Below are 72,089 nucleotides of genomic sequence, written 5' to 3'. Positions count from 1 at the left end.
ATATATTTTTAAGGAATATTTCTACCCGAAGGTATAAACTTCATACATTAAATTTTGTATATGCTATCTGAAACTATTCTTCAGTGATGTATTAAAAGATTCCAGTTCTGATCTCCTAAATCATAATCATGTAACTTATTGTCCTGGTTTCATCTGGAATAGAGCTATTTTTCTTAGTAGGTAGCACAGTGTTGTGTTTTGGATTTACCATGAAATTTTGGTATGAGAAGAATGTTGATAATATACTGATGTTTTTAGCTGTTGCTAAGAAATCAAGGACTTTTCAACTTCCCGTGCTTTGCTAATGCGCAGGTACACAAGAAGAAGGGAGGAAGCATAGTCAGAACAATGGATCCAAATTAACCAATAAGATATTCCATATCAAGCAACATCATGCTCAGTATATAGATGAGAGTTGGCCAGGAAGTCTTGCTCTCTTCCGGGATTGTGTTTTTGGGGTTCCTCTCCTCTGGGATCACTAGACAGGGACAGGCTGGGCATTGGACAGCAGGTTGTGAGCAGTTGTATTGTGCATCACTTGTTTGCATATTCTTCTATTATTATTATCATCATCATCATTATTATTATATTTTATTTAAATTATTAAATTGTTTTTTATCTCAACCCATGAGTCTTTATCTTTACCTTTCTGATTCTTTCCCTCATTCCCTGGGGGATGAGGGGAGAGTGAGCGAGTGGCTGCATGATATTTAGCTGCCGGCTGGGTTAAACCATGACACGTATGTAAAGTAGTTAGGTAACTTTGCAATGCTCACGATCCACCACATTATAGCTTTGTCTAAATCATTCATAAAGATGTTAGAAGTAATGATTTCATCATTAATTTCTGATCTTTCTAACACACATGAAATGCCACCTTTCATTTTTGCCTGGAATTCATAGCTTAGCCAAAAAACTAAACTGCTTCTACAATTATTCTTGTGAAATTTTCTCAGAAGATTTTGGAAAACCCAACCAGACAATCCAGAATTCTGAAACGTGAATATCTGTGTTTGATTCAAAATGCTACCTATTTCACATCAATGATATATTTTCAGAAGTTGGTTCTGAGGAATCAGTGTTTTTAGGTACTCATAGCTGTCAAAGCTGATGTCTCCACATATTCTTTGTGTTTTGAGTTATTTTTATTCTTTGTGCTCCATTCTCTCTTCCCATACAGCTATGTAAAGAGATGGTATTAGGAATGGGGAAAAGCTACCCTGGTTCATTGCATGAGTTAATATGGAGATGTTTGAGCTTTGAAAGCCTTTTGGATTGGATTGAAGGATAGAACTGGGGTAAAGAGAATAAAATGAGTTGAAATCTCATTCATAGTTCTTTTCAGGCTTAATTCTTTCCTCAATACTCTGCCTCAACTACTCTTTCAACAACACCAGGCTTTATCTTAGGGAAATTAGTTGATTCCCTCTGAAGAACAGCTCAAGGATAAATGAAAACGTACATAGTGTGTTTGATCAGAAACCCAGGACCAAGGCATGTATTAAGATCCTAAGTTATTGGACAATATAGCTGAATTTCAGGAACAACAATCTTATAAATAAAATACAGTTTAATTCATTTCAAGTTTTAGTTTTTCCTTCATGTTGATTCTCCAGTGATAAGTTTATCATTTTATGTACTAAGAAACAGAAATTAAAGCTGCAAGAAAATCAGCAAAAACATGAGATAGTAACTTATGAAAACAATTTATGACTTTTGATGAGAAAGCAGGACATGCAGTTCATTTTCATCTTATACTAAAGCACAATTACTGAAAATTTATTCTAGGCATCTTCAATCATTTTTTTTTCGTTTGGTTCAGACCACCAGAAACTAAAATAAGAGAACTATTATGGCATAAATACACCTCTTGGTTTGTTTTCTTACTTTTTAAATTGTCAGTTTATAAGGCAGTTAGAAAAACAACATCACAGCAAGACTGGAACAGTATTAGCATTAGTAGCTTGAAGTCAAAGAAAAGATACAAAATGCATTTCTCATTATTTGGGCATATAAATAATAAGCATCTACACCATCTGAGATGACTGATGTGGATCTCTCCAAACTATACCTATTTAGTAATTATATTTTTCACAAAATGTGTCATGTTATCTTCTCCTATATTCATTACATATCTCTATATGTATACACTAGTAATATAGTACAATACAATTAATGATTTTTCATAGATCTCTGAAATGTATTATTAAAACAGTATATTTTAAATACATGAATAGAAGTGTATATACATTGTATGTATTTACATACTTACATAGAATCATATCAATATGCATGTGTGCATTGGTATGTAATATGAATTTAAACATAGTGATGAAAGCTAAATATGTTTAGTTTTTTGAAACTTTTCTTTCTCGTATGCCAGGACTTAATTTCAAAATATGTAATTCCCATGGGTGTAGATTATATTAAGATATATGTCAGTGTAAAGGATGCTTTCATGAGCTGGCCTTAGATGTCAGTGACTTTAGAAACACTTCAAAGTGAAATAGAGATCTCTGAGTTATAGTTTTAGCAATGCACATAAAAGTATGGAGGTGACAAACAAGAGCTAAAGATTTAATCTTATGCGAGTCCAGTTTCACTAAAGGTATTTTAGTTGTGTTACAGAGCAAATAAAGGAAGATGGTGATTGATAGCTCTACTGCTATAACTTTTGAAACCTCTGTGATGTAAAATAGTCAATTCCATACAGTGAAATGTGAAACTATCTCACTAATAACAACAACAAATTTTTGTTGAAGTGTGTCAAGACCAAATCTTTGGGAGAGAACAGCAGATAGACTGCACTAGTATGACACTGTAATCTAGCTTGGACTGGTAAAACCATGAGTCACTGTGGTTTGGGTTTTGGCATGTTAGCAGAATATATGCTCTCCATGAACACGGTCATCAGTTAGTGTATCATACTGAAATCTAAACTGATGTCTTTACTGCTTCTAATTCTTAAAGTAACTCTTTGTTACAGTAAGCAGTATTGGCATTTTGACTTATACAATGATCCACCACTGGGAAAGATAACCAATGTCATCATAAGTAGTGACATTTGTATGTTGTTCTGCAGTAATGTTGAATAGTTTGGAGAGCTCTGAGCTTGATGTAGATAGGTCCTTTAGTATAAGTCAGTGACAGAATTAGTTATAAGTCTTTTGTCCTTCTTGTTGCTAGCATTGTTTTCTGTTCATTAGACTAACCTATAGAATGGTGTTAATTAATAACCTAAACCTCTAGTTTACACAAAAAACAGGTTTCCTAATAACTGATTATTAAACAGGTTATCAGTACCCTCTCATTTAGGTTATAACTGAATATGTGTAGGCTTGTATATCGGTTAGAATTAGAGATCTTGGTGATGAGAGTGTTTAAAATTGAGTTAGTTTCAAACTTTGAAACAACAGTTTACTACATACACGTACCCAATGATTAGTTCTAACTCTTTATTAGTCATTATAACTACAAAATGAAACCATGAGTCCTTAACAAGCTTATTCTAAATTAGCTGAGAGTATACAATGCCATGGAGCTGATGCTGCTTGCTTAGCATTGATGGCTACTGTCCCTGACACTCTCAGTTACTGAGGATGAGGTGGCCAGTCCTAAGAGCTGTGTGATGAAGGCAGAAGGGTTTGAATCAGACAGCCTTTTTCTTCTCAGTTTCCTCTAGCTGTTGTTTTATGCTTCTTGATCCCTTCTTCAAACAAAAAGGTGGTGGTCTCATTCGTTCTTGGCATGATTCATTTTATTTTTGGAATCAGGACTTGTCTTGGGTTCCCCAGGCATCTGTCTTGCTTATTCTTAAGGATTATTCTGGTTCCATTAGCCACCTCTCCCACCTGCTCAGTCTTACAGATATTACTACTTTTTCCTGTACCCTGTTTATACAACCCCTTGACAGGTTTCCTTTTGCTACTTCGGGATTATGGCTATTTTTTTATATATATTTATGCTTAGCTGTTACAAAATATTGGTGTTATAAAATAGTTACTGGTTACAATGTTACAAAGTACTTATACAGTGATTACGTTATCTGAGTGCTTATGTTTAGGTTTCAGTCAAACACATGCTAATATTTTCCTTAGTGTGCTTCTATTTTGTCAGTGTAATAGGCCTTTGCTTTGGCTACAGTCATCTGCTGAATGATCTTGGACGAAACACTTCATATTTGTGTCTCGTGTATTTTTATATGCACATTAAAATTTATGTTATATTACATTTCTGGAGCAAAGACTGACACTCAGCTGTTGCATGCATACTGTCAGTTAAAGTAATGCAGTCCAAGCATATCTTATACTTCTGACTAACCTGATCTCTTTCTAGAACAAGATGACCCTCTTACTGGATGAGGGAAAGGCTGTGAATGTTGTCTACCTGGATTTTAGTAAAGCCTTTGACACAGTCACCCACAGCATTCTCCTGGAGAAACTGACTGCTCATGGCTTGGGTGGGCATATGCTTTACTGGATAAAAAAACTGGCTGGATGGCCGGGCACAAAGAGTTGTGGTGAATGGAGTTAAATCCAGTTGGCGGCCTGTCACAAGTGGTGTTCTCCAGGGTGTAATTACGGTCTATTATGCGACAACGCAGTGTGCCTTGTTGCAGAATACATGTGCGGAGTCATCAATGGGATCTTGGTTTGGGGAAGTGAAATCAGGTGGCAGACTCTCTGGTTAGTCCTGCTTGCCATATTCCTCCTTTAGACAAATTTCAACAAGCTAGACAAAGTCATGAGCATTTCCATCAAAATGCAAAAGGAATAGAGAGACAATTTGGAATAACAGAAAATGAGGCAAAATCTATTGTTCAAGCATGTCCGAGGTGTGGGGCTCAGGGACCAGGCATTGGTATTGGTGTAAACCCGAAGGGTTTGGCAGCACTTGAGCTATGGCAGATGGATGTAACACATATTCAAGAGTTTGGGAGACAAAAATATGTACATGTCACAGTAGATACTTTCTCGAAGTTAATCTGGGCATCTGCAATGTCCGGAGAAAAGGCGCAACAGGTTTGTAAACATTTGTTGGCGTGTTTTGCTGTTATGGGGGTGCCAGAACAGATCAAAACAGATAATGGGCCAGCATACACCAGCCAAAAGTTTCGTGTATTTTTAACACGCTGGGGAGTGAAACATGTTACTGGTATACCACACTCCCCGACAGGTCAGGGGATCATCGAAAGTACCCATAGAACCTTAAAGGAATATTTGAGAAGACAGAAGGAGGTAGATACTGATCCAACATCGCGGTTGCATAAAGTGTTGTTTACTTTGAATTTTCTGTGTTTAACAGGGGACCGAGAAGAACCACCGGTTGTAGTACATCACCAGCAGTTGAAATTTAATAATAACACCATTATACCTCAGTTACAGGTGATTTATCGGGAACCTGCTACAGGGGAGTGGAAAGGACCGGTGCCAGTGATCCTTAGTGGCCGGGGATATATGTGCGTGGCCACCGACCAGGGACCACTTTGGGTGCCGAGCCGATCAGTAAAACCACACCTCCCCAAGAAATCGGATGGGTGATGGAACTGGTAAAAATGGTTCTTACGGGAGTTTTTGTGATTGCAGTTATCTTGTTAGTGTTACCATGTTTGTTGTCTTGTTTGCAGGAAGCTTTAATGAAACTTGCAAATCAGGCCTGGCTTGCTCACAAACAAGAAGGGGGAATTGTAGAGGCTTGGTTAAATGAGAAGGGGCACAAACTTGTGCCACTGAGCAGTCTGAGCAACCCAGGCTTTGAGCTACGCAAGAGTTAAGTCCAGAGCTCTGAGTATGTAAATCCATAGACCAATCACAAGTGCGATCGGGGCGCGTGATTAGCCTGTACTCAGGTTACCGCCTATATGTTCGCGGCATCCTTTGTGAATAAACGAGAAGCTTCCATACTCACATTGAGATTGTGTCGTTTACTCCGGACCGTCCCCCAGCACCTGCGAGCGCGCCCCCCCGTTTTTCCCCTTACTTCACCAGGGCTCAGTATTAGGGCCAGTTCTGTTCAATATCCTGATTGATATCTGGATGAGGGGATCGAGTGCATCCTGAGTAAGTTTGCAGATGACACCAAGTTGGGTGGGAGTGTTGATCTGCTTGAGGGTGGGAAGGCTCTGCAGAGGGATCTGGACAGACTGGATCGATGGGCCTAGGCCAACTGTATGAGGTTCAACAAGGCTAAGTGTTGGGTCCTGCACTTGGGGCACAACAACCCCATGCACTGCTACAGGCTTGGGGAAGAGTGGCTGGAAAGCTGCCTGGTGGAAAAGGACCTGGGGGTGTTGGCCGTTGGCTGGCTGAATATGAGCCAGCAGTGTGCCCAGGTGGCCAAGAAGGCCAACAGCATCCTAGCCTGCATCAGAAATAGTGTGGTCAGCAGCGCAAGGGAAGTGATTGTCCCTCTGTACTTGGCGCTGGTGAGGCCACACCTTGAATACAGTGTTCAGTTTTGGGCCCCTTACTACAAGAAAGACATTGAGGTGCTGGAAAGAGTGCAAAGAAGGGCAACGAAGCTGGTGAAGGGTCTAGAGCATGTGTCTTATGAGGAACGGCTGAGGGAACTGGGGTTGTTTAGCCTGGAGAAAAGGAGGCTGAGGGGAGATCTTATTGTTATATACAAGTACCTGAAAGGAGGTTGTAGCGAGGAGGGTGTTGGTCTCCCAGGTAACAAGTGATAGGATGAGAGGAAACTGCCTCAAGTTGTGCCAGAGGAGGTTTAGATTGGATATTAGGAAAAATTTCTTCACAGAAAGGGTTATCAAGCAGTGGAACAGACTGCCCAGGGAAGTGGTGGTGTTGCCATCCCTGGAGGTATTGAAAAGATGAGTAGATGTGGTGCTTAGGGACATGGTTTAGTGGTGGGCTTGGCAGTGCTAGGTTAATGGTTGGACTCGATGATCTTAAAGGTCCTTTCCAAACAAAACGATTCTATGATTCTATTGTTATTTATGTAGTAAATACATCATTTAACCTCATAAAAAGCTATTGATTCTGCTTTATGTACTTCATTATCTCATTTGTTTTTAATGCTTTTAAAAAATTTTAACCCCTCTTGTATTTTCTTTCCTCCAGTGACTGATAATCCATTCCCAGTACCAAAAGAGAGGCTCAATTTTATTTCAGTCAAGATTGAAGGTTAGAACATAGAAGCTCCAAGCTTTGCTCATTATTTGAGTTATTTCATACCTAACTTTTTAACACTCTTTGATCTTGCTAGTGTAATATTCTTTCAGTATATTAGAGATGTGATGAAACAGAATCTCCTAATTTGAAATAAGTAGCTCCTAATGCACAGGTAATTGGATCTAAATAATTTTAGACCCACTTACACCTTGCAGCTACATCCATCAAAAAGACTCGGGAGACTTGCATAAAGTACTGAATAAAACTAAACTCTTCTACTGCACTAGTTAACAGTGTTATCAGAAAAAAGATTGCTAGAATGTGTCAGTTATGTCTCATCATTGATCAAGGATATGCAGGTTTATTAATTAGCACATAAAACATAATTCATTTAAGGAAGAAGCAAAGAAGTGAAAGCTGAGCATCATTAAGTAAAAAGTATCTGTCATAGAAAGAAAGAAAATTAAACTTTCTTCTTTTTCATTTAAGCTGATATTTCTCAATCTATTGAAATAAATAAAATAAAATAAAACAAAACAAACCGGCAAAACTTCTTACATCTGTATTTTACTTCCCATGTAGTTCAAGTCTGCCTTTTGCATTTGGAGTTCTGACACATTAATCTGAGTCAGCAGATGTTCATGTGATTTAATGCTTTTATTATCCTTTTTGGTTCATCTTTCTCCGGTATGTAGTAACACCCTGCTCATTCCTCACCTGTCATATTATGTTATCTTTTACCCTTTGTATCATCTTCTGCCTGTCTCTGAATTGCAGATTCCTAATTGCCTCCTTGCCTGTCATGGTGTCTTAATATCTTGCACCTTGCTTCTCCATCCTGTTTCTTAAATGCTCTCATCTGTCCTTCAGTTCTGCCTTCATTTGAATATTTGTGTGATTGGGTTTGTTTGTTTGTTGTTTTTTTTTTTTCCCTTAGCTTGGGAATGACAATAGGCTGAAAAATGTACAAGGACATAGACAGTGGAAGATTTTGCTAAAATTAAACATGCTATGAAATGACAGTTTCTGAAGGTTTTTCTACTGTATTTAGTATATTAGGAGTTTTGAAGGCATAAAGAAAAGAAAACTGTACAGCAAATCCTAACAAGATACAGACTCCCTTGTGTTATTCAGTTCCCCAGAGGACTATGCTATCAAAGGAATACAATCAGCTTTGAAAACAGGTTGCACAAAATCAACTGCACTTGCTTTTTCAATTGGGCATGATTTATATACTGCATGGCACACTAGGTAGCCTATACTAAAATAGAAACATAAAACATAATAGGATTCTAAAGTTAAAATCCTGAAAACCACTTCAGATACACAGAGCTCATATTTTTTCTTAGATTTGAAGGGAATCTATGGCTCTGCAGTTCATGGCACTAAGCTTTTGGTAGTAGCTTTAAGACAATAAATTGAAAAAATTAAAACTGTAATAAAATATCTTCTTCTAGTCCCTGATTCAACAAAACTCTTATGCATGTGCCTAGCTCTAGTAATTTGAATGATCTCATTGATTTCAGATTTAGGGGAGAGTGGTGGATGTTGTCTACCTTGACTTCAGCAAAGCTATTGACACTGTCTCCCATAACATCCTCATAGGAAAGCTCAGGAAGTGTGTGTTAGGTGGACAGTGAGGTGGATTAAGAACTGGCTGAATGGCAGAGTTCAGAGGGTTGTGATCAGTGGCGCATAGTCTAGTTGGAGACCTGTTGCTAATGGTGTTCCCCAGGGGTCAATACTGGGTCCAATCTTAACTTATGCGTCAATGACCTGGACGATGGGACTGAGTGCACCCTCAAAAAGTTAGCTGATGACACAAAACTGGGAGGAATGGCCGATACACCAAAAGGCTGTGCTGCTGTTCAGTGAAACCTGGACAGGCTAGAGAGCTGGGCGAAGACGAACCTCATGAAGTTCAGCAAAGGCAGGTATAGGGTCCTGTAACTAGGGAGGAATAACCCCATGCACCAATGCAGGCTGGGGATTGACCTACTGGAAAGCAGCTCTGCAGAGAAAGACCTCGGAGTTCTGGTGGGCAAGTTCACCATGATCCAGCAATGTGCCCTTCTGGCCAAGAAGGCCAAAGGTATCCTGGGGTGCATTAGGAAGAGTGTGGCCAGCAGGTCGAGGGAAGTTATCCTTCCCCTCTACACTGCCCTAGTGAGGCCACACCTGGAGTACTGTGTCCTGTTCTGGGCTCCCCAGTTCAAGAAAGATAAGGAACTACTGGAGAGAGTCCAGCAGAGGGCTACAAAGATGATCAGAGGACAGGAGCGTCTCTCTTATGAGGAAAGGCTGAGAGAGCTGGGTCTGTTTAGCCTGGAGAAGAGAAGACTGAGAGGGGGTCTTATCAATGCCTACAAATACCTTAAGCGCAGGTGTCAAGAGGATGGGGCCAGACTCTACTCCGTGGTGTCCAGTGACAGGACAAGGGGCAATGGGCACAAACTGAAACATGGGAGGTTCCATCTCAATATGAGGAAAAAGTTCTTTGAGGGTGATAGAGCACTGGAACATGCTGTCCAGGGAGGTTGTGAAGTCTCCTTTTCTGGAGATATTCAAAACCCACCTGGACGCAACCTTGTTCAATATGCTCTAGGGGAACCTGCTTTGGCAGGGGTTGGACTAGATGATCTCCAGAGGTCCCTTCCAACCCTAAGCATTCTGTGATTCTGTAAATATAAGCGTAATCAGGTCTATAACTGAAAAAGGAGTTCATGAAATGTCTCCATTTAGTTGCCTTATATTTAGTGAAAGCAGTTTGCCAGTTATTCTGATGCCCTTGTTAAACCTGCTCGTATGCTATTCCACATATATGTCCGTGCACCTTTTCCTAGTTTTTGTATCCACACAAAAATTGCTGTTACTGCTTCTCGTTACTTTAGACTATTATTATTGGGGTATTTTTCATGCATTATAAGGCTCTAGATGCGCAGTTGCTGAAGAGGGATATGGGAAATGCAGCTATCAAACTTTTAAAAGTTACTAAAGCACCATGCATGGTGTGTTATAAGCATTACAAGACATAGACACAGCTGTGTAGTTTCCCTGTCTTCTTCCTTGCCCTGATCAGTTCAGGACATCATCAGCCTATGCAAGGTAAGTGTTTATGCTTACACTAGCAGAATGATCAGAAGTGTGATTTTGAAGCAAACCTACTGATCATCCTCATTGGCTGTGCTTTAGTTAGCCCCACAAAGTGATCACAGAGCCCAGGGGTGGGATTTTTTTTTAGATTAAACTGAACTCTAAGGTGTGTTTCTCTTCGAGGAATTCAAAATAACCTCCATTTAAAACAGTCTGCATATCAGGTCGTGAAAAATAATGTTTCAGTATGCTCATATTATGCTGTATTACTTGGTAAGGTTGATGTAGTTGAACAGAGTAATATATAGGTCTTTTCTCTTTCATAAATATGTATGAATAAAATCTGGTTGATGGAAATAACATTTAATAGCTGTATTCTTCAGGTATGAACTAAATGAGCAAATAAAACAGATCCTTATAAAATTGTCCCTGTCAAGTGTTAGGCAGAATCTTAAAATTTTCATACTCGTATGCTTAATAATTAAAAAGTTGTAATTTAATGTCATTATGTTTGTTAAGAATAAGGAATATGTTAACTCATGCTTAGAGAAGTATGGTGTGGGTTGTCATAGACTTTAAAAGTTATGTATGCTCATAACACATACAGAATGAAAACAATTTCTTTACTTAAAAAAGAAACTTAAAACTGTCTTACACTAACAGTCACATTCTGTGATGGCAAAATATGATATTTTGACCAGGCATATCTAGTTCAATCTAATGTTTTAATACTTTCTTACCTACGTTTTTAAAGCAGGCCTATGGAAGATGCCAATAAGAACTTCAGGTACCCAAGATTTGAAATTTTTGATACAGTATGTTTTAAATAGTTTTTGTTTCTTTACTTTTTACCTGGGCACAAGTTTGTAGTGTCATTCTTCAGGCATCCCAGAGCTGTAAACCTGTGTTACTTACTTGTATTCTTTGAAAGAAATGTTTCCTAGTAGAAACATGGGTTTCCTTATGTCTAACTTTGGAAGTGATGCTACCTTATCAGAAAAAGTGAGATAGTTATAAAAGTAATTTCCTTATAGTAAGTATTTGGCCAAGACTTTTTACACTGTTTACTAAAAATACATTATTTCAGCGTATGTGAAATAACACCGAATTTTACTCTGAATATATTACATGGTACTCAGAGTACTTTAATTGTATTACAACAACATCCTGTCAGTCTTTCATGTTGGTCAGTGAAGATTTTTAAGATATGTGAGTCTCTTAAATTACTTGAGAAAAAATAGGTTTTATCTGAAATGAAACTGTAAAACTTTTTGACTTTCCATTAAATAGAAAATTCATGGTATAAAATAGCAAAACATATCCTCTTAATAAAATTGGAATGGCTATGATTTACATATTTATTTCTACAAATAATTTAATTCCATATGTTTGTCAACCATAAATTGATCCCAGAGTTCTTTAATTTACTATAAATAGGGAAACAGAGGATTTTAGCCTCACATTTTTCTCCCAATATTGGTGTGAGATGGACAGTTTCCTCCTTCATTACAATCCATCAGAATAATGGCGAGGATGGAACTTTGTGCAGGATACTCTGGACACATTTCTCCACCTGGGGTTATATGTACATATTCATTACAATTGCATATAAGTAACTGTGCAAAGGAGAGGTGCAAATGTTTGTTGACATGCCTTTTGAAATATAGGACTAGATTTGCCCATAATTATAGTTTAATGAAAAAGTCCTTTGTTATTCCTATGGAATAACAACCAACAACCAACACTAGAGGCAATGTAGGCCCACTGATGAATGAAGTGGGGGCCCTGGAGACAGAGGATAAAAAGAGGGCTGAGTTACTGAATGCCTTCTTTGCCTCTGTCTATACTGCTGGAGGCTGTCCTGAGGAGCCCCGGACCCCTGAGGCCCCAGAAGAAGTCAGGATAGAGGAGGAATCTGTCTTGGTTGATGAGGGCTGGGTCAGGGACCAATTAAGCAACCTGAACGTCCATAAATCCATGGGCCCTGATGGGATGCACCCGCGGGTACTGAGGGAGCTGGCAGAAGTCATTGCTAGGCCACTCTCCATCATCTTTGCTAAGTCGTGGGCAACGGGAGAGGTGCCTGAGGACTGGACGAAAGCGAATGTCACTCCAGTCTTCAAAAAGGGCAAGAAGGAGGACCCGGGTAACCATAGACCGGTCAGCATCACCTCCATCCCCGGAAAGGTGATGGAACAACTTGTCCTTGGTGCTGTCTCTAGGCACATCAAGGATAGGGGGATCATTAGGGGCACTCAGCATGGCTTCACCAAGGGCAAGTCATGCTTAACCAACCTGATAGCCTTTTATGAGGACATAACCCGGTGGATAGATGATGGTAAAGTTGTGGATGTGGTCTATCTCGATTTCAGTAAAGCATTTGACACGGTCTCCCACAGCATCCTCACAGCTAAACTGAGGAAGTGTGGTCTGGATGATCGGGTAGTGAGGTGGATTGTGAACCGGCTGAAGGAAAGAAGCCAGAGAGTGGTGGTCAATGGGGCTGAGTCCAGTTGGAGGCCTGTGTCTAGCGGAGTCCCTCAAGGGTCGGTTCTGGGACCAGTTCTATTCAATATATTCCTTAATGACTTGGATGAGGGAATAGAGTGCACTGTCAGCAAGTTTGCTGATGACACCAAACTGGGAGGAGTGGCTGACTCACCGGAAGGCTGCGCAGCCATTCAGCGAGACCTAGACAGGCTGGAGAGTTGGGCGGGGAGAAACTTAATGAAATATAACAAGGGCAAGTGTAGAGTCCTGCATCTGGGCAAGAACAACCCCATGTATGAGTACAAGTTGGGTACAGACCTGTTGGAGACCAGCATAGGGGAAAGGGGCCTGGGGGTCCTAGTGGACAGCAGGATGACCATGAGCCAGCAGTGTGCCCTTGTGGTCAAGAAGGCCAATGGCATCCTGGGGTGTATTAGAAGGGGTGTGGTTAGCAGGTCAAGAGAGGTTCTCCTCCCCCTCTACTCTGCCCTGGTGAGGCCGCATCTGGAATATTGTGTCCAGTTCTGGGCCCCTCAGTTCAAGAAGGACAGGGAACAGCTAGAGAGAGTCCAGCGCAGAGCCACGAAGATGATTAAGGGGGTGGAACGTCTCCCTTATGAGGAGAGACTGAGGGAGCTGGGTGTCTTTAGCTTAGAGAAGAGGAGACTGAAGGGTGACCTCATTAATGTTTATAAATCTGTAAAGGGCAAGTGTCATGAGGATGGAGCCAGGCTCTTCTCAGTGACATCCCTTGACAGGACAAGGGGCAATGGGTGCAAGCTGGAGCACAGGAGGTTCCACTTAAATTTGAGGAAAAACTTCTTTACGGTGAGGGTGACCGAACACTGGAACAGGCTGCCCAGAGAGGTTGTGGAGTCTCCTTCTCTGGAGACATTCAAAACCTGCCTGGACGCGTTCCTGTGTGATATGGTCTAGGTAATCCTGCTCCGGCAGGGGGATTGGACTAGATGATCTTTCGAGGTCCCTTCCAATTCCTAACATTCTGTGATTCTGTGAATAAGAAAGCAAGCATGTGCAATTTTATCTGAGAAAATGGGAGCTGTATCATGACTGTGTTATGTGACAAAGTTACTGACAAAATCTATTACAAATTTTCATAAAAGCAACAAGATACACCCTTTCTAGAGTTGCTTCCTTGGCCAGAAGGTGCTTCTCTGTGGCAATTACTGCCTCTGGGAATGTATATAACAGTTTTACTCATTGATTAAATGGATACAAAAGACACAACTTACTGACTGGAATACAAATCAGGTCTTTCAAATCTGTCAAAGTCACATAATATGATAGTGTTTCTTTAGGGCACATATTATTTCATGTACTTCCAAACTGTTCACAAATCTAATAAAGTGATCCTCCTCAATTTTTTTAAGGACTACAATAATTCTTTTCAGACTGTGTTCAAAACTGTAGAAAGATCTTCACACATATATTTAATGAAGAAATAAGACCCTTTTTAGAACAAAGCAGATATTTCATTCCTTTTTATGAATAAGGGCAACTATAGTTAATTCCACTTTCTGCTCTCTGTATCCCTCTGACAGTATATGAAACTGGAATGCCTCATTATAAATGGCTATTGGATGAAAGCTTATGGGTTTGAAAAGTCTTGAAAAAATTAGCAAGGCTATATCCATCTAAACTTCGTGTTGTTTCTAATTCAGATGCTGGAATTGCAACTTCATTCCACGTGTTTTTCCTATTAGTTGTGAACACATGCAATTTTGGAGGTTTTATGTTTGTTTAAAATCTTGCACCAAAGACTTAGTTTGTTCTTACAGGTAGCATTTTTTCAACTGCAGCAAAATCTTTTAGTTCTCAAGACAGTTTTAAAAATATAGACAAGTAAATGCAAATGTTGACTTTAAATTTTGGGGATTCCTTTGTGGATTTCAAAATTCCTCATCATCAATTTGAAGGGACAGTAAAATAACAGTCTGAGATTTATTTCTGTATTACTGGCATGTTATTACCCTTGTGAGTTAAATTTTCGATACAATTATTGATTTTTTTTTTAATGTAACACTTCTGCCATATTTGTGCAATTGTTGCAACACTATTGAAGAATCTGATGTTATTAGAGCATGGTCCGTGTTTTGAAGTGTTTGAGATATGGTTGCTTCTGAACAGGCTAATCTTTTACAACAATTATATTAAAGTTCCTGAACTATGGGTGCCTGAAAGCCACAGCTTTTCACATTTCAAAAATATGATTTGTTTCTTGTTTTTATAGCATAAAATTAATGTAAACCTTTTTACTAATACTATCCTTTGTTTACCATCATGCTCCTGTTCTGATATGCTGTTCAGAATATAGAGATAGGTAACATAACTCAATAATAAAACTCCTATTGGCAGCCTATAGGCTGCTGAAAGGGCCCTACAGGCCTGTGATGTAACATTATGGAGCAATGATTTGTGGAGCGCAAGTCATAAGGTAGGATAGAGAGTGATAAGTCTTGTCCTGGTTTTTCAGGGATAAAATTTATAGAATCACTTTTCTGTTACATTATGTTTCAGTTTATGGCCAGCTGTGGTATGGTGATTAAGGCCATTAGCAGTGAAAGCCGGGGCGGCTGACCCAGGCTGGCCCATAGGTGTATTGTATAACATTAATGTCAGGTTCACTATAAATAGGAAAGCTTGCTAGAGACTATGATGATGGTAACTACTTCTCTTTTCTCTCTTCTGCTTTCTCCTCTCTTCTCAATGATTGTGATCCCTGGAGGGACTTACGATCACTCTATGGGCTGAGTATGACTTTGTGTCTTTTCTATTAGTATTGATATTGGTTTTCTTATTTTATTTAATCTGTTTAAATTTCAGTCCAAGAGGCTCCCTCTTTTTCCTAATTCCATTACTCAGCTGGGCGGGGATCTTGGGTGATAGAACAACTGGTTATTGTTTAGCCCTGGATGTGGGCTAAATGGAGATGTGTCTCAATATAGATTCTTACATTATGATGTCTCTTTTATATAGAATGCCACAAATATTTTCCTATAAAATTGGAGCATAGTGCATTAGTTAAATCTGAGGTGTGACTTAACATTACAGTGTCAATGTTGGCTTAGAAGAAATTGTTATTTTTTAAAAAAGCATAAACTTTATAAGTGATGGTTGATATACTGCAAACCCATGCAAGGAAGCCTCCAAAAACAAGCAAACAATATTAGAGAAAGCAACTATGTAAAAAGCCTAAAGAATATCAAGTTTGAAGAATACACTAAAGATTTAGTGGCTTTGGTCGATGAATATCATATTCTTCATTACTGAAATATTGATTCTGATAACAAGAATATCTTCTATGTATTATGCATAATTTTAATAATTTTGTAAATCAAAAGACTAAAAATCAAGTGTAGGTTACATTTAGATGACTTGTTTAACTTTCTGTCACTATATGACAAAATAGTAAGTTATGGAGATCCACTTGCTGCTTATGATATTTTGGTATATGTATATAGTATTATTATATTTACTTTCTGCTGCCAGTGATTTAAATTGATTAAGATAATTTCTAGCAATTTATAGAAAGTGAGTTCAAGTCCAGAGCTTTACTCAAAAAGCAATCCTTTAAGAGGCATCCTTACTTTATTCAGCTTCATTGAAATTTTACTGTTTGTTCTTCTTTGGATAGTTCCCTTCCCTGTGCCACAATACAAATTTTAATAAAGGTTATATGCATCTGGAGTCATTAATAATCTGAAGACTAATTGCCACATCCTTTTTAGGAAATGAATACTAGAAACAGTTATAAATTAAGCCTTAATGATAGAAGAGGAAAGTGATTATCCAGAAAAACAAGTAAACAAAGCAGAAGAGGATAATTGCATGAAAAGAGAAATGCTGGTTAGGAAATACTTAGTTCATATACCAAACAAAATGTAGACAACAGAGGAACTTGTGATTAACTGAAGAATGAAAAGATGGTAAGGAATTTAGAACTTGCTAATAATTAAGCACCCAAGGATGCTTAATGATTTTCAGCAGCTGTTCACATATACTGTGCACTTTACAGTGTTGTTATCCGTTCATGCAAGAGATGGACTCTTGTTTTATACGTACATGCTGTTGCATCTGCTGCCCTAGGGGACAGACTGAACCCAGAAGAAAAATCCATCTGTAAATGCATATTCTAGTGATCCATTAGTAATGAACCTGTTCCACTCAATAATTTTTACCAAAGCAATCAATGTCTGAATTATTTTTTTCTTTATCATGACATATCTCATGGAGACGCCACAGGGTATTCTGTTCTCTGAATATAGGGCAAGGTTCAAAGGTATGTTTTGTTTTGCCAGTGTCCATTAAGGATTCAGTTCATTAATGAACTAAAGACATTTCAATATAAGTATTAACAAGGGTTTCAACTGTAGGAAGTATATTTTCTGATTTTATAGCAGTCTATAAAAACACAATCTAACCATCATATAACTTTTTACATGTATACAATTAACACCGATATTTTTCACCAGACTTTCAAGTCCACTGAGTTTTATTTTATATTTTCTGTTCAGACCTAAATATTCTGTTATATAAAGAAGTTTCTTAGCTTCACAGATAGTGTGTCAATTTCTTTTACAAGTGTCTTTGTAACTCTTTGACTATGTTGTTTACCATTCCAAACCTTTGTTTTGAGTTAAAATGTCAATAGAAATTCCCCCACCTTTTAAGAGATGAGTAACAAAACCACTTTGTTTCACTAATTATTCTACATCTTTCATTTTTAAACAATATTATTAATAATAATTATTCATATTGCAGGAAAACACTTGCTGAGTTCTTAAGTTATGTCTTTCCGCTTTCTACTTCTCTTTCATGACCACCATTGAATTTGTCCTACTGTTTGGTCCCAGGTGTTGCATCATTTGTAACAGTAGGTTGTAAACCTTCAGGCTGCTTCCCTGTGTAGCTTTTCATGCAGAAATTTCTAAAGAACTCAGCGCTGTCCTAGATCTGTTTCTGTTAGTTAATAGTGAAAGCTTCATTGACTTTAAAAGGAGCAGTGTTAGGTCAAACATTTCTTAAATATCCTAGTGAGCATGAACTTAGCATTGACCTGGCACAATTTTTGGTGCAGGTAAATCGTCAATAATGATGAAGAATATATAGTGACTTTCAATTTACAGTTCATTCTTCTGTATATATAAAAGGATAAGACTTTCTCATATGCCTTGCCCTTACTTTTAAAAGTAGTGGGCCTTCAGTTTGTTGATTTGTACCACCTGAAGCTGTTTGTTACATGTTTTAAATAGAAGGCCCTAGTACACATGATATGTGCCATACACAACAGAAAAAAGATGGGCAATTAATTGCTCTTACTACAGTGGTACCACAATTTTAAATATACGTAAAACCAAAATTATTTTTCAGCAATATTATTGGAAGAGCACTGTGGTTCCTGTAGTTCTGTGAGCGGCACCTACCACTCAGTGCTGCTGTCTCTCCTATGTCTTTACTTTCCATCCAGCCCTTCCACCACCTCTCCTATTTCATTGCTTCAAAACACACCTTCAGGGAGCAGAGATAACTATATTTCACTTTGAATAATAACCATAAATAAGTACAAACTGAGGGGTGGTGTATCTAGATGAAGTAATTACCAGTATAAATAGATGAGACTCATACCAACAATGATGAGTCTTACAAAACGTGATGCTTTAAATCAGCTGAGGGATTTGATTAAAAATACTTACAATACTAATAACTACTTACAATAATGATACATTATCACTGACTGCATCTTTTTGGTGCATTCTAATAGAACTTTTTTCTTGTGTTTTGACAAAGTTTATTAATGCCTATAAAATTTCTTTTAATCTGTGTTCCATATTGGTTATTTCTGTCATGAGAGAAATCTTGGGTTTCGTTTTGCAATATTATTTCATAGTTAATTAAGCGCTATTTGGACATGACCACAAAAGGTTATAAAACTGAAGATTAAATGAAAAGCAAATGAAGATTATAGAGACATGTAATCAAAGGCTTGGAAATGCCAGTGTTTATGTTGCTTGACCAGTTTTAATTACATCCTCTTTCAATTAACTATGACACAGTTTTTTAATCACGTGATCAAAAATATTTCTTTCTACATGGACAAAGCCAAATTTGTAGCAGAATTTCAGGAGAAGATGTTAATATATGACGAATGCGGCCGTGAAGTGATTTCATGGATGTAAAGTAATACCCTGAGAACTGGATGCTGTACTACCACTTATGACAAAGTTCATATACGATGCTCAGCAAATCACATATAACAATAATTTCACAGGTTGCCACTCAGTGTGGATCCTCCTTTTTCTAAACACTGAACCGGAAAACTTGTGTGACTTGATTTGTAGAATTGTTGAGTACTTACAATTTCCTCTGCTAGTAGATAAGAGCTTACTTCACAGTAGTCTCATAAAGATAAATCAAGTGATGTTTGCAAAAGAGTAAGGTATTGGATGAATATTATAGGAAAGGCAAAATGAAAGGAATAGTTCTCCAAACAGCTCAGGATTTCTATGGTGTGCAATCAGTAAAGCACAAGATCACACACTGAAAGACAAGCATAATAACAGAAACTCCCAAAGCATATTCAGAGCACTAAAGTAGATGTCCTCAAGAGATATAATCAAGGAAATTAAAACTGAATCAGAACACGTATATTGAGCGACATTGCAGAAGAGTTGAATGAGATGAAAATATATAGAGGTAATTGTGATCAGAGATAGTGTTAGTAAATTTTTTTTTATGTTGCAAGTACATCAATTGATTTACGGAACCACTTGCATGAAAATGAGCTCAATTTTACCCTTAGATTACACATAGTGTTCATCAGTATCTTGACATCTTATATTCTGGTTAAGAAGGTCATATTTTAAACGTAGATATTGCAAATATTACTGCAGGAATGGTAAGAAATGGGCCGGCATTGCTGTGTTGAAACCTGTTGCTTTTTGAAATAAACGTGATTCTTTAAATAATGTGAGTAAGATCAGTCCTGGAAAATTACATATTCAAGGTAAAATACCTAATTAAAAAAATAGGGTAGAACGTTTTTACCATTCTCATTCTCTTCATAGATTATTTTTGTTCTAAAAGTATTCTTTTTTCTATACTTGTTCTTGAACTTTTCTCAGTGATCTAGTGGTATCTTAATCTCTCACTGGCCCCATTGCCATCCACTGGAATATTTTCAGTGTATAGAATATATTGAAAAAAAAGTGCTATAAAACAGGACAGTGGAATTCATAATTTTTAGAGGCTTGAAAAATTTGGAAGTCTGGTTTCAATGTTGTCTGGAGTCCCTTAAAATGTGTATGAAGTGTCCGAATATCAATTCAATTGCTATACTAGGAATTATTTAATGTTGTGACACCTAGAAAAAAAAGAAACAATCAGAAAATCCAAATTGGTTACCTTAACTTGCCTTTAAGCCTCAAGACTTTTGATATCATGCACAGAACTGTCCAGAATATGTAGGATATATTTTGGGATATACATACACATGTATCTCCAAGCAAGGTATTTTGGATACCATTTCTTCTAGCAGCATTTGAGCTGTCTTTCAAATAGCATGGGTCAGTCTTTGAAAACAGACAGAACCAGGGCTTCCCGTGTTTCTTAACAACTGTCCAATAGCTGAAATATTTTCTAGGTTAAGTGATACCATGAGGGAAATCTGTTTTCTGCTAAAGGCAAATTAAATTACATCTTTTGCCTTCCTTGAGAGTTTTACAGCTGCTAGACTACAGCCTGTTTTAAGGTGTGGAAATTTTGCTTTTCTGAAACTATGCCAAAAAAAGTCATGATTTTTGAGAAAAGTCTGACTCCACTGACTGAGTAGGTCACTCATTATCAAGTGAAAAATTTTTCCTTTTTTTTAAGGGCTCTTTATAGAATGTCTGTTCAACATACAAGAACAGTCACAACGGTATATAATGTCCTATCCCCTTGGGCTAAAGAACAAAAATGAGTTTGTATGTATCACATCCTGGAAGAGTTAAAGCACTAGATACATGAATAAATGAATATTTTTTGGGAAAAGTTTAGAGCAGAACGGTGGCACCGGTATCATAATTATGTGTAGTTTGAAAGATGAAATAGGTGCTGCTATGTTTTGTACAGAGGTCAGTTCAGGCTCTCAGGAACATCAGACATGCATGTACTTACTTGTACCCATCAGTACTTAGGAGTAAAAATTGCTAGTCAGCACGAGATATTCTTTTGATCTTGTTAAGATTGAAGCCTGCAACACACGCAGCAGAATTTTAGTTACCTAGCGTACTTTAAGATTAAAACATGGGGAACTTGCAATATTTGGGCATTTCCAGGTTTAAATGCCAGCTGAAAAGGCACTTTCAAGGTCTTCGTCTTGCATTTTTGTGGTTGTCATATCTAACTTTATTCTTTTTACATGTATTGTTCTCAAACTACATCCTACTAATCTCTAACATGCAAGTACGATGTAGTTGAATTATACATAGTGGTTTTCACAATGAAGTAATAGGTGGTCTCAATCTAAAGAGGAACGTTAATTTAGTGGCTGTTGAAATTATCAGTGTTCGCGAGAGGGCACGGAGACACCGCACGCAGACCAATATGATCGTTAAGCAGATCTCGTTTATTTACATATCTGAGGGTACATTTATACTATTCTGTTTTTGTACACACTCTGTGTACATGTCATTTCTATTATGATTGGTTAGTATGCTTTGTTCACACGCCTCTATATAAGTTCTGATTGGTTTATGCTAAAAAGCTATATCTTGCAGGTGCAGCATTCTTTCTTATTTTTCAACTTCTCCATATCTTATTTTTCTCATAGCCAAAGACCTTGTTCTTTATTATGATTGGTTAGTTCATTACCACCCCATTACCACCCCCTGGACATGCCTGGACATAGCTCGTTCAGTACCTCGTTCCTACCATTGTCCCGTGGGAAACCCACAAATCCCCCTTTTTGTTTTTGAACGAGCTATGTCCTGTCCTGTCCATTTTGTCTTTGTTTCTTACTTCAGCCTGGTTCCCTGCGTCTCGCAGAGCCCGGTCAGAGAATCCCAGCCTTGGTTACCCATAAACCCTGCTCTCTGTTGTTGTGCCAAAAAGGCTGTATTGACCATTCGTTGTACAGTTCTCTGCAAACATGCAAACAAACAGGGTAACACAAGTAGGATAATGCCTATTATAAACATTCCCATAAGCAGACTCTATCTACAAAACATGCAGTTTACTTCAGAACATACTGTTATTCTCTGTTATTCTAGCTGAAAGGAAAGTTACTGACAGGAAAGCTGATTCTGTATAAAGGTAACACAGAGCAGGCCTTTTAGAGCCTACTCTGAGGCCTACTCTTGCTAAACCGTTGTTAAACCATCCGGTATCAATTTCCCCATTTGGAAGTATTTAGATTTATTATCTCACTATTTCCATATACTCTTCTCAATGATTGTCTTAACACAACCCACGAAGATCCCTATGATAACTATAATCACAACTACATAAACTATTCCCTCTAACAATGCGGCTAACTATCCTTTTAGAGACAATCCACCTAATTCTTGCAGGATTTTGTTGAGCCAATTATTTTCTGCTGCATCCCTGATTGCCCTGCTGTCTTCTGCTACTCTCTGTCGAACTGCCTCCCAATGTATTACAATTGGGGGTCGCTCCTTATCTCCTGCTAAAGTTAAATGGTTAAGTACATAAACAGCTTTTGCAAGTCTCTCAGAAGGTTCAGTCACCTCTCCCCATTTTTGTTTTTGCAGAAGCTGTTTTAATGTACTATGAGCACGTTCCACAATTGCCTGACCTGTAGGCGAATGAGGAATCCCAGTGACATGTGTAATACCCCATAGCTGACAAAATTGACGAAAAATCTGTGAACAGTATGCTGGTCCATTATCAGTCTTAAGTTGTTGTGGAACCCCAAGACTTGCAAAGCAAGCAAGTAAACGTCGTTTGACATGACGACCTGTTTCCCCAGTTTGTGCTGTTGCCCATATTACATGTGAAAACGTATCAACAGATACATGAACATATTTGAGCCTTCCAAATTCTGCAATGTGAGTAACATCCATTTGCCAGAGTTGCAACGCACACAACCCTCGAGGATTTACCCCTATCCCAATTCCCACGCCAATTTTCTGACAATTAGGACAAGCACTAACTAATTCACGTGCTTGTGCCATGGTGAGTTGAAATTGTTTCGCTAACATTTTCGCTGATTGATGAAAGAATTGATGGGATAGGTGTACTTGTTCAAATAAATTTGGTAATATTTGCGTATAGGACACAAGTGTGTCTGCTTTATTATTTCCAATGCCCAAACCTTGATCAAATTGATGATTACGAATGTGGGTGACAAAATAAGGTACCTCTCTGAGGTTTATTGCCTGATGCAACTGTAGCAAAATGGTGTAAAGTCACATATTTCTTACTGGTCGTATAAAAGCTTTTTCAATTCGATTTACAATGCCTGCTGCATAAAGAGAGTCTGTTACAATATTGACAGGTAAATCCTTCCATTTTACAAAAACCTGATATATTGCAAAAAATTCAAGTGTCTGCAATGAGTCCTCAGTTTGTCCTGAGAATTTACAATGTTTCCATTGTCCATCCTTTTGTCAGGTAATAACTGCTGAATGTGATCGCTTTCCTGCATCAGTAAAAACAGTTAGTCCAGTCACAGGTATCTCTGATCTGATAGGTTTTTCTTCCCAAACCTGTTTGCAAATAAACTGTAGCTCTTTATCTTTTGGCAAATGTGTCAACAATTGTCCAGTAAAGTCCTGTAAGGCCATTTGAAAAAGAGTTGACTGATTTGTTAACCACTGTAGATATTCCCTTCTGATAGGTAAATAGATAACATCTGAGTCTAGTCCGGTAATGTCTGTAATTCTTTTATGCACTTTGACAAGCAATTGTGCTATTGCTTCCACTCTGGAAACCAAAGAGTCCACTCGGGCATTGCCTTCTGCAATAAACCCAGGCAAATTAGTATGATTTCTTACATGTAAAACATAAAACAATGCAGTTCGGATTTGAATTTCTTGCCACAGAGCTCGCAGCAATTCAAAAACACACTGATTACATATATGCTCTATAACAGATCTATCCAATTGCTTTATAATGCCAGCTACATATGCTGAATCAGTAATCAAATTAAAGGGAATGGGAAAATTCTGAAATATTTTTAATACAGCTCGTAATTCTACCACCTGAGATGAACCCTTTTGTTGTACTACCATAGATTCCCACTTGCCATCAGAATACCAGACAAGGCCCGCCTTGCCTCTGTTCCCAGATCCATCCGTAAAAATGGTAATTCCATCCACAGGAGTGTCTGCACACCACACTCCAGTGGCAATTGGAAGTTCCGCACTCAACAACCTGTCCCGAGAAATTCTCCATAGCTGTTTGTAAAGCAAAGCTATTAGCCATACACCACTCAAAATATTGAGCTGCAATAGGAACAGTTAGTGATGCAGGATCTCTGGCCACAAGCTCCCGACATCGCATCCGTCCTTTGATGAATAATCTGTGCCAATAGCTCCGTAACGAATCTGATCATTCTGAATTCCATTGACCAATTATTGCATACAGAATTTGCCTATCAAACAAAGTGATAATTTGTATTTCCTAATTCAAATCAATACGATGTACAAATTTGGAATGTAGCCTGCTTTCTATTTCTGTAATCAGTTGCTGTACCTCTGAAGTAGTGTGTCGTGGTGCTGTTAAAGCTGTGTCCCCTGCTAATAATTGGAATAGAGGCTGCAATTGTGACGACGTAAGCTTCAAGTACAGCCGCAGCCATAACTTGAGCCTTATGTTCCACAGTACCCACTTTTGCACATGCCTTTATCATAGCATTCAAATCTGTTTTTCCAGGTAAAGCTTCAATGATCTTTTGACAATCAGCATTAGCATTATCCCTGTTTGCCACAGGTCCAAGGCTTGGCAGCCGGTTAACCCCGCGTGGAAACACCAGCCCTGCGCTCTGCAGCTGGTTGTTATCAGCTGACCTTGAGCATTATACTTAGACCTGCACAGCTTCACAAAATGCCCTAGCTTCCCACAGCAATGACACATCAAAACAGAGTTATCTCTCCCACTCAGCTTCGACTTCTTAAGGCAGTTTTTCTTAAAGTGACCTTCCTGTTCGCATGTATAACAATGATGAACTACCTTAACTGCCGCTGCAAAAGTTTTTGTTAAATGCTCCATCTGAAATGTAGTGGTTCCTATTTTCCCACAAGCATCCATTAGTTCAGTTAAGGTGGCGTTACGATTAGCCATCCCTGCAACAACTTTTCTGCAGTCCTCACCTGTGTTGTCTTTCGCTAAGTATAGTGTAATGCTTCTTTTACAATTTTCCAATCTAACAGTTGTCAAATATTTCTTCCCTCAGGACCCGCACCCACAATCACCGTATATGCTTGTGGAATTATAACTCCTTCTAATAACGCATCTCGAATGATCCCTTTCCATTTTACTCCTCCCCCCCCCACTTCCCCCGTATACGCGGGCGGACGCTGATTCTCTCCCTCACCTCCCACATTACCAGATGGACGCAGACCTCTCCCCCAGCCCTGATCTAAAGGCGGAGTAGGGAGTTGTAAAGGAGGTTGAGGTGGCCCTAATACTTGTCCCGAACACAGAGGGGCGTTTTGGGGAGACATAGTCACGTGTCCCGAGGCGTTGGCTGAATGGTGCTGCTGCAATTCCGTCTTTAATTCTTCCAGTCGTCTACCAAGCTCTGTAACGTCAATTTCGTGTCCATTTTGTGATGGTAACGGTTCTTTAAGTCCTTGTGACTCTGGTACTGCTGACTCTGTAACTGGAGACTTTAACGGTGATTGTTTAGCGCCGGAATGTAAACTTTGTTCAACAGACTCAGGAAACAGCAAATCCGGTAAAGGTGGATATGAAACAGTTTTACCCTCCTTCTTGTCCTCCTGCTCAGCCTCATCCATAGAGAGATCAATGAGAGGGAGGGGGTTTCGGAGGGGGTTTCAGCCAAATCTCCTGTTCAGCGTCTGAATCAATTAGTCCAAATCGTTCGTGTTTTAGGACGCACTATCAGTCCTGATGGATCTGTATCTATTTTACTTGCTCCCCGCTCCTCAGCTTTCTTCAGAGCCGTCCGTACCGACGGCGATAAAGGAGCTGCCACCGGTACAGCCACCAGGGCCATGGGAGGTGTTGGTCCCGCAAACAGTGAGGGGGTAGTAGACGTCTGCGGTCCTAAAGCCATAAAAGCTGAATGTGTGACTTCTCTCTCTGCTTTTATTCCCTTTAACGCTTCACTAACCAGCTTCCATGTAGCAGACAATTTAAAGGCTTCCTTATCACCACTTGACACCGCATTCCAGAGAGAGTCACCAATCTTCTCCCATAAAGGCACTTCAAAGACATCATTAAAGGTTGTAAAATGTCCTTTGTCTTTTGCCCAAAGCAGTAACTGCTTTAACGCAGCTTCGTCATATTTAATTCCTCTCTCAGAGAGTATATGTTGGAGGAGTTTCACCACTGCCACTTCTGTCTTGGTCAGGGTAGACCCCATTCCTCCCCCAGCTGCCTGGGAAGCCCTACCCAGGTTTTCCTTTGCTAGCAAAACTCGGGCTTACCGCATCCGTTCCTGCCGGTGCGAAAATCCAGTGCCGGGGCAGCACTCTACAGCTGGCTTCCTCTCATCCCCCTTTCGGTCCACTGTCCGCTGCTTCTCTGCAGTCTCCGGGCCGAAGAGTCCCTGTCCCGGGCGCCACTTATCAGTGTTCGCAAGAGGGCACGGAGACACCGCACGCAGACCAATATGATCATTAAGCAGATCTCGTTTATTTACGTATCTGAGGGTACATTTATACTATTCTGTTTTTGTACACACTCTGTGTACATGTCATTTCTATTATGATTGGTTAGTACGCTTTGTTCACACGCCTCTATATAAGTTCTGATTGGTTTATGCTAAAAAGCTATATCTTGCAGGTGCAGCATTCTTTCTTATTTTTCAACTTCCCCATATCTTATTTTTCTCATAGCCAAAGTCCTTGTTCTTTATTATGATTGGCTAGTTCATTACCACCCCATTACCACCCCCTGGACATGCCTGGACATAGCTCGTTCAGTACCTCGTTCCCACCATTGTCCCGTGGGAACCCCACAGAAATAATAGAAATATTAATGATCCTGCAATCTTCTGCCAGAGGCTGTTATCTCTCAATATGCAGAGGATCAAATCCAATTATGTGAAGTAGTGGTTGTGTGGTAGTCTGTTATAAGTCTGTTTTCAAGTTTCAACAATCAATATGTAGTTGAAAATTAATATATTTATAATATAACAACAGAAATCTGGTTCTCATTAATTCAAATCAGCTGAAACCAATCTAGTTTTATATTTTCCTTTATGTATTTGAACTTCTATGTTCATTTTAGAAATCGTCTTAAACAGATTTGTCTTTATTTTTGTTTTTCTCTGCTAATATTATCTGTGGAAAAACTATGAAACTAATAAAAAATTAGTCTGAATTTTAAGAGATAAAACAGGTTGAAAATGACTGATAGTTACTGATCAATCTACCTTACCTCCCACATTGACAGGAATAGAATATTAGTATATAGATTATTGATGTAACAAAGGTTGAGGTCTTCAGTTCTATTTCCTCATACAATGAGCAATTTATAAAATTACCTTGTAGTACATTTGATATTGCTCATTGTAGTCACAGATCTAGTAGAGTTACTGGACTTTTTTAACATATTACTACATAGAAACAATGCTGCCAGTAGAACACTGTATCCTGATATATTTTAAACAAATCTACTGTTGGTATTTGTACATAACATTAAAATAGAATTTAACATGCCATAGCATATTTTAGCATTCTCTGAATATTAATCAGTTATTATCACTGCCTTTAGGGTTTTCAAAGATACCTTTAGTTGATAAGCCATTTTATTCAAAACTTACATGCCTAGATCAAAATAGACATGAGTAGAAACCAGGGTGTGTGTATATATATTTTTTTTTTTTTCATGGTGAGGCCAATGTAAATTCTGCAGCTTATCAATATGAACACAGAAAGTATTAAGGTGAGTAGAGATAAATGGTGGCTGTCTTCTGAGTTCACAGTAGGTCTTGCTTTCAAGATGTGTACTGTCACAATAAGTATGATTGGGAAAAGTAGTCTTATTGTTAAAAGAATAAATGCTTTCCATAGTTATTTCACACATGGAACTTAAAAGCCCACACTACAACAAAGGCCATGTTGTGAAGAACCTGAAAACTGATGGTAAGCAGTTGTACGTGTATCCATGAGTGTTATATCACCCTTTCAATGAGATCAATGTGACTAAAAGTTGACAACTGCCTCTTGTTATGAGCATGTCTTGAAGTGTCAGGGCTCAGGATACTGGGAGCTGCAGGGACACCCCAGCAGGATGACAAAGTGGGGGCTAGGGCCTGTCCCACTGCCCCAGCCAGGAGAAGGGCAGGTTGGAGGGCAGTCAGGGCAGCCCCAGCACCAGGCGTCTGGCACATCCCTGGGGATGGGCTGAGGCTGGGCCACCATGTGAGTTCATGGGTGGTCCCGGGTCAGCAGGGCCTATGGCTGGGAAGGGCAGGGCTGTGGGGACCTAGAGACTGACCCTGCTGTGGTGTCGCTGGGGCAGGGGCTGATGCACCCAGTGGACTGAAATGGGGTCCCTGGGCAGGGTGGCAGAGCCATCGGGGGGGGTGCGTGAGGCATATGGGTGTCCTCGGAACCTTGAAGAAGGTGGCTAAACATAATGAAACATGGTAATTCCTCACTAGCAAAGGACCTGGACACAGTACAAAAACATCTGTAGAGAAACTATGTTTCCTTCTATACATAGTTCATTGCAGTTGTTACGTTGTAGCTTTTTATTTTTCTTTTTCATTCGTAACATCTTTTTGTAATCTTAATATGATTATTTTTCCACGTCTTTAGACCAATAAAATGTATTTCATTTACTCACAGGTTAGGTCCTCATGGTGTAGAGCTGAACATCTAAAACAAAGATCAAGAAGGGGTCAGACCCAAGACAGATCACATTTGTTCCAGGTTTGTTTCATTTTCCAGTAGTTGTATTTATTTTCTTAAATGTCTTCCAGATTTCCTATTATTATAGGATGGTAATCTGTTACATGATCAAGTGTCTTAGGTCTCACAGGTAGAAAAGAGTCTGATTAGATGATTCTGTCTCATAACAAATGTGTTTTGCCACATGACCAAATTAAAGCAATTATCATTGTTTAACAAGATGTAAAAGCTGTCGCAGATATACTTTCCATCAATGTGCTGAGTTTGAGGCTGAGGGAGTAGGCATTCAGGTCCAACATATTTTCACAAGAGTTTATGTACTCCGAACTGCATTGTTAAAAAGTAATCGTCCTATAGATCAGAGATGGATTTTCTTTGTTGTGGCAAAAATTATGTTTAAGATGTCACATTTAGTGATTTCAATAGAATAATTATAGAAATAAAAGTATATTAAAGTAAATTTAGAGAACCACAAGAATAAATAATAATATTGATAATAATAAAAATCGTGTAATAGGAAATTATTTTTTTATAATACATTTAAGTACTTCATGAACTATAAAATATTCTGTCACAAGTAATGGTATTCCAGAAATGAGATACTTCAGATGAGCACTTTATGTTGTGTACTGCAGTTGACTCTAAAGTCAGATCAAAAATTTTTTAATATTACATAGACACTAAAAAAGGCATAAGATGATTGAATTTTGTTATCAGAGATATTGTTCATAATGCCAGGATAGCTATTAGAATCTGAGTATCCGTTAAACCTGCCCCATACTGAATTCTAGTATACATAGACACAAGCTGCGTGGGACATTGACTTCTAGTTGTGGATATTCCAACTTTAAATGAAATTGTTTGGACTACTTATATTGTATTCTGCCCTTAATTTTATTTGGGTGTAGATTTCCACATTCAGCAATTGAAAAGAACGTATTGTTCATCTCTATATGATTAAGATTTCCCCAGAATGTTATATATCTACAGTTCCAGCAAAAAGTAAGAAACTGAAAGAATATTGAGTTATTTTTTATTTAATAAACAGTAAATACATAGTGGTTTATATTATTTTCACAGTAATTCAGCTCTCTAGTTTAGAATTTTTCATCACTGAAAGACAACAGAAAAAAAGTGACGGGTAACAAATGGAATTTCTGGATATCAATAGAAAACCTTTCATTTTAAAAGAATACTTAAATAAAACCTAATGCCTTACCTGTCTCAGAAAGTCATCCATAGTATAGCAAGGGTATTTGTTCAATATTATTGTTCCTTAACAGGCAACCCTGTGTCACTCAGTACACAGGGCCAATGAAGAAATTAAGAAACCCTCCTTCCTCTCTGGGCTTTGAATCAAACCTTATATTCATATCTTGTCAAGATTTTTATCCTTTTCCATTTTCCTATTCACTGGGTGATTGATTGAGACTACCTCATACATTTCCAGATATTTTGTGGAATAGGACAACTTATTGTTATAAACCAACATTTGTTGTTATAAAAACTGCTTATCATACCTGCTTATGATCCAGTCTGCAAGGTTTATTTGTAGTGTAATTTAGAATCTATTTTCAGAAAGATTCATTAGCTTCATGAATTTTTCTCCATTTCTGAGATTCAAATGGTAACACTGTCCTTTATTTCTGGCATAACCTATACAGTCAAATCACATAAGGATGGCAATAATTGGATGGCTAGGGAAGAAACTCTTTTTTTTTTAATATATATATATACAGGGATGGAAATGTATTATGAGGTAAGCTGTTGTAACACTTCACTTATTTCTTGAGTGTGAGCAGTTAGCTATATTTCATCTGACAGTGTAAATGTGAAACCTGAGACTTAAAAATGAATTACACATGCTTTTACTCTACAGTTTCTATTTGTCTTGTTTGTTTTCTGGGTTTATGTACAGTAGTTGAAGGGAAAACTGAACTGAGATAATATAATTTTGAATTCCTCCTATGTTTATCAATATAACAGTGAAAAGACCTACAGGTTAGGTTTTACTGACTTTACTCAGTTTTAAAGGAATTTATTTTTTTTAGTCTGAAAAGGACCTGTATCTCTTATTTCCATTTATCTCAAAGCATTAATTTCTAGCATTGTGATGTTCATTACAATATTTTATCTCGATTCTGAATTAATTTCTTATATGTTAGCATTCTTTCTTCCATTAGTTGATGAAAACTGAAGGATGTAGCATACCTTGGCATGACTGCTATACTCTTCTGAATGCAGCCAGTTAGAATGGAGATGGGAATGCTGATCCTGCAAGAAAATTCCCCTATAAAATGTTTTTGCAGCTTATATCCAAATCTAATGTGAGTACTCTAGCATCCCTAATTGTGTAGTAGAAAGCTGTGGTGAATCAGAATGGGAGGTCAAACTTAAAGAACTAACCTATGGTAATGAGAAGAATAACCTAGAAAATATCAAGACAGAAATCTCTGGGCAATGAACATGAAGTTTTCAAGCATATGATGCTCCAATCATTTATTTATTCATATATTTGAGTTTGAATTATTTTTGAAATTATTTTTTAATATTCTTTTACTCAACGTTACTACTGATATTTTTGAGTAATAAGGCACTTCTCATCCAATCTCCAGACACGTAACAAATGTCTTAACAAAGAAGTTCGTGTTATGGAGACTAGAAGCCACATATGTGTTCATCAGATTCAGTACTTTCCTAACAAGCTTCAATTTAAGCATCAGGAAAGAGTTCCTTCTGAAATTTTTTGATTCAAGAATAATTATAATTATTAATGTGTACCTTGACATTCTTTCAAAACATATTAACCAGACCACTTCTGAAATTACGAAGGACCTATATACACCCAACAGTTCAGAGAGTTACGTATTAGAATACAGATCAAATATGTAATCTGACAAATTCTAAATTAGAAACCAACATGGAGAAGAAAATGCACAAAATGACAGAAGGCCCAGTCCTGCAATATGAGCATTGAAAATGTTGGAGTATTTTTCCTCTTTTTTTTTTTTTTTTGTTCTGTAGCTCCAAACCAAAATGCTCAGCCAATTTCAGATCGGGATTTCCATCTATGTGGTTAGTGGAGAAAAATATTTGTTTAACGCTACCTGAGCAGGAAAGGGCAGGCAGAGCAAGCTCTACCATGTGTTTAAACATTTCCTGGTAAGCTAAAGCTCTGAAAGAAATCTATCTTTGTAAATGACAATTTGGTCTTTGCTCAGCTGTTAGGGAAGTACCACATATACCATTCATTACACTAGGAAGATTTTACTAGTGTAATGCGGCACATTGAATTTAATGTTCACTGAGGACATCACGCAGTTCACAGGTCTGAGTCACACAAACTGTAGTCAACCTAGCCTTTTTTGAGCAAATGAGACAAAAGGAAGAGAAAAAATCTTTCTTCAGATACATGCTGGATCCTAGACTTACCTAAAGGGGAACTCAGGAAAGAAAAAAACCCAAACCAAAACTCTTTCAGAAAGGAACTTGGAACTGAAAGAACTACAGTCATACTCATGTGTTAATGACAAGAAGAGGACATTCAGTTTCTTATCACTTGAGTTTTCTAGTTGAGTAACGTTCCTTACAGTGTCAACTGCCATGAATTGAAAATTGTGCTGGGAAAGTACCGAACTTACTGGGATCCTTCCTTTCAAGCTGCACTTACAGTAGTGACTGGTGACAGACACTGGTACAGCACCATGAAAAATTTTCGTTTTGAAGGTCTAGCAAACTTCAAGGAAATTCAACTTGCATGGAAGTCTTCTCGTCAAGTTTAATTCATGTGTGTCTGACAGGCTATGTGTGCACATTATTTTGATACCTCAGGCATTTTTTTAAATACCTAGGGATTTTTAGGAGAAGGTAGGCAATCATGCAGTAAAGAAATAATCTTAAACGATTGTTCATCAGGCAGTATAACCTTCAGAATGTGATCAAAAGCATTCTTTCTGGTATGCCTTTGCATGTTCTCTTTTTATTTTTACATGCAATAGAAAGGCACAAAATGCAATCCAATAAATGCTCTATAATTAAGTGCAAATACTTTTCCCTAGGAAGGAAGAGTCAGGCATCATTGAAGAATTTAATATTAAATAATACTTTTAATTAAATATTATCCTCTCAAATGTAAAAGCATAAATAATGGAAAAATTTTTAAGTCCTCTGACACTTTGAAGTAAAAAATCCAGGACCTCAGGATACTGTTGCGTTGATATCAGCAACTCATACATCAGTGTAAAAAGCACAGAGTAGTACTTAATATTAAGCTGTGGCCGCAGTAAGAGAGCTAGTGCAAAAATGCAGTGATGATGTTTGAGTTTCCTTTATCTTATTTTTTCAGTTGTTAAATGGATTCCGCGGAAAAAGTCTAAGTCTTTCTCTCCAGTCCTACTCATATGTTGAGAAAGTAAAGTGTTAGTTCCCTGGTATGTTGTATTCTTAGTTTCACTGTATCCAAATACAAACAAAAGATTGAGTAAAACTTTATTTATTAATTTGTTTACGTTAGTCAATCAACCAAATATCCAAGTCAAGAAACAGAAAGCAACTCTGAAAATTAATAATAATAATAATAATAATAATAATAATATCTCCTAACTTTCTTTTGTCTGATCCTATGTTCTCTGATCTTTCTGCTAACTCCGTATCTCCTTAAGCAGTGAATTCTGTAATAGCGTGTTTTATCTCGATCTTATTGCAAATCTGTGGTTGCTACTTAGTCACCTGTTTAGGTATCACACACTGGTCAGGAAACATACATTCCACCATTATAATGGTTTCATGTATATAATGCACAGTTTTTTAAAAGTTCTGGTACATGAAAACAAGTCCTTAGATAACCTGCACCCTTGATAAATCATATGTTTTTTATTATACATAGATTGTTGGAGAGAGTGCAGATGTCATTCCTGTCTTCCCCAGCAACAAATCTAATTTGATTCTCCAGGGTTCTTTCCTTACTTCTCCAATGTTTTCTTAAGGAAAAACAGGAATTTGAAGGCTGCAGAACTGCTTCTGATTATTCTATCATGGGTGTGGCATACTCTTAAAGAAATCATAATTAGACAGGCATTCCAAAACCACAACTAAATCTGGATTCCACCCCTATAGAAAAATAAGACATAAAAAGGAAACCTCCTGTTAGTATTGGGACTGTCAGCCTTTCCACTAATCAGCAGGTGTAGGGTTGTGTGTTTTCAGAGTCAAAGGATGGCAGGGTATCAATTATGAGCTGACATCAAGAGCTGACCAGAAGAGAACATGTTTCAAAATAAGCTATTTCCACAAAGAATAGAAATAACAAGCTTGTGAAATTTTTAGCAAAAGCAGGAAGTGGTGAAATAATCGAAGAAATGTTTAATTCAAAATATAAGCCAGCTTTATTAGAGGAGGTAGGTAAGGAATGTTTAGGAAAGTGCCTGTCATATGAGGTGTACTCTATATATACAGTACTCCAGCCATTATACTTGTTATTATCTCTTAAAAAAAAAAAAACAAACACCAAAACTATGTCTGCTTAAAATACTATGGAAGCCAAAAAAAAGTTTCCATGACTAAGTTTAGCTTTAACTACCTTCATAGTGAATTAATACATCTTTAAAAGCACACTAGCTGTGCTTCTGCAGAAATCCTCAGAAATAAAGAATGTGTCGCTCTATCCCCTTGCTTCTTTTCTCCAGGAAGATATATTAAGAACCAATTTCTTCACTGAATGAGACTTAAGCAGAAAGAGCTGGAAAGGTGTAAAACATGCTTATTGCTCCTAAAAATAATAAAATCATACAAAAAAATAGGGGGCACACTGCTGGCACTGCAAGTAGACGTAAAAAGAGAAAAAGCTATGATTGGTTTTAAAATACTGCACTGCACATATTTTGCTTAGTCAGTGTGGTTTCTGAGATGAAAGCTGCATCATGTCATAATGCAGTATTAGTACCCAGTATAGAATGCTTCATCAATTCTATATTGTAAAAAGGGTAATATTATGGATGATAATTCTTCAATTCCCCTATTAAGCCTGAGCAATGGCACAATTTCATTTGATTTTCTGCTCTAAATCTGTATCTAGGGTGACTGCAATGGAAGTAATGTAACCCTTTTTTTCAGCTTTATGTAAAATAGCACCATTTTTCCAATTTTATATTTTTCTTTATGCTGGGCAAAATTCCTACTGTCGCTCCTTCACATGGGCAAAATTCCTACCAATATCAAAGGTGAATAAGGACACCAGCACTTAATCGGTGATAAACAACTTCTGGATACTATTTCTTAATCTCACATGTATATATGTGTGTCTCTGTGTGAATATATCCAGCAGGTAATGTAACGTTATGTTTTATTATCGACAATAAAATTAAACATTTAATTGTAATCTTCAAAAAGCCCTTCAATTAAAAGAAAATATACTGAAGGTGTCAGGGGCTCTTATGGAAGAACATCATACTTGTTACTGGTGAGTCTGGGAAAGCTGAATATCAAAATAACTCAGTAAACTAAACAGTACCATGCTGTAGCTAAACAAGTATGGTAAGAAAAGCCAAGTAAGGATTCCTGGCTTGAGATACTGCTCATTTGGAAAAGACACATATTAGATGACTTAATTTCCAACTTTATTTTAACTGAAACACTGTGAATGGCAATTTATCATCCATATTACTGAATTACCAAAAGTGAGCCACAAATGAACTTGGCATAAGTTTTTTGTTCTCATTCATTTCAGACATGGGTTATTCAGATGCTCAAGATCAGAAAAAGGATTTAGGTGAAGTATCTAACTATAATACTGGATATTCTAGACTTGTATTCTGTGATCCAGGTGCTGTTTTTCTTCACTTAAGTAACAAAAAAATTTCTGTTAAACACAGTTGGTCTCAAGATGTAGAAAAAGTAAGAAATTTAAAATGATAATTTTTCAGAGCAATGCTTAAACTTCTAATATTTTTCCCTCCAAGTAAGCAACCTGAAGCATATTACTGTGAGTGCTACATCTAATTTTCACTGGAGATTCTATGAAGTTAGGAAAATAAACACTGATTCACTGAATGGAATTGTGGCAGCCTTTCCCAAATATTTATAATTGCAGAGATCCATTATGCCTCCACTGTGTTTTAACATCTCAGAAAGACAATATTATCCAATACTTTCTCCTGAAAATTTAGTAAGGAATATGCCTAAAGACTATATATAATTTTAACGATGAATTTTATGTGCCTACTTTAACCCCACAATACACAATTTCAAACAAATTTAGGTGTAAAGTTACTTAAATGAACTGATTGCTGTATTTTCCCTGGAGGAAGGCTAGAGTGATGTAGCATATGGTTGAGCCACTGTTAGTGGCATATTCAGGTATAATGGAGCTTATTTCATTAATCTGTCCTGATTGAGAATGACAGATGTATCCTCAGTCATGAATTAAACAAACCGAATGGACATTTGAATGGGGCTGGCCCATAAACTGAGGGAATACTATCTGTGTATGTGTCAAACGACAGGAAAGGGGTGGTGGTGGCTGAAGAAAATGTATTGAATAATGTAGGACCTAAGCATGATGCAAATGGTATGGCATAAAGGGTGGAGATTGTAATGGGTTTGGCTGGGAGAAAGTTGATTTTCTTCGTAGCAGCCTGTGTTTCACATTGGTAACCAAAACAGCGTTGATAACACACCAATGTTTTAGCTATTGTGCAATAGGGCTTACAGTGTCAAGACTTTCTCTGTTTTTTACTCTGCCCCCTGCTCCCACCAGCAAGTAGGCTAAGGGTGGGCAAGTGATTGGTAAGGGACACAGTCAGGACACCTGAACCCAACTAACCAAAGGAGTATTTCGTACCGTGTGATGTCATGCTCAGCAATAAAACTGGGGCAGGAGTTTTTCCAGAGTAGCTGCTGCTGAATGACTGACTGGGCATTGGTCTACTGGTGGAGAATTGTTTTTGCACCACTTGCTTTTTGTCTTCTTTTTTGTCCTCATCACTTATTAGACTGCCTTTATCTCAACCTTTGAGATTTTTTCCTCACTTTTGCCCTTCCAGTTCTCTCCCCCATCCTACTGAGCAGGGTCTTACTTGCCACCTGGGTCCAACCCACCATATATAGGAAAGGGAAGTATAGTAATGCAATTAAAATTGTTATAGCCCTTTTGTTTCTACCCCTTTTTCTGGTGTTGTTCTCCCACTTACCTGACTCTTCTGTGTCCTAAGGTTGATGGCTAGGGGAAGGTGATGGGGAGGGGGCTGTATTATAGTGGGTTGTCAGCACTGCAGTCATCTGCTAGGAGGAATACCATGCTCATGTTGATAGTTTCTTCTTTCTTGCTCTAGGATCCCCTGGGAACAATGTTTACATGTTTGCTAACATGCTTTTACACTTTTGGACTTTTTTTATTGGTCTGCAGTTCCACATGACTCTAAATTTATGATATATGGTGCCTTTTATGTCTTTTAGGCAGTTTTGTCCAGATTTGCATTTCTTTAATTGACTATGGGTGAGCTGTTTATAATCCTGGGGTCTTTTGTGCCAGACCTGCATCCCATCCCTTACCCCATGCCTGCACTCTATTACACCACCTCCTTTGTCTCCACTTTGGAAGGCACCTGCCATTGTATCAGACCTGTATTTCTCTACACTGCATTCTCATGTTAGCATTGTAAATATCTCATTTTGTATATAATAACTACTTGTTACTACTGTCTATATAAAACTTGTGTTGTACCACACACAGATAAACAAAAGTGAAATAAATTAGCCATAGACACCTGGTCTATCAGAGAAAATGCTGTTAGAGATAAATTAAGTGAAAACAAAGCGACAGGAAGGTTGAGAAAAGTTCAGAGAGAGCAAGTCTGGCAAATGTCAGTTGTGACACCTCTAACTTCACTACAAAGCTCATGACCCATTACTAGTCAGTACTGTACTATAGAGCTACATGTTTACAATAGGTCAAAGAGAAAGAAGGCAAGAGTTCCATTTTGGGGATTTGGCTAAGAAGCAGATAGTACAGACTTTGGAAAGAGTAGTTTCACTGGAATGTGTAGAGTAAAAAGCCACTTGAGTCTGGATCTAACTCTGCATAACAGTTCATATACAAGCCATTTAATAAGCTTTCAAAAGTGTTAGAAAGTGGTTTGGGGTTTTTGTTATTATTTAAGTTGGGTTTGTTTAAAGTAATACTTTTAATTCAAAAGAATAAAATTCAGAAGTCAGAAGATAAGAGAGGACTAAGAGTTCATGGGGGTAGTATATTTCCAAGCAATATGCAATGGAAATGAATAGCATCCCTGGAGCAAATGCAGTAACTAGGAACAAAAGGCAGATGAGTAACTGCTGCTTCTATGGCAGAAAATTAAGAGCAAAGAGCACTTCATCTAAAAGAACATTTCTCCCTTTCAGACAAAAAAATTCCTCACCAACCATATGAATGAAAGACTGCATAATCTGTAATCACTAATATTGTTTGGTTTACAAGTTAATCTTTCTGAAAATAAAATTTTACAGTTAGAGTGAGAGGCAAAGCAACAATGTTGGTAAGCTTTGCTTTTCACTAGAACTAAACAATATGAAGTGACAAGTTTCAAGGGTTGTGTCAAGTCCCTGAATTCAGAGTGGCGTCTGCTTCCACAGAATTCATGGGCTCTTTCTGTATGTAGGACTGCGTTCCCAGCAAGTATTCACAAACATTCAAGGAAAATTCTCTATTAATGTCATCTGATTGTATAGTAATTTTTACAGCTTATAACTACAGCTTATTCAACTAGTGATGAAAGTAAGTCTTTTGCGTTTGCATGCAGATAAATACATGCCTACCTAACAAAACCTTCAGCAAGTTATGGTCAGAGTTTTACTGCATATAATTAAGATGGTATTGCTATTACTATAGTCAAATACTTTGGAAAAGTTAGGTCAATCTGACAAAAATTGGAAAAACAGTGAGTCTCATGAGGAAGTAGAAATGACTGCAGATGGATTTTTGAGAAATAAGGATATTGATTTTGTGACTCAAAGTTAGGGGGGTTGTATCTGAGGAAATAAGTATGAAGCTACTTCAGAATTTTATAAAGCCTTATTTGTTACTTTAACGATTGCAATTGAAATCAGCAAAACTGAACTGAGCTAAAACCCAAAACTAAATTGATCTCATTAGAAATTGCTTGGTATTTAAAAAATTAAAGTACATTATGTAACTAACTATTTAGGCTCTTAATTTAAGCATGCAGATTTTAAAATCTTGGCTTAAGTGACTAGGAATACGAATAATTTTTAAAGTATTATTCTGAGATGCAATCTGCCAGTTAAATTTTAAATTTGTTTGCTTTTTTTATTTTTTACTTCAAAAGAGTATAGAATGTATCATAGCTTCAAATGAAAATAATTGGGTATAAGATCTTAAAAATAATGTACGGATTCCTCTGAAAGCAATTTAGCATTTTACTTGATACTTCAAACTCAATGGATGTGTTTGGTAGGTTAGAAAGAATCACAGAAACATAGAACGGTTTAAGTTGGAAGGGACCTTAAAGATCATCTAGTTCCAGCCCCTCTGCCAGCAGCAGGGGCCCATTCCACTAGACCAGGTTGCTCAAAGCCCCATCAGTAGCTCCCCTGATCCTCCTTCTGGCCCTTCTTGTAGATGGGTGTCACATTTGCTAATTTCTAGTCAACTGGGACCTCCCCAGTTAGCCTGGACTGCTGATAAATGATGGAAAGTGGCTTGGTGAGCACTTCTGCAAAATCCCTCAGTACCCCTGGGTGAATCTCATCTGTCCCCATAGACTTATGTGTGTCTAAGTGGCATAGCAGGTCGCTATGCATTTCCCCTTGGATTATGGGGGCTTCATTCTTCTCCCTATCCCTGTCTTCCAGTTTAGGGGGCTGGGTACCCGGAGGACAACTGGTGTTACTACTAAACACTGAGGCAAAGAAGGCATTAAGCACCTCAATGTTTTCCTCATCCTTTGTTAGTATGTTTCCACCTGCATCCAATAAAGGATGGAGATTCTTCGTGGCTCTCCTCTTGTTGCTAATGTATTTATAGAAACATTTATTGTTGCCTTTTACGGCAGTGGTCAGATTGAGTTATACTTGGGCTTTGGCCCTTCTAATTTTTTCCGTGCATAGCCTCATGACATCTTTGTAGTCCTTCTGAGTTGCCTGCCCCTTCTTCCACAGGTCATAAACTCTCCTTTTTTTTTCCTGAGTTCCAGACAAAGCTTTCTATTAAGCCAGGCCAGTCTTCTCCCCGGCTCACTCATCTTTTGGCACGTGGGGACGGCCTGCTCCTGTGCCTTTAAGATTTTTTTCTTGAAGAGTGTCCAACCTTCCTGGACACCTTTGCCCTTGAGGACTGCCTCCCAAGGGACTCTGTCAACCAGGCTGCTAAACCGGCCAAAGTCTGCCCTCCAAAAGTCCAAGGTAGCGGTTCTGCTGACCCCCTTTCTTACTTCTCCATGAATTGAAATCTCTATAATTTTGTGTTCGCTGTGCCCAAGATGACCTCCAACCATCACATCACCCACAAGTCCTTCTATGCTCGCAAACAAGAGTCTAGTAGGGCGCCTTCCCTAGCTGGCTCGCTCATCAGCTGTGTCAGGAAGTTATCTCCCACACAGTCCAGGAACCTCCTAGACTGTTTCCTCTGTGTTGTATTTCCAGCAGACATCTGGTAAGTTGAAGTCCCCCACGAGAACAATCTCCCAGCTGCTTATGGAACATTTTATCTACCTCTTCATCCTGGCTGGGTGGTCTATAGCAGACTCCCACCATGATATCTGCCTTGTTGGCCTTCACCCTGATCCTTACCCATAAACACTCGACCCTGTCTTCACCATCCTCAAGCTCTAGGCAGTCAAAACCCTCCCCAACATACAGGGCCACCCCACCTCCTCCCCCACATTTCTTATCCCTTTTGAAGAGTTTATAACTATCCATTGCAGCACTCCAGTTGTGCGAGTCATCCCACCATGTTTCTGTGATGGCAACTATGTCAATTTTCCTGCTGCACAATGGCTTACAGCTCCTCCTGTCTGTTGCTCATGTTCTGTGCATTGGAGTAGATGCACTTCAGTTGGGCTATTAATCCCGCCACCTTTGTTGGGGGGAAAAGCCCTAATTCCTGCATGACCACTCTTGGGCACTTCCGCAGTTTCTAACCCTTCACTAACCCTTACACTTCTGCTGCCGCATGGCTCTCCATCCTCTGCCTCCACTGAAATGGCAGACTGAAAGACCTCACTAGCTCACTGTCCCACAAGCATTGGCATGCCGCCCCCAGGCTTGTCTAGTGAGCCTGCTTCTATATTTATTGATATCATATGTCACTGATCTATGAACCTCGCTACTTATGGTTGCATTGTCTTGTCTTGTTGGCATAGTATGAAGCAAGAGTTAGTTGGATTGACATAGATTTACAGGAGGAAAAGACTGAATCATAACAACACCAAATGCTCCTAGGAAACAAGAGACAAGGAAAACTCTCAAATAATTCAAGGTCATACTCTGTTCTCAGGCCAAAATAAATCTCGTAAAGGCCAAACAGACAATCTAAATTTATAGTTCAGAGTTTAATTTGATATGAAGACGAGTAATTCAATATGAATAATCTTATTCAGCACCATGCTTGCAATTTTGTTATGCTAGTATGATGTGGCATATTCTCAGCAGTACAACACCAGAACATCAGCAAGTTTGATTCCTTCTTGTTTAAATTGTTCAAAAACATCACTTAAAATCAATGATATTTCAAAAAAATAAGAAACTAGAATGTAGATGAAAATAATTGAAATAGAAATGTTTATTTTTATAGCTTTACAGGTAAAAGAAAGTGGGAGAAAATAGTAGATGCTGTATGTGTTAGTAGTAAACATCAATAACATTCATCTGGATTGATCTGCTGTTTGTAGTTTCATATAAATCTTTCTATTCATGGTTAACCTTTAGAAAGCACAGATAAAATAGGACTTAGTCACTACCAAATAGAAGATCGACGAAGACTGACAATATTATTGTATCCCAAAATAGTTCTGAAAAACACTTTGAAAACTTAAAAAGAAAAAAAATATTAATAGGGATGTTACATACCGTATTGAAAAAAAAGTGTTGCTGTCACCTATGTGTATCATAACTAATTTCATAATTTCAAAAACACAGTCTACACATGACAGTATCAGTTTACTATGGTAATCAGGAAATACAAAACTAACTGTATTCTCTAGACAAGATCTGAAGCTTTTATAAGTCATTACTACACTTCTGTAAGCACCACTAGCTCTAGAAAAATTGCATCCATTTTTAACAGCTGAGAATTTGACTGTGTATATTAGTATCTGTATATTCAGCTTTAAAGAACATTTTGGTTATCTCAATTATTATTTATGTTAAGAATACATAGAAATAGTCACCTAAGCAATTTTTAATTTAATGATTTATGTATATTAAATGTCTTTTTCATTTGCAGGGTTTTTAAAATTCTTTTAATTGTCATGCGTAAAAGAAAAAAGTAATCCTCTGGACAGATACAAAAGTATATGAAAGGTAAATATTGTACAACACTTATTTTCGTTTCTGATTGCTATTAGTTCACTTTCTTTTATTGTTGTTAAGACTGACAAGAAAATACTAAGTCTAGTTGAGGTTGTTAGACTATGATATCAAAGCTATTAAGGCATTTCCAGCAAGACTTTAAATTATGTGTTTTTCACTATGTTCATACGAACATATTATGTTTACTCTTCTGTCAGAGTCCAATACTGCCTGACCAGGTTCTTTTAGATATTCCACGCATGGAGGGTGTAATGTTTAATATCAAGTTTACTTATTAAAGACAGTTGATATTACATGGGATTTATGACTTAGCAGAGTGATACAAAATATATTGCATAACATAATAAAAATGTAAGTTACACTTAACAAAATACACAGTAATTGCAACACACAGTTCAGTCACAACACCAATGTGATTCCCATTACCAGTCTCTATAATATGTTCACCGTGACATATTATATTGTAACAGCTGAAGCCTGTTGCTTCCTTCAAAATACCTTTGTTAGTTGTCTAGTTTTTACACTCCATGTTGGGCTGAGCCACATATTCAGTCCTTCCCCTCCTTGACCCACATACTTGTCTAGCTAACTTAAGGGCACACTCCTGCTCTTTTAATGAATGCAGGAAGAAATGTTTACACCACCTGTTGATCGACTCTGGTGCCCTTTGTGTTGAGATACAGTCAGCCTCTTTGCAACAGCTGTCAGCAGTTGCAGCCTGGATGATTCCCTGAGCTTCATGGGCTCATCTCCCTTGCCCATTTCCTCTGAGCATTCTTCCATTGTAGGTGTTTATTGGTCAGTCACATCTTCCTTCTGAAAATATTTTGAAGTCAGGAACTAAAATTTCTATTAAGAGGGCAAGGTAAAAGAAATTCTCTTTGTACTTGAAGTAAAAAATTATGAGATTTGAAGTAGCTGTTAATTCACGTTAATTTGGAATGATAGATGAGAAGAAACTGGAAAACTGCTTAGTATGGTTATTATGCCACCTTATTTTTATTAGTATTTATGTTTTGAGAATAAACAGTATGGGAATATCAAATACACCTTGAATTTAAATATTTTAAACTGTCTTAGTATCTATCTGTATAGGCTTTAACTGAAGAGTGCCGCTGACATGGAGATCCTTGGAAAATTCTCAAAAGCTGTTTGAACATGGTCCTGGACAAACTATTGTAACTGACCCTGCCTGAGCAGGGGGATTGGAACAGATAACCTCCAGATGTCCCTTCCAACATTAACCATTCTGTGATTCTTTAAGTTTCCTTTCAGCTATAATTTCAAACAGGAGAGGGAAGGCAATGAATTTGCCATTGTTAGCAAGTCTCTAATGAATTTGATAGGAAAGGTTACAAGAATCTGTTAAATCTATGTTGAAGTAGAAGTGATTTTGTTGATACAGTGAGCTAACTTAGATTTTTTTTTTTCTCCTCTCTCTTACACCTTTATGCTCCAGAGTTTTTAAAGGTATGACTCAGTCTTATAATTTTGCCTGTGATATTTCACTGGGACAGATTGTGAGCTGTTTCAGATTACAGTGTTATCACTGTGCAAAAGACATTCCATTCTATTTCTTTATCCTCAGCTCTATATTATGATGTGTGGTCCCTTTTCAGTGCCTAGCTGAGGTCCTTATTTATGGAGAGGAATGAATAGGTAAAGACTGAAATAATGCAAGAAGGAATTTTACAGTCAGGAGTTGTATACACAAAACTGTAGGTAGGTTATTCAGTGTATACCATGATCCTCTGTGTTGGGTCTCTCTGACATCACAAATAACCATAGCCTGTGGAACATTTTTGCCTAGACCACCACTTAGTTTGTTGTTGAAGCAAGAATATATGATGCCCTCAATTATCTATGTCTCATTTAACTAAGTCATGTGTACAGTTACTCTAGAGTACTTCTCTGAGAACTTTACACTGCAGGTAGACAGAAGCATGCAACCCATATGAACAGCAAAATGCTGCTATTGGCAGGAATAGCTGGAGTCATAGTAGTAGATATATATTTGTGGTAGGAAGAGCTAAATTTACATATAAAGTAAAACTTGTGATATTTATTTTTATACGACATGTCATGTCGTCTTTTTTTGAAGTAATTGAAATATTACCTTTTTTTTCTTTTTCATGTTATTCAGAATCATGTCATTAAGACAAGGAATCTATAAAATCCAAACTTCTTCTAGAGCTTACAGCAAAGTATCTTTTCAGAAGATCTTAAAATATTTTGAGTGAAAGGATATACAATCTGTAAGCCAAATTTATATATAATTTTTTGTTAGCATTAAACTGAAGGTAAACTCTACTACATTTGGTCTTGAGTATGCAAATCATCTCTAGAATCTAACAAACGCTTTGCACTGACCATGAAAACAATTCAGAGTAATTATGACTCAAATATAAAACCACACCTGTAAGCAAAGAGCCATTAATTCAAATGCTTTTGGTGTTCACAAACTTTTCAAGTGTTCTAATCAATTTACCACTACTGAAATGAAACAATTGTTCAACAAATCACATCAGTCCTGCCTTAGGCCAATAATGAATAACTTCTCCAACTGAAACTGCAAGAGGGATTTAAGAGTTCAAAAGGTATCATCTGTCCCAACATGAATTTGGCCAGAAGACTAGAGTTAATAATCTATTTTTCAGTATCCTAGTATCTTAAAAGAGGTTTCTTGTTAAATTTGAAAAGTATCACCACTAGCAAGAATTTCTCCTATCAAAAATATCAGTAGAAATTGTGTAGAAAATAACCTAAGTGAAAAACAGGAGGAAAAATAAAGACAGAACTCTCTAAAAATATCTAATCATTCTTTAGAAGTGGAGGTAGGTGATCAGATACTGTTTCCTTAATGAGGGAGAAGAAGAAAAAAAAAAGCAAAACCATCTCAGCAATATTTTATAGAGTATTAAAAAAATCCAGAAATAATATTTCATAATATATTTTGAATTTATCAAGTTAAAAAAATGTTAAAATTGAATAATATTCTGATATCATAGATAGCCACATGAAGAAAAAAGAAAAGGGAAAAAAAAAATCATAGTACTATGCTAGAGAAAAAGACAACCAGCATTGAGGCTTGCATATATGGGAAAAGAAATAAGAAATGGAATGAATTACCCAAATTTTATAATTTGGTGGCATGGCTAGAGTATGCTGATTAATAATGTTAACCATATAGATAAATTTTTCAATGGAATAATCAAGTTCATTACAAAAGAAGGAAAAAAGTAGGCCTAAATTTAATGGAACACACAGTACTGTGAAACAAGGTACTTTACACGAACCTAATATCTGCTAGAAACAAAAGTGTAGTTGTTAATAGGAAAAACATCAGTAAAGAAAGCTAAACAGGCAACCCTGTTAGACATTACTCTCTGCTAATCCTCATGTCTGTATAAATAAAACTCCCACTGAATTTGGATTTAGATGTGAAATCACTACTTCCAGTTATATTTAAAAATTAAGGAATGCACTGGTCTTTCACTATTTGAAAATCAGATTTTTGACATTACTTAGCTCAACTTAATTACAAGTAAATTATTTACCAGGAATTAATGTTCCAGCATCATTCTTTAATGGAGATAAAAGTCAGAATCACATGTTTTTGGTGCCAAAAAAGCAAGACCAGATACTGAAAAAAAACGAAGCAAAAATCTAATTGGCTTGGGTATTGTGAGCTGCCTCTAGACCCAATGCACACCTACGATAGAAATTATTGCTGATTAAAAATATATGGATCAGAGCCAAGGCAAAATTATCACAAAACAATTACAATAGGATTATATCATAATCACAGTAAAGAGGAAGCTAAAAACGTGCTCCAGTGGATCATGTCTAAAGTGCAACTTTTATCCTACTGCTATTCCTGAGATATATCACAATTTATTTTTGTGCCTTGCTAAGGGCAAGAAAAGGATTCATACATATTTAGTTCTGGATTATTATCTTTCAATGTATACTGCCTTACTCCTAGAACAGTTACTCATCAAATAAGTTTTTACTTTGTGCAAGTGTTTGTGACACCTAGTATCAGAAATAGTTCCTCAGAATAGGATTCTGTTTGCTCAGAGCTATTGACGGTTTCCTAATTACTAGTCTTCGTAGCCCTGATCAACTACAATGAAAACTCAGAACCATAGAGGAACATAACAAAAACATGGTCAAAGTTTTTTTAAAAAATACACATAGTCTGGAAATGTACTATGATTTCTTGATATGACCAAGATGGTAGAAAAATAGCCCTTGCTTTGTCAGCACAATGTTCAAATAAGACACGAATGTAACAATATAAGAAAACGCATCACCAGAAGAGAAAAGATTAATTCCTTCACATTATAAGAGTTGGATAATAATTCTCATGTTTAAGAATGGCTTCCTGAAAAAGCAGTGGTTTAAGATACTTCTTATTTTAAGTGTCTGTAATTGTATTTGAGCCCTTCCTTAGGGGCTTGTGTAGAGAAGTACGTATGAAGAGAGAGAAGGAAATTTTGAGAACAGAATCTCATTCACTGCTGTATGCATCATAAACACAGTCACAAACATAGCGGAAAAAAAAAGACAAACAAAATTATGCTCTTATTCCAGGTGTTGTACAAATAAAATTTAGGCAAGTTTACATGTACAAAGCTTTATTAGTGGTGTCTATAGCTGATGGCGTATATTGACTTCAAGGTAACTTCAGGAAAAAAAATAAGAAGAGGGGAGGAGGGGGGAAGAGAGAGAAAAAACGTTCCGCAATTCATGTATACTTATTGGATATATTAATAACTGTTATCTGTTATGTTATCTACTAAGTCTTAAGGTTATGAACTAAAACATATAAGAGGATGGGTGAAGAGTTCTTAGTATGGAGTTACAGAATAATAGCTACAAGGCAAGAGTGAGGAGGCAGAGGAAGAAAAGGTTGTTTTAAAGATTAATGGCAATCACTTTCTACAAGAAACCTGATCTAACAAACAGACATAACTGCTTCAGAGTCTGCCAGTGCAAGGTTGTGAGGATAGCAGCACTTGAGATACCAGGTAAAGGCACTGCCACAACAGCTTCAGGATGTGTAATGAAAAGTTGCAAGGGTACAAGTGAACAGCAGACTACAGAACTGAAAGAGGAAGGCCCTCAGCATTACAAAGGTTAAAGCACCTAAAAAACCATGCCACACAGTAGAAATTTTGTTGGGACAGAAAATTCTCTGAATTTGATGATTCTGCCCATGTTCTCTGTCATTTAGCTATCTCAGTGGGTCACTTGTTTCAAATTATCAGTAAATCTTGGGAAATTCTGGGCTCATGAGAGCTGTTTCAGATTTTGCACAATACGCACAAAGTAGTTTAATCTGCCTTTGGCACACTGGACCAATTCTGCATTAACACTGTTGGCCTATTCTGCATGCAGAGTGCCTCTGTATGGTGCATTAGCAGTAAACAGACTTATTTTGAGCATGTTAGAATTTCTGGGTATCTGACAAAGAAAATGTGGGCAGAAATATGAGATTCATGACCTTCATTAACTCATATACCTTAGTAATGATTAAAAAAAGTGAATGAATGTTAAACAGCTAATTTTTGTTTCCTTTAAAGTAAAGGATATTTGTAGTATTTAAAGACATAGATGATAAATGTTGTGTAGCAGTCTGTTTAGTACGTAAAGAAAAGTTAAACATGGAATTTACCAGGAAGCATTATAATTGTAGCCGAGAAACTGTTTCAGTCATTGGCTCTTTGGAGACATAGCAGGAACTGTTCTGGGTTTATATACAATTTTATTATAATAATATTGCATAATGGTCATGTGACATCAGAAAATGTATGATGATGTGGAAGTTAATATTAGAATAATTTCAAAATAATAGAAATAGGACGTTAAGAAGAACTGCACCTACACAGGCAAACAGCAATTTTACTTTAATTGCTTTACAAAATTGCTTTAAAGTCTTTCTGAGGGTGGATGTATCTTAAGCAGAGGATCACCACATCTCCACATTGATTCCTGAAGCAAAATGGAAAACAGTTCTCTTCAGACTTTTTTCCTGTTCTTTTCTCCTGGTGAATGTATCTGAATGGAGTTTTTCATCTCCATTTATGAAAAAAATTACTTTTTCCTCTTGCTTTTACACCCACCATCTCTACTACTTTCTCTCAAAAGCTGGGTATTTTTATGTGAGACAAAACATATTTTCCACAAGATCTAAAATAAATGCACCATCTAGCTTTTGCTCGGACACAAAGCAACAAAATCTCTGCTGATCCTTACTTTCCTCCCGTGTTCCTAATAGACTAGCAAAATTCCTCCATTTTATTGTATTTAACTTAGTTGGCCATATACTTTGTGCCTAATTCAAATCCCAGACCTGAATATCTGAAACTTTGGTAGTCTTGTTAACTGTAATGGAACTATTCATACAGATAATGTTGCTTCTGCTACTGGAAAGACTGGATTCTTAACTAAGGAGTGATTATACACTCTGGGAAATGCAAAAAGTTCTTTTACTAGGTGACTACTGTCATTCTTTTATTATCACAATCTGATGACCATATCACCTCACTGAAAACATAAGTATCTGTTTAAGAAAATGAGACTAGGAAGACAAATTAAAAAGAAAAAAGTACAAAACCCCCAAACCTAAAATTTCAAAATGTGTAGCAAACCTTGTCACCAATAGTTCAGTTCGATGGTAATGAAAAATGATGCATCCAGAACATCATTACATCTATACAACTAAGAAAGCATATTTTTTTAAGTACCAGCGAAGGCAAGGTCAGCATATTGCAGTTTTCTTAGCACACTTCTGTATATAGTACTTTTTTTATTGCAAAGTAAATGCATCCGCCAAAGCTTGCCAAACAAAATAAACCTCGAATCTAATAGTTACACTGCAATCAGAATGCAGAAATCATGGTGAAACAAATGCAATTTAAAATGATGGTAAATTGACAAAAAGGAAGGACAAAAACTCCCTGGTCCTATAGCCAATCCCCCTGTGCTCTTGCCCTTAGAGACACGCTGGAGCTCTTACACCCAGCACAGGTGCTTAGAGACTCCCTTGCTCCCACTTTGCCTGTTCACTGCCTAGTCTGGCTTGATCTCACTTGCACACCCATGCTCACTCCAGTTATTTCAGGTACAGGTCATGCATATGCCAGACAAGCGTACTGACCAGCCCCTACTTACTTGAGAACGGACAATTTTATTCACTTATCCTTCTATTTCCCACATTTGTTCCTCCCCAAATCACCAAAATCTCTCCCTTTTCCCACCTTTGATTCCTTCTCTAAACATCTCATAAAAAATACTGTGCAATCCCAAACTGTTCTTCCCTGCATCCCATAATGTTTCCTACACTTTTAGGCAGCAAAGCCCTTTAGTCTAAAAGGTGATCTGGAGAGCTAGTCCTATTGACTTAATCTTGATGGGTTTCATGCCTGGAGAATGGGGCTGGTGACAGGGCCTGGACAATGTGTTCCTTCTTCGAGTCTTTAGTTCCTGCCTGTCATTGTGTCCCTGTGCTCCTCTGGTCTTGCGCAGATGGGCCTTTGGTGGGCTGACGGCTCTTCTGTGATGTGACTGGGAGCTGCCAAGCTGAGTATTACCTGTCCAGACCTCCCTGCACCCTACTGTTGTCTCTTTCTGCTCCTTTGTGTGTGTGCGGATGAGCTTTTACCGCACAACCTAAAAACAGTAATATAAGGGAGACTGCTCTCTGCGGGATTCCTGCTTCAATTATTGCAAAGATTTGAAGGCATTAAGTAAATGAGGCAGCGACCTGCAGCAAGAAAAAGGACAGTCATGGAGAAGGTAACTGAGAAATGCCCAGGAAAATGATCTGGATGCCGGTCTCTGCTTCACCATTTCCATTTAATTCTGGATAAGTCACTGAAAGCACATTTTCACAGGTAAACAATGATTATATATTCTTCATTTTCTAGGTGACTAACTTTGTTGCTTATGATCTGATTTGCAAAACAACTAGGTACTCATAACTGCACCGTAAGCCAGTTAGAGCTGTGCTTTGCCTACGTAAAGCGTAATATATTGTTATGTTCTCTAAAAATCAGGTCCAGGTTATGTGACATTGGGCACATAGAATTAGTGTCTCTTTTTGACCTTATTATCTTTGTGTCTTGGTTCTCAACCTGTGTTTTATTAATGATAATAGGACATAAATAATAATGATAACTTTCATTACATAGTGGTGCTACAAAAATCAGTTTGTGTTTGGGAAGCTGCCAGTTACTATTACTACTGATGATACTATTTTAAGTCTCTTATGTCACTGATATCAGAACAAAACATTTTGTGATATAATGAAATACTATAGGTGTATAATAAGAGCATTCTTCACTTATCCTTCTTTAACCCTTCATTTTCTATTACAACAGATATTACTTATCCTACCTTCAAATTGCATTTGAGGGATTTCCCTTTCTACAGATCCCAGGAAATTGGGCTTTTTCCCACAACACCCTGACCTTACCCCCACAGCTGTTTGAGTATATGGCCTGTCGCACATATGTGTCAGTTCTACTCTACTGAGGCTCTTTGCTAAGAAGATGGAGGCATGTAATTTTCTTTTAACTATACTTTTGACCCAATGCCAGATATGAACGTCTAAGTGCAGTGGCAAGAGAGAGAGGAAAGTGGGAAACAGTGGAGAAAGCCCAGACCAAACTATATTGACCATTTCTATACTACCAGGACGCAACGTTAGACTAGCAATAGATGCAGTGATAACAGAGGCATCTAATCACTGTGTTAAAATTCGACATCACAATACCTTCATGTTGCTATATCACACATCGGTAAATGTTGTTGCAATGGATATCTCATGGAAGTTGATGAACAATAGTTTGGTACTCAGAGAAGGTTTAGAATACCATAGAAACACACTGACAGAGGAAACAAAATATAAACTGAGCTGTCTACTTTGTAAGCACCATGTATTCCACACACTAGGAAAATATTTATCTGTAATATTAATGTAATACATAAGACTATGTTTCAATGCATAACACAATAAGATTAATCCTGTTATATTATTTCTTTTGATTATTCAGCTTTGCAAACTTAATAACTTTCAATCAAGTTTTCCTAGTGTTTGATATATACAGGTGCATAAAATTGTCATTAAGACTCAGGATTGAATACATCTTAATCTGCTGTTGAAAAGATGTCAGCTTTTAGTAAAAGAGACAAATGTTAAGAAAATTGTCCATTCTAGGTTAACACTGACTTAACTATGTAAATGAAGTGAATGAATACTCAGTTGGATTTTATGTGTTTAAGACATGATAACAATGAGACTAATGAGTCATACGTAATAACAAGAAAAACAAGGATACAGAGGTTACAATAAGTTTAAAATTGAAAATGTGCTCTTACAATTTTATTTAATCATTCTTTTGTATAGAATCTATGTAGAACATAATTTTATTATTTTCTTGGAGCTATATTACTAAATAATTTAGTTCAGATTGAAATCACTTACTGTTATAAGTACTGAAAGATGGAAGCATTATGCCCATTTTTAAACTTTAAGAAATTCTTTTATTTGCATTCTACCCTTCATTTTTTCAAACATATCTAAGAATACCTGTGCTTTCTTTCATTCATATTGTGTTTCACAGGAATTAGAAAAACAAAACCTTGGTCAGCTATGATCCTTCAGAAACTTCAGCACAATCGTTTAACCATGTAATAAGAGAAAACAATATAGATATTAAAAAAATGAAACACATAGCTAACATACAATAAATGCCAGTTTTGAGGTACACAGTAGCGGTATTGATGCCACAAAATGCACAGTACTGACTGATCCTTTAGCATTGTAGGGATAAGTAAAGAAGATGTAAAGGTGTTTTTGGTACAGCAGCTGAAAAGGCTTTTACATAATGGTTTATAAAAGGTTTTTGGATTCTTACTCATTTGAATACATCTGTAGATGTATTTGATTGTGGGCATGAGATAACAAGTGTAGAGGTAAGTCCATAAATGGCAATTTGCACTGGCAAAAGGAAATGATGTTCTGTCTCTGCAGTTTCATGCCTTTTTTTTTTCTTTTTTTTTTTTCTGTTATCGTTTCAATGATGCAGGGGACAGTCCAAGGGGTATTTATGACTATTTTAACTTACTTTTGCTATCCATTTCTATACACTCACAAGGTATATTTGAGACACATATGAGGTAACATCTGGTAGCCAGTAAATACTGAAAACTTCTTTATAAAACATTGTCTTTTTCAGAGTGCTAACTCAATGCTCTGTGATGAATTTATGAACAACCTTTCTTTAGGCATGTCAGCTCCCATTCTTTTCAACTTAATTTCATGCACGAGTCATTCATAACAAGGCCTTGTGTTCAACTTCTCCATGCATCACTGTATTATCTCCCATAATTCTTGCTTTACTCCTTCCAGCTCTGCTTTCCCATCCCAGTTCTCTTTTGGAAATTGCTTACTCATTGCGTTAAGTCCTACATGTTTCAGCAAAAACTTTTGTTCTATGGCTTTGCCATTTAGTTTATACTCCCCTGATAAATAACAATGAATAGGTAAATAATGTTAAAAACAAGATTTTCAGTATTTGTTGTGCCTGCAATAAAATAAGTGAAACTACATTGACTCATAACAAAAAACATATGAACTATATCACCTTTTACTTAGTTAAATCATGTTCTCTAGGAAACATGGATGACCTTTTCAGGAGGGAGAAAACTATTGTGTTTGTGAGGATTTCAGTAGTTCATTAGTATTTGTTTTCATTAAAAGAGACTAATTTTAATCTCTACAGCATGCATTGGTACAGATTAAACTTCTAAAGTCAATTTGCATTAGATACAGTCAAATAAATTTTTAATGATTTACAGCTCATATGACAGTGGTTGTTTTATATTCAATTAAGAGAAGTAAAACCTTTTTGTCATCTACTTTACAAAACATTTCTGCCCACAAACACCAGTGATACTTGGATATTTTTTTTCTATTTCACAAAGTGTTTATATTCCTTTAAATTACGTCTGTGAAGAGGTCCTCAGTGTGCCCTGCGTCTTATGAGCCATCCTCGTAGCCAGTGAACTTGGAAACTTTGCTTCTGATGTAACTGAAGATGATAAGTGAGGTAGGCTTGTGGAGCACACTAAATTTATGCACTAGTCACAAAATTCTATGTAAATACAATATTTTCCTATTATTGAAAATCCCCGAAACGGACTTTGCTCCCCAAGTCTTTACCTTTAACAGCATGAAAAAAAGATGTAAAAACAGAGATGATCCAAATGAAAGGTGCCATGGTCAAGGACTACCATGTCACTTCCCTAACTTTTCAGCAGACTGCCAGGTGGGTACTTTTGTTTAATCTTGTGTTAATAACCTTCCCTACTTTGACCTATATTACTCCAGTATAAGCACTAATAGTGCTGAAACTTGGTTTGAATTTATCCCTAGATGTTTGCTACAATAAAAGTTGTGCTGTCACAACTGGCTAGAAAAACTACTTAACAGCTCAGAGATGTCTTCAGTCTAGGTATGCTAACTACATCTATGATGAGGACAAATGCTTGACTAACACTTAGCTTAAGAAACATAGTTAACTACCAACTTTTCCTCTGTCCCGCTTTGTGAGCCATCTCAACTTTAAAACATCACACATTGCATATACAGAGAAAAGCCCAAAACAAGAAACAAGAACTGAATTGTAAAGAGGGCAAATCTAAAACCTTTGGCTCAATACAATCCTCAAGAAAGTCAGCCCATTAAAAGAAAATGTTGGTTGCTATGTTTTTAGCATTAACAACTGATGTGGAAAACATGTTTCTTCGGGGACAGAAGTGCAAAGTGAAAATAATAGTGGAATTAGATTTAGATTGATCTATGAAAATATGGAAGAATGAAAACTTCAGAATATTTTCCCTCTGTCCTAAAGAAACACTCAAATATATAATGTTCGAAATTTCACCCTTTTTTTGTTTCAATTATACGTTAATGCAAACGAGCAAAATGGTGCCATACCTTGCAGTCACCACACTATAAATTTAGACGAATCGTTATTGAAAGTAATCCATGCTAAATCAGTGAACTACAGTGAGATTTCTAGGAATGTAGAGTTGCTCCATAAACTGGATTCCAAATAAGCAAGGCTTACAGTACATTTCTCTATATATTTCTATTTGTGTACAGGTGACTATGCACAAAACCTGTAGTTTACTTTTGATATAGGTACTTTCTGTGAAAGAAAAAAACATTCTGAGTATCCTCATATATGTTTTATGTCTGTGTCTTGACAGCATTTTGGGACAAAAACTGCATATGTGATATACACTTTCATGTTTTTGTTTCCTTTGGAAAAGCTAGTGTACAATTTTCTCAGTCTGAAATAAAAAAAAACTGTGAACAGAAGGAACTGAAAGAAGGGGAAAAGAATTTATCAGTTCTTCCCTTCCCCAAGTTACCTTGAAACAGAGAAATGGAACAAAACATGAGGCATACCTTTCATTTCAGTGTGAGAACTCTTAGGTTTCATAGCTTGGGAAGACCAATCTCACAGCTTGAACACAAACTTTATGGGATGTCTACATCCTGCAGGAAGCAGAGTTCTGCTCCATTACCGGTTATCCCACAGCTCTGTGAAACTGATGACTAAGAGCAGGAAGTTGGCTGCTGTCTTCATTTGACCATTATGAAGTTTCTTCTGAGAAAATGGTAGGGAGAAGTTGTAGAAACTCTAGTTCTGAAAGAGAATTTAAAATGGTAATGCTCATTTGCTTTCTGGAAGGGAATATTTCTCCTTTTCACAGTATTGAACAGCACACAAAAAATCGACACAGTGTGAACACTGGGTAGAGTTTAGATTGAACAATATGACAAAATATTTATGAATATTTGCAATGGTGGATGAGCCAACTAGGAGAGGAGCGCTGCTGGATCTTATCCTCACTAACAAGGAGGGTCTGGTTGAAGCGGTGAAGGTTGAGGGCAGCCTTGGTTGCAATGACCATGAGATGGTAGAGTTCAGGATCTCATGTGGCAGGAACAGAATAGCTAGCAGAATCACAACCCTGGACTTCAGGAGGGCCAACTTTGGCCTTTTCAAGCAATTGCTAGGGGAAATCCCATGGGACAGGGTACTAGAAGGTAAGGGGGCCCAAGATAGTTGGTTAGCATTCAAGGACTGCTTCTTCCGAGCTCAAGATCAGAGCATCCCAGCAGGTAGGAAGTCAAGGAAGGGTACCAGGAGACCTGCATGGTTAAACAGGGAACTGCTGGGCAAACTCAAGTGGAAGAAGAGGGTGTACAGATGATGGAAGGAGGGGCTGGCCACTTGGGAGGAATATAAGTCTGTTGTCAGAGGATGTAGGGAGGCAACTAGGAAAGCTAAGGCCTCCTTGGAATTAAACCTTGCAAGAGAGGTCAAGGACAAAAGAAAGGGCTTCTTCAAATACATTGCAGGTAAAGCCAACACTAGAGGCAATGTAGGCCCACTGATGAATGAGGTGGGGGCCCTGGAGACAGAGGATAAAAAGAGGGCTGAGTTACTGAATGCCTTCTTTGCCTCTGTCTATACTGCTGGAGGCTGTCCTGAGGAGCCCCAGACCCCTGAGGCCCCAGAAGAAGTCAGGATAGAGGAGGAATCTGTCTTGGTTGATGAGGGCTGGGTCAGGGACCAATTAAGCAACCTGGACGTCCATAAATCCATGGGCCCTGATGGGATGCACCCGCGGGTGCTGAGGGAGCTGGCGCAAGTCATTGCTAGGCCACTCTCCATCATCTTTGCTAAGTCGTGGGCAACGGGAGAGGTGCCTGAGGACTGGAGGAAAGCGAATGTCACTCAAGTCTTCAAAAAGGGCAAGAAGGAGGACCCGGGTAACCATAGACCGGTCAGCATCACCTCCATCCCCGGAAAGGTGATGGAGCAACTTGTTCTTGGTGCTGTCTCTAGGCACATCAAGGATAGGGGGATCATTAGGGGCACTCAGCATGGCTTCACCAAGGGGAAGTCATGCTCAACCAACTTGATAGCCTTTTATGAGGATGTAACCCGGTGGATAGATGATGGTAAAGCTGTGGATGTGGTCTATCTCGATTTCAGCAAAGCGTTTGACACGGTCTCCCACAGCATCCTTGCAGCTAAACTGAGGAAGTGTGGTCTGGACGATCAGGTAGTGAGGTGGATTGTGAACTGGCTGAAGGAAAGAAGCCAGAGAGTGGTGGTCAATGGGACAGAGTCCAGTTGGAGGCCTGTGTCTAGTGGAGTCGCTCAAGGGTCGGTACTGGGACCAGTTCTATTCAATATATTCATTAATGACTTGGATGAGGGAATAGAGTGCACTGTCAGCAAGTTTGCTGATGACACAAAACTGTGAGGAGCGGCTGACTCACCGGAAGGCTGCGCAGCCATTCAGCGAGACCTAGACAGGCTGGAGAGTTGGGCAGGGAGAAATTTAATGAAATATAACAAGGGCAAGTGTAGAGTCCTGCATCTGGGCAAGAACAACCCCATGTACCAGTACAAGTTGGGGACAGAGCTGTTGGAGAGCAGCGTAGGGGAAAGGGACCTGGGGGTCCTAGTGGACAGCAGGATGACCATGAGCCAGCAGTGTGCCCTTGTGGCCAAGAAGGCCAATGGCATCCTGGGGTGTATTAGAAGGGGTGTGGTTAGCAGGTCGAGAGAGGTTCTCCTCCCCCTCTACTCTGCCCTGGTGAGGCTGCATCTGCAATATTGTGTCCAGTTCTGGGCCCCTCAGTTCAAGAAGGACAGGGAACAGCTAGAGAGAGTCCAGCGCAGAGCCACGAAGATGATTAAGGGGGTGGAACGTCTCCCTTATGAGGAGAGGCTGAGGGAGCTGGGTGTCTTTAGCTTAGAGAAGAGGAGACTGAGGGGTGACCTCATTAATGTTTATAAATATGTGAAGGGCAAGTGTCATGAGGACGGAGCCAGGCTCTTCTCAGTGACATCCCTTGACAGGACAAGGGGCAATGGGTGCAAGCTGGAACACAGGAGGTTCCACATAAATATGAGGAAAAACTTCTTTACGGTGAGGGTGACTGAACACTGGAACAGGCTGCCCAGAGAGGTTGTGGAGTCTCCTTCTCTGGAGACATTCAAAACCCGCCTGGATGCGTTCCTGTGTGATATGGTCTAGGCAATCCTGCCCCGGCAGGGGGATTGGACTAGATGATCTTTCGAGGTCCCTTCCAATCCCTAACATTCTGTGATTCTGTGATTCTGTAATAGGCATCATGAGAGATATTTGATCTGACATTATTTAAAACAAATTCATTATTTCCATGATGTGCATTCTTATATCTTTAATATATTATCTTTGTAACCAATTTTAGGTCCCTACATTTACCTTTGTTTCTACCTTCCCATAACAACATCTCTACCTTGACTACCGTTGTGGGTTAACCTCAATAGGCAGCTCAGCCCCACACAGCTGCTTACTCACTCCCTTTTAGTGGGCTGGGAAGAGATTCAGGAGGGCAAAAATGAGAAAACTTGTGTGTTGAGAGAAAGGCAGTTTAATAGGTAAAGCAAAGTCTGTGCATGCAAGCAAAGCAATATAAGGAATTCATTCACTACTTCCCATTGGCAGGCAGCTTCTCAGCCATTTCCAGGAAAGCAGGGCTTCATCATGCCTAGCAGTTACTTGTGAAGACAGCTGCCATCACTCCGAATGTCCCTCCCCTCCTCCTTTCCCCCAGCTGAGCACAACGTTGTATGGTATGGAATATCCCTTTGGTCAGTTAGGGTCAACTGTCCTGACTGTGTCTCCTCCCAGCTTCTTGTGCACCCTCAGCCTACTCACTGTCAGGGCAGTGTGAGAAGCAGACAAGGCCTTGATGCTCTGTAAGCACTGCTCAGCAATAACATCACTGTATTATCAACACTATTTTCAGCACAAATCCAAAAAATAGCCATGTACAAGTTACTATGGAGAAATTTCACTCTATCCCACCCAAAACCAGTACAACTACTTTCAGTCCAGGTTTCTTTTCCAATTCACTTCTGTTACATGTAAGCATCTGTGGAACCCACTTCTTCTTCTCAAGTGTATATATATATGTGCATGTGTGTGTTCATACATATTGTATGTACACACCTACATGGGCATACAACAAATATTTAAATATGCAAACATTTCTATGTTCATTAAAATATCAACATTATTGGTTTGCTAGACAAAGTATAACTGAACTGCCTATTACTTTAATCAATATGGTGGTTGTTCAGTCTCTTGCAGTTCATTTTTCTATTCCTTTTTCCTTTTCTCTGCCTTCACTCATCTGATTTTCCTTTTCCTGTGTACCTGTCCAGGCATGTATACTACTCCATACATTTTGTCTTCTCCAAACATTTCTTTCCTTTTTTTCCTCTTCTTGTATCTCTGAATTTGTCATACTATCTGACTGTCAGAGGCGTGTTTCTTAGCTATTCATATAGATTAATGTCTTCATTAAGGCTGGGTCTCTTTGCTGATAGTAACACATTTCAAGTAATGCCATACAAATACTCTGTGATAAGATTTACTTCAGTTAAAACTTGGCAACAAATATTGTTTGCCTTGAAAATTATGTTTTATATTTCTCGTTTTATCATTCTGAACCTTCAGTTCAGGCAGGCACTTCAAATTGATTCTTGGTGAACAAAAACAAAAAGAAAATATGTATACTAATGATACACAGTCCAGTAAGTTGGCCTTAAAAGGATTGTTTCAGGGTGACCTCTGATTTTTCACACACAACTAGTTAGCAACCAGAAAATGTAAGGAAAGAACTTACAGGAATTTTAACTTGTAAGCCCATTATTTTCCTTTCTGCACTAACAAGATCAATTTATTTGCAAAACAATGTGTATAAGGAAACAGGCTGGTACTTTTTGATCATAAACATTTTTAATGTATTTGTTCATTTCTCTCTTCAACATCTTTAGCTGAAAACAGTTATTTATACTGCTTTACTACAAAGTAATATTTTTCCTAAGCAAATCTCTAGCTAGTAAGCAGAGAAACCCAGTTGTAAATGAGTAATTATGCTAAATAGTGCAAGGAATTTTTATACTAATGGTAGTTCATTCGTAAGGAAGACTTATCTAGGGCAATTATATACTTCAGACTAATATAAATTATTTATTTTTGTCAGAGACTTGTTTATATGTTTAAACATCATCTTTTGTCTTAAAACTCCTTCCTTAATTGAGCAGCTATTCTGGAATTTAAGAAATATAGCCTTAAAGTTTTACTCCATTAACTTTTATAGAGCTATACCCATTAACATTGAGGATTGTCTCCTGTGTACTTTTGTCTCATGAAGTGCACTTCAAACTGCAATAAATAGGCAACTAAAATTTGTCCCAGTTTGAAAGGGATTGTAATTATCAGTACAAACACACCCCTATCAATGGGATGCACTTTATTTATTTTACTTCTAGATCTTCATAGCTTATTTTGTTGTTAAAAGAAGCCTCAAAAGGGGCTTAAAGGAACTTTCCTTTTACCCACGTGTGACTAGAATAGCTAATTTTTAGCCCAATAAACCTTTTATTTTCTATTAGTTCTTGCATTGGCTTAGCATAGCAGAAGTATTTTTGCATGAAAGAAAATTTGCTTTTCATGTCAGTGTGTTGTCTGTTAGGGAATAAATAAAAAAACAATGAGTATCTAGTAATTTTGAGTGATAGTAGTGTGGTAGCTTGAAAAGTCTCCTCTCTAGTGTGCATGATATATTCCAACTTAACATCAGTCTAGCAATTTAGGGAAAAAAAACCACATTAAAAATCCAGCTATTTTTTTGTTTTTAATTTGACCCAGAAATTATACACATATCCATAATAAGGTAGGAAGATGATAATATTGAGGAAAAACTTGATAAACTTATTAAGTAATGATAAATAGCAATTCACAATAAGAATTTCAAAAACATCATGAAATGAGTGCCTTCCAGAGAACTGGCAATGGAGAGAAAGATAATTGCAGTCTCTTTACATGTCAAAGTGGTACTGAAAAAAGACAAGATGACAGCAGAAAAATTAATTGAATTCTTTGTATTGATGTATATTGTGGAGAAGCTAAGGAAAATTCTTGCATCAAAACATTCATAAGAAATCTGCCTGAAGGAGTGACAGGATAAAAGCTTTAGGATAGTTTGATATAATAAGAAATAATAAGCTGCTAGAATTCAGATATGAAACTCTTGAACTAGTTGTTGTGTGTAATATGTTGTCTAATTCAGCCTCCATAGCAGAAACAAGAAAAATGCCAACAGTGGTATCAAACCAAAAAGGAACATTTAAGCAAGTCAAAGATACGTGTGTTGTGCCCCACAGAGCTCCTGAAGTTCCTCAGAGGAGTCAATGAGCTGATACAGGTATCCAGGTATCCAGTCCTTCTTTAAAGGACTTTAGTTAATTTATTTAAACTGCTATAGGGTAAGAAGGAAAGATACCCTTGCTGATTACTAACGTCATTGAAATGCAGTGAGTGAAGGATAACAATAAGGATCAGTTTTCACAGTGCCTGATGGTCACCAATGGAACCTCTTACAAATTAATCACGAAATTAGGATTGCTCTAGAAATTCACAGAAAAAATCTCGCCACAATGTCCAGGTGCAGTAAAACACAAGTAAAATTTAGGAAATTAACAAGGAAATAGTACTGAAGAAATCGAGAGACATAATCTTGTCATCATATAAACCCAAAATTAATAATAATTAAAAAAATTATTCATTTATTTTTCAAACGTCTTAATTAATTCATCTTTCTTTTGGGCTGACTCACCTCTACCATTTCAGGTCAATAGGATTACCTTACAGAACAGGTGGCTGTCAATGTAGAGAGTTAAGTGTTTCAGTTAAGAATTTTGATTGCACTTTCCAAGTACTTAACCTCCTCTATTGCAGAAAGCAAAAGGGTCGGACTTGAATTATTCTAATTTATTTATTCTTACAGAAAATTATTCATATCGGTTCAGATAACGAATGCCTATCACATTAAACCAATAATAACCCTGGCAAATCACAGCAACCAAAGCCAAAAGTTCTGTCCATCTAATCTGGCAAAACTGCTCTCAAAGTGTGCTTATAATTATCCAATTTACTAATTTCCATATACACCCCCCCTTATGGTGTTTTTTCAGGTCCACACCAAGATCCTTCTTCAACTTCTGATATGAATAAAGTCAGATCAAAAAAATATGAAGCTTTTTTTTTTTTTTGGTTGCTGTTTTAGTGGAGTAGAGAAGATAGGTGGGGGAACAGAAGAATTCTTTCAAAACCTTTTTAAAACTTTCCTTAGATAGGACATCTCATATGTAACTTTTTTTTTCTGCAGGGAGTCAGGGAGAGGTGGTGGGATCCCAAGCACCCTCATAAAAGTTATACTGTTTTGATGCATGTGTAAGGCAAAAAGGTACCTTTTAGATTCTCTTACACATTGGCGTTATTTTTGTATATGTAATGGATTACATCATTTATCATGAGCTGATAACAGCTGACAGCTCTAGTTCTTGTGCAGTCTTACACCACATAGTTACCTACACTGCAGGTTGTTGCTATATGTCACAAATATCTTTGCAGTCATGCACTCAGTTTTGAGATTTAACATAATGGATCTTGAACATTTCTTTCATTTTCTGAAGTAATGGGAAGAAAAACATGCAAGTGATAAATGTGTCAGACTTGAATACATTTTTTCAGTAGTTTCTCACCATACGTAAAGCTGTTCTCAGTCTTTTCCAGTTTTGGACTACCACTGTGACCAGTTCAGTTGTTGTCCCTCCTACATATCATTACACATGCATCAGTTATCACGCTGTATTTCATGCCCAATCCACAGGGAAATTTTAAAAAAATAAAAATTAGTTTCATTTCATTTCAGAATTGCTAAAATTCCCAAACTTTGCCAATCTATCTACCCAATTTACATCAATATAACTTCACCTATTCAAAAATGGTAAACAATTGCAACAGTTGCATTTCTCAGTCTCTGATAGTGGTCTTATTTTATTGGCATTTTAGAAAAAGGCATATTCTTTAGTGTATTTCTAAACTGTATCACATAATAAAATCCTCAGATTCCATTGTAGGTCTTATGACACTACTTCACTGTGATAGTAACTATCTGAAGTGTCTATCTAAAGCTCATATATATGAGCCATAATGTAGCTTTTAGACAAATAGTTAACCAGACTAATTGTATATGATTTGATATCTGTTCTCTTTAAGATGTCTGAGATATCTAAGAATGACAGCAAAGTCAGAAGCCTGATGTTGAAATAAACACTATATACTCTCTTGTGTAACTCTGAAAAAACAATTGTAACCCAGCGTCAGAAACTTCGTCAAGCATTACGGGATATCTACAATATTAGATGAACTGTAACAGCCTCTTTCATTACTTCTTGTATTTTCTTAGGGAAGAAATTGTGGAAATTTTGCAAAAGTTGTCAATATAAAATAATCTGGATAAGGAAATTAAAATGATGATTGATCTAGTACAAAACCCTCATCTTTTCAAATTTAGATTCAAATAAACTTACAATAACCATAAACTTTTGGATTCGTATCTAAACTGACCAATCACTGCTTAGCAGTTTTCCAATGCTAGCCTCAAAAACTTACAGTATCACTAAAGTAAGGCCTATCTATTTCCTTCTTGTTTGCGACTCAAGTAGATCTTCACTCATGACCAAAAGATCTATAAGTGCATCAAATAGTTCTTGTAGATGACCTTTTACAGATATGAAGTCCTGTAATTAGTTCTGATTATATGAAATCTGCACAGAGCTGGGACTGTACATATACAGATTCCAATATGATTGCAAGAATGTACTGTTTTCGTTAGAACATGTGGTTTAATACATCAGTACCTCCAAGCCAAGAATTCATGCTGTCAGCAAGAAGCACACCATATGTGGTACTCAGTTGCTCAAGCTATTATCTTATTGAGCCTAAATGGCTATTGCAGAATGTAGCAAGGAAATGGCCTGAACTAGCTGAAAAAAAAATCCTACAGATCTTAAAATTTTTAAGGAATTTATAAGGCTTTTTTACTTTTGTTGGCTGTCTTATCACTAGTCCCTTTTTTTTTAAAGTTAATAACTTTCTCTATATCTTAATCTTACCAAAAGACAAAATTAGATGTTGAAAGATTGTTTATCCGTGACCTCATAGCTTTGAAATACATATAAAACACACCCATGTGAAATAATAACAAAAGTAAAACATATTCCTCCTAGATGAGAAACAAAGCCACAAATGACAAGGGACAAATAAAGTACATATATGCAAACCTTTATTGTCTAAATTCAAAACTATAACACAAAATCCACTATTGCTTTATATCTACCTATTTCTGGTACCTCCATTTGAGAAATTTCTTCAGCTTATTTTTCTGGACATGACAGTCACTGACACATCAGCTGGGCAGTAAGTTCTTTTGGGATTCAGAAAATACATTGAATAGAATCTATATTCCTAGATTGTATAAAATAGCAAAAATTATTATGTTCTCCACCAGCATTCAAAGTTAAAGGCATCTTGAGCCATAAAATGACAGGATGGTAATGCTGCTGATTTTAACAGGATATGAAGTGAATAACTCATAGTCATGTACCATAATTTGAAGATCTGTACAGTTAACATTTGTTTAATGGTTTAGTGTCCTAATAATCATTTGAAAGTAAACAGGAGATACTATTGTTATCACATGAAAGGAGTTAATTGGTTAGTGTTTAATAATTTTCACATTTCAAGATACACAATTTATTTAGGTTTACTGATCTCAAAAGTCTGTTGGATTGATTTCTATTTCCAATTTTTATTTTTTTTTTTAAAGTTAGAAGGTTGAAAAAGAAGGGAAGAGAAAGATTTTTTTAGTATTAGGTGGGTGTGAATTAACAGAAGATCACAGAATCACAGAATCACAGAATGTTAGGAATTGGAAGGGACCTCGAAAGATCATCTAGTCCAATCCCCCTGCCGGAGCAGGATTGCCTAGACCATATCACACAGGAACGCTTCCAGGCGGGTTTTGAATGTCTCCAGAGAAGGAGACTCCACAACCTCTCTGGGCAGCTTGTTCCAGTGTTCGGTCACCCTCACCGTAAAGAAGTTTTTCCTCATATTTATGTGGAACCTCCTGTGTTCCAGCTTGCACCCATTGCCCCTTGTCCTGTCAAGGGATGTCACTGAGAAGAGCCTGGCTCCATCCTCATGACACTTGCCCTTCACATATTTATAAACATTAATGAGGTCACCCCTCAGTCTCCTCTTCTCTAAGCTAAAGACACCCAGCTCCCTCAGCCTCTCCTCATAAGGGAGACGTTCCACTCCCTTAATCATCTTCGTGGCTCTGCGCTGGACTCTCTCTAGCAGTTCCCTGTCCTTCTTGAACTGAGGGGCCCAGAACTGGACACAATACTCCAGATGCGGCCTCACCAGGGCAGAGTAGAGGGGGAGGAGAACCTCTCTTGACCTGCTAACCACACCCCTTCTAATACACCCCAGGATGCCATTGGCCTTCTTGGCCACAAGGGCACACTGCTGGCTCATGGTCATCCTGCTGTCCACTAGGACCCCCAGGCCCCTTTCCCCTACGCTGCTCTCCAACAGCTCTGTCCCCAACTTGTACTGGTACATGGGGTTGTTCTTGCCCAGATGCAGGACTCTACATTTGCCCTTGTTATATTTCATTAAGTTTCTCCCCGCCCAACTCTCCAGCCTGTCTAGGTCTCGCTGAATGGCTGCGCAGCCTTCCGGTGCGTCAGCCACTCCTCACAGTTTGGTGTCATCAGCAAACTTGCTGACAATGCACTCTATTCCCTCATCCAAGTCATTAAGGAATATATTGAATAGAACTGGTCCCAGTACCGACCCTTGAGCGACTCCGCTAGACACAGGCCTCCAACTGGACTCTGTCCCATTGACCACCACTCTCTGGCTTCTTTCCTTCAGCCAGTTCACAATCCACCTCACTACCCGATCATCCAGACCACACTTCCTCAGTTTAGCTGCGAGGATGCTGTGGGAGACCGTGTCAAACGCTTTACTGAAATCAAGATAGACCACATCCACAGCTTTACCATCATCTATCCACCGGGTTACATCCTCATAAAAGGCTATCAAGTTGGTTAAGCATGACTTTCCCTTGGTGAAGCCATGGTGAGTGCCCCTAATGATCCCCCTATCCTTGATGTGCCTAGAGACAGCACCAAGAACAAGTTGCTCCATCACCTTTCCGGGGATGGAGGTGATGCTGACCGGTCTATGGTTACCCGGGTCCTCCTTCTTGCCCTTTTTGAAGACTTGAGTGACATTCGCTTTCCTCCAGTCCTCAGGCACCTCTCCCGTTGCCCACGACTTAGCAAAGATGATGGAGAGTGGCCTAGCAATGACTTGCGCCAGCTCCCTCAGCACCCGCGGGTGCATCCCATCAGGGCCCATGGATTTATGGACGTCCAGGTTGCTTAATTGGTCCCTGACCCAGCCCTCATCAACCAAGACAGATTCCTCCTCTATCCTGACTTCTTCTGGGGCCTCAGGGGTTCGGGGCTCCTCAGGACAGCCTCCAGCAGTATAGACAGAGGCAAAGAAGGCATTCAGTAACTCCGCCTTCTTTTTATCCTCTGTCTCCAGGGCCCCCACCTCATTCATCAGTGGGCCTACATTGCCTCTAGTGTTGGCTTTACCTGCAATGTATTTGAAGAAGCCCTTTCTGTTGTCCTTGACCTCTCTTGCAAGGTTTAATTCCAAGGAGGCCTTAGCTTTCCTAGTTGCCTCCCTACATCCTCTGACAACAGACTTATATTCTTCCCAAGTGACCAGCCCCTCCTTCCATCATCTGTACACCCTCTTCTTCCACTTGAGTTTGCCCAGCAGTTCCCTGTTTAACCATGCAGGTCTCCTGGTACCCTTCCTTGACTTCCTACCTGCTGGGATGCTCTGATCTTGAGCTCGGAAGAAGCAGTCCTTGAATGCTAACCAACTATCTTGGGCCCCCTTACCTTCTAGTACCCTGTCCCATGGGATTTCCCCTAGCAATTGCTTGAAAAGGCCAAAGTTGGCCCTCCTGAAGTTCAGGGTTGTGATTCTGCTAGCTATTCTGTTCCTGCCACATGAGATCCTGAACTCTACCATCTCATGGTTACTGCAACCAAGGCTGCCCTCAACCTTCACCGCTTCAACCAGACCTTCCTTGTTAGTGAGGATCAGATCCAGCAGCGCTCCTCTCCTAGTTGGCTCATCCACCATTTGCATCAGAAAGTTATCATCAATGCACTGGAGGAACCTCCTGGACTGAGGATGGCTGGCTGAGTAGGCCTCCCAGCAAATATCAGGCTAGTTGAAATCCCCCATGACAACCAGGCCCTGTAATTGCGAGACTGCTCTCAGCTGCCTGTAGAAGGTCTCCTCACCCTCCTCATCCTGATCCGGTGGCTTGTAATAGACACCCACAACAGTATCACCCCTGCCAGCCTGCCCCTTAATTCGCACCCACAAACTCTCAACTCGCTCCTGATCCGCCCCTGGACAGAACTCAATACATTCTAGCTGCTCACTCACATAAGGAGCAACTCCACCACCTCTCCTTAGTGGCCTGTCTTTCCTGAACAGGACATAGCCATCCATGACCACATTCCAGTCATGCGAGGCATCCCACCAAGTCTCTGTAATTGCCACTAGATCATAGCCCCCCGACCGAACACGGATTTCCAACTCCTCCTGTTTATTCCCCATGCTGCGTGCATTGGTGTACAGGCATTTCAGGGAGCGAGCTGAGCACACCGATTTCACCCCAGGGGGATGGGGGGCCTCCTGGTCTACCTCAACACTAGAGCGTTGCCCCAGTGGTGCAAGCCCAGCTACTTCCCCATCCCCCTTCGAATCTAGTTTAAAGCTCTCCGAATGAGCCCTGCTAATTCCTGTCCCAGAACACTTTTGCCCCTACGACATAAACCTTTCCCATGTATTACCGTCACGCCTGGTGTCTTATAAAACCAGCCATTATCAAAGAACCCAAAGCCCTGCCTGTAGCACCAGTCTCGTAGCCAGGCATTAATAGAGAGAATACTACTATTCCATCCCACGTCATCACCTGAAAATGGCAGGAGGGAGGAGAAAACAACTTGTGCCCCAGACTCTTTCACCAACCGTCCTAGGGCCTTGTAGTCTTTCTTCATCCCCCTCAGACTACAGGATGCAGCTTCTTCCCCATCTGTCTGGAAGATCAGCAGGGGGTAGTAGTCTGTGGCCTTCACCAGGTTGTGGAGTTGCCTGGTGATATCCCTGATTTGGGCTCCAGGCAGGCTGCAGACCTCCCTGTGATGGGGGTCAGCTCTGCATATTGGGCCCTCAGATCCCTTTAGGAAGGAGTCTCCAACCACTAAAACTCTTCTCTTCTTCCTTGTGGAGGAGGTAGCTATACACCTGTCAGGTTTTTCTGACTGTGGTGGGACCTCTGATATAGGTTGCCTCTCCACCACATCCCCATTGGACTGGCTGTATTCCACTAGGGCTTCATATCTATTTCTCAGAGGCACCTGCGGAGGCAAGGTAGGCAAGGAGGGCACTCGCCTTTTGCCACGGCCATAGACTTGCCTCCACTCACTCCTCTCCTCTAAGTTATTGTTTTCCACCTGAGAGGGGCAGAGTACAGTGGTCCCTTGATCCTGGGAGCTCTCCGGCAGGTGCTCCCATTTTTGTTGCAGGGAAGGCAGAGCCTGGCTCCACCAGTCTATCTCCATTTCAGCCTCCCGAATGCTCCTAAGCCTTTCTACTTCGGCTTGAAGCCTTTCAACCTGGCTTTGCAGCTGTGCCGCTCAGCTGAGCAGATCATCTGCCTGCTCACAGCGCACACAGCCCCCTGTCACCACAGAGACTGTGTAGCATTCCCTGCAGCCTGTGACCTGCACCATCGCCTCCTTCCATGGGAGCTCTGTCTGGGTTCCCACATCCATTTGGATCTTCTTCCGCTGGGTAGATACCATTGTTCTTTCACTGAGCTGGGAAATACCTGTTGGTGCCACCCCTGGATCACAGCTCCTTGGCACCTTCCTCGCCTTGTGCACTGGGAGGGAGTCAGCGCCCTCCCCAACGAGCTGCAAACTGCTGCGGCCTCTCCCACCCTGGGACACACCCAGTCACTGCTGACTCACACAGTCACTGCTGACTCTCCCTCTCCCCTCTGAGCAGGGACTAGTCCCTGTCCTCCCAGAGGCTCTTTATCACCCGATCACAGGGGGTGGTGCTACACACCCTCCTCTCCTGATTCGTTGCTGGGAACTCCCGGGTCCGGGGTGGGGGGGGGAAGCAGCTCGGGGCTGTTGCTCGGGGGGCCCAGAGTATGAAAACCGCCCGGTTACAGCCCGATGTTGCCCTCACCTCAGTCGCTGCCGCCGCTGTCGCTGCTGCTGCCGCTGTCTCAGCAAGATTGGTTGCTAACAGTCAAACTGGACACAAATTAAGTAGCTGTCTTTCAAGAGTGAACAAGTTAGAAACACTACTCTCAAACCTTTATGTGGCCTTTATGATTCATTGACATTTCATATCATTAAGCTGAACCATCGTCCACTCTGATATATTCTGAACTGCGAAAAAATTATTACAAGTTTTTAATATACTTGTGGTATCACTTTTACAGACATGAAAATAATTTTGGACATGTGCGCAAAAAGCATCCAGGTTGAGGGTAAATCCCCTCTGAATATCATGGGAAATTTGCCCATATCCTTGTTTTGACCTGCTGTACCAAGGATTTCTCTAATTGTTATCAAGCAAGGAATTTTTCAGATAAAAAAAGGACACAAAGAGGCATGTTTTCAGGTGTAACAGGGAGACCAGTACTGAAGTATGAAAAGAAATAACCAAAGCCTGCAAGTACAATCTGATCTGAAGCTTATGAGTAGCTTAATTAAATGACTTAATTGCTTAATAAAAATCTCAAGCATGGGAAAAGACTGAGTGAACTGATAACACATTAGGAAGCAGTGGGTAGCAGAGTAAGATGCTTTATCTCAATTTTAATTATTTTAATCTTTACATGCACGCTTAAGTAAAAGCTGTTAACTGAGCTGGGAATTTTGGAATTTAAACCACACATTTTTTTTTTATCAAGGCTTTTAACAGTTTATGTGTCCCAAGAACTTGGTAAAAAACAGGCAGCCCTAGCAAACTGTCCTGTCAGATCATCAAGCCTGAGGCAAGCACATACAGCTATACGCTTTCACCAGCTTAAAAGGAGAAAATAAATAAAAAAAAAAAAATTTCAGAAGCGCTTTGAAACCTATTCCATTTTCTTCCACATTCACTTTTGACCCAACACAGTTCAGAAGAAATGTCTTTCCAGAGGGCATTTAGGAAAGTGCCTTGGCAGTGGAACAGACCTCTCATGCTCCTTTGCTTTCCGTTTTGGAAAACAGTTATGTATTGCTGTTATTTGTGCTAGATTTTTGTTTATTTCTTGACTCTAGGGTAACACACTGAGCGTGCATTCCCCTTACCCTGTTTTTCTGCTGTTTGTAAAAGGCCAACTGTTGTAAGTAGCAGTAACAGATGTTATTTGAGTTGCATTGAGCATTCCAAATGAAAACTGTTGAATTATGATGTTTTTGACATTTATGGCAGACCACATTGAACAAAAGCTGCTTTTAATCAACTAATCAAAGTATCTAAACATTTTTTCTCCAAATTTATGTGATGACTTTCCTTTAGCCATTTGTTTTTACTTAGATGTTACACAATGAGGGTTTTACTAAGGTTTATTCTACATTGTAATTCCTGAGTTGTATTTAACTCCCAGCTCCTAAACAGAAAATATTTTTTTTTTTTGCAAGTTTGCAAAATCCATTTCCTTGAGACGGTTATAATTTGTTGGTTCTATTTTTTGATGCAAATATGCTGCTGAGCAGTTCATTAAGTTACGGATAATGGACTGAACTTTTCCTACAGATGGATTATATGCCAGCTTTATTTTGTAGATGTGGCTCACACAGTCTAGCATCTACCTCCTCAATATTATTTTAGCTCAGACAGTAATATTAATCAGAGCTGTTATTGTCTTGGCATGCATGCAGCAGCCACAGTGTGTGAAAGCTGGAAAACTATTGCCAGATCTTCCAGTATTGTCACTGGTTTGATGATGGTATTTCTGACAGCTCTGGCCCTATCTGGTGAACAAGTTATACCAGTAAAAAGATAATATAAAACCTATTTCAATGACTATAAATGAATATATAGCTTAATTTCTGCTAAGACAAGTATTTTATAATCCTAAAGATAGGGAAGTTTGGAATAGGACTAAATTAGCAGAGGATTTACTACACAAAGAGTTTGCTGAAAAATATGAACTCTTTTTAGATGTGTTGAGCTGAGTGTAAGGGACAAGCTTTGGGGCACAAAGTCATTTAATCCATCGTGACAAAGCAGGAAGAGAACTTCTTAAGTAACAAAAGGCCAGGCCACAGGTTCGCCATTTCAGAATAAGAAGCAAAGGATAACATTTCCCATTTCAGAACTTTGACCTTTAGGTTCTTAAGAGTTCTTTTTTTGTCTCACTGACTATAAAGAAAGTTCAATGCAAGCGAGGGAGAGATGTTGCCACTTTCCAGGTGTTAATATAGTCACACATCTATATTTATGACTAGAAATCTGGCACAGATTTGTTTCAGTATAACTCTTTTCAAAGCTTAGTTTAGAGAAATTTAGTGTCTCTATCGATACCTAAATAAATGTTGCTGGCTCAATGAGAATCTCTTACATTGCTTGAAAATTAACAGAGGATACCTCTTCCACCTTTATGCTAACACATTCAACACTGCATTAGCAACTTTCTACTTTTCTAAATCAGTAAGGCTTATTTAATGATCCCTTTATTAATTCCAGTCTCCACACTTCTTCTGTATAACACGATCAGTATAGACAATGCTATAGGAAAATGTAGAGTTCACATTTTCAAACAGAATATAATGGGAAATCTAAACCACTACCCTTACAATCTTATACGTATGGAAGTAACCTTACAGTCTTATAGATATGGAAGGGCAACTGTGATTGAGATCTAAATTGCTTACAGGCTCTTATGTGGTCTTACATTTTGTCTAACTACACCATGGAATAAAGAGCAGCAGCAAAAAAACCTTGCTTAAAGCTGTGTTCTCTCCAGCAGGGTCGTTCACACTAAGAAAAAATCTTTATGTTTGTAAAAACACTTGAGCATCCTGTCTCTTGTTGTCTAAAGTCTTTGTCGACTGACTTGTGTTTTCAGACTTCATGTCTACATTTCTTTCCTTCATGTTGGCCTAGCAGGCATATGCTCACACCCCCACCTCTCTCACAGGAGCTTGCTTGTGTCAGGTGCATTCAAGCAGTTGTGGTGAGCTTTGGGAACAGCTCTGGTGGAAATAGCTACGATAAACAGGACTTCTTATGGATTTTATGCAGTTCCATACACAATTTTATTTCTTGACTGTTAGACTTTAACATACAAGACAGCTCTGCATTTTATGAAATGTTCTGTTGATTATTCAGTATTTGTGGGATGTGATTAATCTTTGAGGATATATACAAAATATTCTCTATCATTTTAATCACAGGTGTGGCTATCATTGTGCTTGATAATTTTTTAAGGAAAAAATGGATACAGAAATACCGAATTTCAGAAGTATTTTCCATACAGATAAGAAAAAAACTGTGTTCCTACATACCTGGGAAGAAGTGTACAATTACACTGTGAATATCAGTTTAATGAAGTCAACAGCAAACTATGTACTCAGAT

Source organism: Nyctibius grandis, chromosome 6, assembly GCF_013368605.1.
Source record: "Nyctibius grandis isolate bNycGra1 chromosome 6, bNycGra1.pri, whole genome shotgun sequence".
NCBI classification, from domain to species: Eukaryota; Metazoa; Chordata; class Aves; order Nyctibiiformes; family Nyctibiidae; genus Nyctibius; species Nyctibius grandis.
Note: the sequence above shows the minus strand (reverse complement) of the source record.